The 70,783-nt window shown below is 53.1% G+C and overlaps 1 protein-coding gene across 1 annotated transcript; it reads right to left on the bottom strand.

Moving 5' to 3' along the window:
- Positions 1 to 34,508: 34,508 nt before the first annotated feature.
- Positions 34,509 to 67,181, bottom strand: VCP (valosin containing protein). Its single transcript, XM_065407002.1, has 17 exons — positions 67,037 to 67,181; positions 57,826 to 57,937; positions 57,242 to 57,414; positions 53,105 to 53,247; positions 49,911 to 50,041; positions 47,013 to 47,144; positions 46,413 to 46,515; positions 44,327 to 44,460; positions 43,945 to 44,080; positions 41,252 to 41,364; positions 39,774 to 39,938; positions 39,533 to 39,655; positions 38,207 to 38,419; positions 36,951 to 37,259; positions 35,699 to 35,854; positions 35,173 to 35,327; positions 34,509 to 34,805 (listed from the first exon to the last, which is right to left on the bottom strand). The coding sequence occupies exons 1-17, from the start codon at positions 67,051 to 67,053 to the stop codon at positions 34,700 to 34,702; spliced, it is 2,421 nt and encodes an 806-aa protein (XP_065263074.1). The 5' UTR covers positions 67,054 to 67,181; the 3' UTR covers positions 34,509 to 34,699.
- Positions 67,182 to 70,783: the final 3,602 nt, after the last annotated feature.

The raw sequence follows: 70,783 nt of genomic DNA, 5'->3' as shown, positions 1-70,783 counted from the left end.
TCAGGGGATGCTGGTAGTTGGGTAACCCCTTGCCATGGTCATGTGACAGGCCCAGACACTCGTCCACTGCCCCTGGACACAGGAAACTGCCCCAAGCTAAAGCAGTCTATTCCTCCCTTTTCTTCATGCACCCGTCCCACCACCCCCTGCAAAGCCCGGCCCCAAGCGGAGTTCTGACCCTGGGCAGAAAGCCGGGCCGCAGACTGCGTGGAGCCCACTAGGGGGCGTGCTGTTGGGGCTGATTTTATGTATAAGGTGCTCAGCTGCCACGGGGGAGGGGCGTCCGTATAAAACTCTACGACAAACGTGGGCCCTAGTCTGTTCGAGTCAAACCTCTTCCTCTGAGCCTCCATCTCACAGGCCAGTACCTGATCCTGAGCCGAAAAGACCCAACAGGCTTGTGTGCACGAGCTGGGTCGTAGGGGCGCCCGGGGCTGCTGGGTCGCGGTGGCACACGGGGATGCTGGGTCGTGGTGGCGCACGGGGATGCGGGGCACCCAGGGCTGCTGGGTCGCGGTGGCGCACGGGGCTGCTGGGTCGCCTTGGCACACGGGGATGCAGGGGCACCCAGGGCTGCTGGGTCGCGGTGGCGCACGGGGCTGCTGGGTCGCGGTGGCACACGGGGATGCAGGGGCACCCAGGGCTGCTGGGTCGCGGTGGCGCACGGGGCTGCTGGGTCGTGGTGGCGCACGGGGATGCGGGGCACCCAGGGCTGCTGGGTCGCGGTGGCGCACGGGGCTGCTGGGTCGCGGTGGCACACGGGGATGCGGGGCACCCAGGGCTGCTGGGTCGCGGTGGCACACGGGGATGCGGGGCACCCAGGGCTGCTGGGTCGCGGTGGCGCACGGGGCTGCTGGGTCGCGGTGGCGCACGGGGATGCGGGGCACCCAGGGCTGCTGGGTCGCGGTGGCGCACGGGGCTGCTGGGTCGCGGTGGCACACGGGGATGCGGGGCACCCAGGGCTGCTGGGTCGCGGTGGCGCACGGGGATGCAGGGGCACCCAGGGATGCTGGGTCGCGGTGGCACACGGGGATGCGGGGCACCCAGGGCTGCTGGGTCGCGGTGGCACACGGGGATGCGGGGCACCCAGGGCTGCTGGGTCGCGGTGGCACACGGGGATGCAGGGGCACCCAGGGCTGCTGGGTTGTAGTGGTGTAACTGAATGTTAAGGGCTGGGGAGAGACCAGTGTAACACCCCCGATAGCACAGTACGTGGGAGTGGTAGACACAGAGTGCTAACAATATATCACCTCCCAAAGCCTCGGAGCCCAGCTCTGACATCCCCCCTCCCCCCCCCCAGCTCCCACAACAGCTCAGCCTACATGCCAGGGAAGCTGAGGCCCAGCTAGACCAGCGCACAAGGATGAGAGACTCCTGCCTCCTTCACATGGGACAATCCAGGGGATGCAGAGAGGGAACGTGATCTGCCCCAGGGCACGCAGCCCATCAGCAACAGGGCTGCAAATAGAACCCAGGAGTCCTGGTTCCCTGACAGAACCACTAACCCACCTGCTCTCCATGCAAAGATGCTGCTGACCAGCTGTAACTTCTCCCGCCAGTCCCGGGTGTCGGGACTGTCCTGCTGTGAGATCCAAACCCCCGTCCCAGTTGAAGTGAACCTTTCCCATCTCCAGGGCAAAGGGGCAGTTTGCCCCCCTGGCCCCCATTTGAGAGGGGCCCCCAACCTGAGTGGCGGTGTGACCTGGCCCACGGGCATGCAGGCTCAGGCGTGTGTGGGGGCGCTGCACCGGGAGCTCTGCAAGTCCAGCAGGCTGCGCGCCGAGCGTTTCTCCTGCTGCTGGCGCACGCACTTTAACACTGGGATCTGGGGCAAGGGAGGGGCTGTTCGTGCAATGACACCCCACCCAAAGGGAAGGGCAGGGGCTGAGGGGCTCCCAGGGGATTCTTTACCGAGCACTGCCAGTGTGCTTGGCGCTGCACGGGGTCGGCTCTGTCCCAGTCCCCCAGACCAGCCTTGCAGCTCTGCCCTGGGCTTCACCCCCCACCAGCCGTGCGGAGTGCTGTGGGGGAGGGGGGAAGGGGGTTTGCAGGTGGGATCTGACCACAGAGAGGACAGACACTGGGGCGGGGCAGCCTGGCGACCGGGGCCCAGCCAGAAGCGGAAGGCAGGGAGTGTGGGCTGGGGGCAAAGGGCTGACACTGCCTTTAGGATGGGGTGCTGCTCCTGCTGCTGGAACCCAGACTCCCTACTCGTCAGCCGCCCAGCGAGCTCTGTTCCCTGGCACACAGCACGGCCCCTACAGCCTGGCTCTGGCCTCACTTTCCCCAGTATGAGAGCGAACGCCTCCAGCCCCTCAGCCAGGGAGCTCACAGGCCACTCACCTCTCCAGTTCCTTGGGCACCGGCTTGCCCTGAGCTGCCCACGGGGCAGGGTAACGCCGCACGTAGGGGCGGATGGAAAGCAGGCTTGAGCTCAAACCTGAATTAGAGCCCGTGCTCAGGCTGCGGTGTAGACGCACCCACGGCTGGCCTGTGCCAGCTGACGGGGTCTGGGTCATGCCCGTTGTCATAGAGTGTGGGGGGACACAAGGCTTCACCATGACTCTCAGCCAGCCAGTAAAGCAGAAGGTTTATTTAGACGACAGGAACACAGTCCAAGACAGGTCTTGCAGGCACAGACAACAGGATCCCCCCCAGTTAGGTCCATCTTGGGGTCCCAGGGCGCCCCAGCCCCCTTGGGAGGTCAGAGCCCTGTCTCCCTCCCAGCCACATCACCAGCCAGCTCCTGAAACTCTGCCTTCAGCGACCCCTCCCACAGCCTTTGTTCAGTTTCCCGGGCAAAGGTGTCACCTGGCCTCTAACCCCTCCCTGGGTTCTCATGTTACATGCTCAGGTATCTTCCCTCAAGGCCAGTCTCCCATCCCCCACTGCAGACCTTCCTACCCACACTCCCCTGCCTTCCCAGCCAACACTCCCCACTCAGCATTCAAAGACCACATTAAGAACAGTCCCAGTTCGTCACACCCGTGTAGACTTCCGGGTTCAGGTTGGCACCTGGGCTCTGGGAGCCTCCCACAATCCTAGAGCCCAGGCTACACAGCACTTATACAGCCCCTTAGCCTGTGCCCTGGGAGTGACTCATCTGGCCCAGGCCAGCCACAGGAGACATGCCCTAGGTGACGTCCCCAATGTCACACAGTGACTGTGCTGCGGTGCAGGGAAATGAACCCTGGGCTCCTGGGCCATCCTGGCTGAATGGCAGGAGGTTATCTCAGCAGGGCTGGGGATCGGGACCCTCTGCCCCCAGGAAGGGGAGGGAGCCCTGCCTTCGGGGCACCGCTTTGGAGACGGGGGAGCTACCCTGCCGCAGGCGCCTGGGAGGGGCAGGCAGGACGCAGTGGGCCATTCCGTCCCTGCTGTCTGCGATCATGGACTCACCGAGGCAAGAGCTGCTGTGAAAAAGCGCCAGTCTTGGCCCTTAGAATCATAGAACATCAGGGTTGGAAGGGACCTCAGGAGGTATCTAGTCCAACCCCCTGCTCAAAGCAGGACCAATTCCCAACTAAATCATCCCAGCCAGGGCTTTGTCAAGCCAGGCCTTAAAAACCTCTAAGGAAGGAGATTCCACCACCTCCCTAGGTAACCCCTTCCAGTGCTTCACCACCCTCCTAGTGAAATAGTGTTTCCTAATATCCAACCTAAACCTCCCCCACTGCAACTTGAGACCATTGCTCCTTGTTCTGTCACCTGGTACCCAGTGGCGGATTAATGATTTTGCCGCCCCTAGGCCCTGAAATAATTGCTGCCCCGCCCGCCCCTGGCCCCGCCCCGACGCCACCCTTTTCCCGCCCCCATTCCAACCCCTTCCCCAAAGTCCCGCCCCAACTCTGCCCCCTCCCTGCCCCTATTGGATCCCTTCCCCAAATCCCTGCCCCGGCCCCGCCTCTTCCCCCAGCATGCCACGTTCCCCCTCCTCCCCCCTCCCTCCCTGCCCCGCAAAACAGCTGTTTTGCGGCGCAAGCGCTGGGAGGGAGGGGAGAGAAACAGGACATGGCAGCGCGCTCGCGGAGGAGGCGAGCTGGAGCAGGGGAGCTTCTCCGTGGGTGCTCAAATTTACCGCCCCTGCAAATTTGTTGGCCTAGGCAATAATACGCCACTGCTGGTACCACTGAGAACAGTCTAGATCCATCCTCTCTGGAACCCCCCTTTCAGGTAGTTGAAAGCAGCTATCAAATCCCCCCTCATTCTTCTTTTCTGTAGACTAAACAATCCCAGTTCCCTCAGCCTCTCCTCATAAGTCATGTGCTCCAGCCCCCTAATCATTTTTGTTGCCCTCCACTGGACTCTATCAAAAGCTTTGCTAAAGTCAAGGAATAACACGTCCACTGCTTTTCCCTCATCCACAGAGCCAGTTATCTCCTCATAGAAGGCAATTAGGTTAGTCAGGCATGACTTGCCCTTGGTGAATCCATGCTGACTGTTCCTGATCACTTTCCTCTCCTCTAAGTGCTTCAGAATTGATTCCTTGAGGACCTGCTCCATGATTTTTCCAGGGACTGAGGTGAGGTTGACTGGCCTGTAGTTCCCCGGATCCTCCTCCTTCCCTTTTTTAAAGATGGGCACTACATTAGCCTTTTTCAGTCATCCGGGACCTCCCCCGATCACCATGAGTTTTCAAAGATAATGGCCAATAGCTCTGCAATCACATCCGCCAACTCCTTTAGCACCCTCGGATGCAGCACATCCGGCCCCATGGATTTGTGCTCATCCAGCTTTTTTAAATAGTCCCGAACCACTTCTTTCTCCACGGAGGGCTGCTCACCTCCTCCCCATGCTGTGCTGCCCAGTGCAGCAGTCTGGGAGCTGACCTTGTTTGTGAAGACACAGGCAAAAAAAGCATTGAGTACATTAGCTTTTTCCACATCCTCTGTTACTAGGTTGCCTCCCTCATTCAGTAAGGGGCCCACACTTTCCTTGACTTTCTTCTTGTTGCTAACATACCTGAAGAAACCCTTCTTGTTACTCTTAACATCTCTTGCTAGCTGCAGCTCCAAGTGTGATTTGGCCTTCCTGATTTCACTCCTGCATGCCTGAGCAATATTTTTATACTCCTCCCTAGTCATTTGTCCAATCTTCCACTTCTTGTAAGCTTCTTTTTTGTGTTTAAGATCAGCAAGGATTTCACTGTTAAGCCAAGCTGGTCGCCTGCCGTATTTACTATTCTTTCTACACATCGGGATGGTTTGTTCCTGCAACCTCAATAAGGCTCCTTTAAAATACAGCCAGCTCTCCTGGACTCCTTTCCCCCTCATGTTATTCTCCCAGGGGATCCTGCCCATCAGTTCCCTGAGGGAGTCAAAGTCTGCTTTTCTGAAGTCCAGGGTCCATATTCTGCTGCTCTCCTTTCTTCCTTGTGTCAGGATCCTGAACTCGACCATCTCATGGTCACTGCTGCCCAGGTTCCCATCCACTTTTGCTTCCCCTACTAATTCTTCCCTGTTTGTGAGCAGCAGGTCAAGAAAAGCTCTGCCCCTAGTTGGTTCCTCCAGCACTTGCACCAGGAAATTGTCCCCTACACTTTCCAAAAACTTCCTGGATTGTCTGTGCACCGCTGTATTGCTCTCCCAGCAGATATCAGGGTGATTGAAGTTCCCCATGAGAACCAGGGCCTGCGATCTAGTAACTTCTGCTAGTTGCCTGAAGAAAGCCTCGTCCACCACATCCCCCTGGTCTGGTGGTCTATAGCAGACTCCCACCACGACATCACCCTTGTTGCTCACACTTCTAAACTTAATGCAGAGACTCTCAGATTCTTCTTCTTAGTACCGTTATACAAGTCACCGGTGAGACCTCATCTGGAATATTGTGTGCAGTTCTGGTCTCCCATGTTTAAGAAGGATGAATTCAAACTGGAACAGGTACAGAGAAGGGCTACCAGGATGATCCGAGGAATGGAAAACCTGTCATATGAAAGGAGACTCAAAGAGCTTGGCTTGTTTAGCCTAACCAAAAGAAGGCTGAGGGGAGATATGATCGCTCTCTATAAATATATCAGAGGAATAAATACCAGGGAGGGAGAGGAATTATTTAAGCTCAGTACCAATGTGGACACAAGAACAAATGGATATAAACTGGACACTAGGAAGTTTAGACTTGAAATTAGATGAAGGTTTCTAACCATTAGAGGAGTGAAGTTCTGGAACAGCCTGCCAAGGGGAGCAGTGGGGGCAAAAGACGTATCTGGCTTCAAGACTAAGCTTGATAAATTTATGGAGGGGATGGGAAATTTATCCATGATGGGATAGCTTAATTTTGGCAATTAATTCATCTTTGACTACTAGCGGTAAATATGCCCAATGGTTTGTGATGGGATGTTAGATGGGGTGGGATCTGAGTTACTACAGAGAATTCTTTCCTGGGTGCTGGCTGGTGAGTCTTGCCCACACACTCAGGGTTTAACTGATTGCCATATTAGGGGTCGGGAAGGAATTTTCCTCCAGGGCAGATTGGCAGAGGCCCTGGGGGGTTTTCACCTTCCTCTGCAGCGTGGGGCACGGGTCACTTGCTGGAGGATTCTCTGCACCTTGAGGTCTTTAAACCACGATTTGAGGACTTCAATAGCTCAGACATAGGTTAGGGGTTTGTTACAGGAGTGGGTGGATGAGATTCTGTGGCCTGCGTTGTGCAGGAGGTCAGACTAGATGATCATAATGGTCCCTTCTGACCTTAAAGTCTATGAGTCTATGATTCTGCTTAGTCCTCTAACACGGCAGCTTTGCGGCCTTGGCTGCATGCCAGCCATGGCCCCCCATCTGCCTGCACACAGCTCGTGTCTGCACTCTGTGCTCACTGCAGACTCAGGCAGCATCTCTGTGCTGGGGGGGCACGGCACTGGTCCGTCTGCGGTGAGCAGCATCCTCCCGCGACGACCCTGCTGCACCTGGTCCCTCTGCACCAGCCCCCCGTCTGGCTGGTGCAGCTGTTCTACGCTATTTGTAGGCTGGTGCATTTCACGGGCTTTGGGGGGTAAAGACCCTCCAGATAAAGGGCTTCACCACCCGCCAGGATGCTCCTGAGAGGCAGGAAACGTCTCCTGTGCCATTCCAGGTCATCTGTGCCCTTCGGGTCTGTGGAGCTCAGTGCCTCCCACCCCACCCCTTGCCACCCTCCTGCCCTGCGAGGTACGGCCCCATGCCCCATAGGGGTGAGATGGGGGGGAAGGCCAAGCTAGTCAGCTCCAGCGCTCAGAGGCCCAGCCCCAGTGCTTCCCTCAGGGTTCAGCTGCCCTCTGGTGGCAGATGCAGGGAAAGAGACGGTTTAAAAGCGACGAGCATGTCTCATGGGAGCAAAGTGGGGAAATGCCCCGGGGCCCGGTTCCTCCGTGTCGCCAGGGATTATCTCGGGGGTGACGCTGGCCTTACACATCAGTCCACCCACGCTCCCTCTGAGCAGCGAGGCCTACGAGCTCGGGGCCGGATTAAGGCCTGGGCACTCTAGGCCTGTACCCAGGGCCCGGCTGCTGAAGTCACAAGGTTAACGCAGAAGCTCAGCCTCCATTTTAATAAGTGCATTTCTAGCCCTTGTGGTTGTGAAGAAAAGCTTGAAAAATGGCCCAAGCATGGCCAACACAGCCCCCATCTGCCTGAGTCTGCCGAGAGCCTGAGCCCATCACCCTCAGAGGGGCGCGCTGCCCCGAGTGTAACTGACACAGCGACACTGCCTGAGTCTGCAGAGAGCCTGAACCCATCACCCTGAGATCAGGGAACTGCCCCGAGTGTAACTGACACAGGGACGCTGCCTGAGTCTGCAGAGAGCCTGAACCCATCACCCTGAGATCAGGGAACTGACCCGAGTGTAACTGACACAGGGACGCTGCCTGAGTCTGCAGAGAGCCTGAGCCCATTGCTGTGAGGGGGGGAGCTGCCCTGAGCATTACCGACACAGCAATGGTTCCTGAGTCTGCAGGGAGCCTGAGTACATTGCCCTGAGAGGGGGGGGAACTGACACAGGGATGCTGAGACAGTCTGAGCCCATCACGTGGGAGAGGGAAACCGCTCCAAGTGTAACCAACACAGCAACACTGCCTGAGTCTGCAGAGAGCCTGAGCCCATTGCAGTGAGAGGAGGAGCTGCCCCAAGTGACTGACGCAGCGATGCTGCCCGACTCTGCAGACATCCCGAGCAGGGAGGAGCGCCCAGTGAATCTCAATGGAGCGATAATACCAAGCAGCCCCTAGCAGCCCCACCCCAGCAGCGACAGCCCAGCTCCTGGGGGGAAGAACTGGGGGCCCCTGCTGCTCCCAGCGGGGGTGGGGGGCAGCTACCCATCCTGGGGGGAAGAAGGAACCCTGTGCAGCTGTCCCTGCCTCTCCAAGATGTTTAGATGAAATCGATTAGGAACAGGTTGGAATTAGTCTGTCCCGAGCCCCGCTGAAACCCAAATCAGAACGTCCACATGGGGTTTGCTCCACTTTCACTCCATCGGTTTCAATTCGCCCCATTGGTCAAACTGGTGCCACTTTCCCATGCAGAGAAGGCCTGAGAGTAAAGGCTTGAAACCCTGGGGAGCCCCAGGCTCAGCGAGGGGGCTGGCTGTTCTCGGGGTGCCTGGGAACCACACCCCCATGAGTCCCGATGTCCCTCTGCTCTGCCCATGGGGACGCACAGTTCTGAATCCTGTTGAGCATTGGGTGAGCCGGGTGGGCCAGGGACACATGGGGGAGCACAGGAGCGCTGGGCCCGGGCGGGGGGCTGCTGTAAAGGGGATACTCCATGTTAGCCCCTGGGATCCTGACACCCCCTTGCCCGCTGCCCAGGCCTGGACGGGGCAATGCTTTGGCCCTCCAGGGTGCTGCTACACTGGTGTGGGCGTGGCTAATGCAGTGGGCGGAGTCCCTTGGGAGCCAGACTCTTTAAAGAGCCAGGTGGAGGGCAGGGGGGGGGCAGGCTGCAGGCAGTTGTGTCTGGAGTCACTGCTGGGACAGAGGTAAGGGCAGCTGGCTGGGGGGAGCTCTGTGAGGGGCCTTGGGAGCTGGGCCTGGTCTGAAATGCAGGGCTGGTGCTCCCTGCTCCCCAATGGGTTTAAAAGCTCCCCTGGAGGGGGAAGAGGAAGCAGCCCTTATAGGGATGCTGGTGCTGGCTCCACACAGGGGGCTGGACCCATGACTGCTCCAGCACCACGTGGCTCTGAGTCTGTCTTGGGGGGTGCTGGACTCCATGAGAGCGTAACACCGCCTAGGCTGGGGGAGATGCCAGCGGGGTGGGCTGAGTGCTGGGGGAGATCAGCCTGGATTTCCTGCCCCCAGCTGGGTAACCCCGGCTGGTTCTTTGGCCCCAGTCTGTATGGGCTGGGGTGATTCTCCTGAGGGGCCAGCTGGCTTCTGCTCTCCCAGCACCCCCTGGTGAGGGGCAGGGGGTTGGAGCGAGTGAGTTTAGGGGACTGGGGCTCATGGGCTGTGCTTGTGAAGGCCTTGCCCTGGCTTGACGGCGTAGCTGGCCGCTGGGCTGCAATTCGGTCACTTGCTGTGTCCAGTCAATGCTGAAATGTCAGGGAATATTCCAGGCATCCCCTGCTTCTTTGGGGGGCACAGGGAGCCCCTGCAGCTCTTTAGCCCACGAAATCCTCCGCTACCTGGGCAGTTGTCTATAGCTCAGACTGGCTGATTGCACCCATTAGCACCTCCCAGGATAACAATAGCTGGCCCATCCTCCCACACACTGAATGCTTATCTCCCCAGGGTGGGGAATGGGGCACACCCTTCCCTGGCTGGGGGAGGCTGGTATGGAGGGAAGAGGGCTGGGAGGGGACTGGGGGTGCACACAGAATCCCTGCTCTGGGAAAGGGGGTGCAGACAGCTGCTGGCAGGAGCCTGGTATGGGAGGGAGGGAGGGAAATGGGGGGGTACACAGACCCCCCTGTCAGAGGGAGTAGTGGGGAGTCCCTGAAATAATAGGGGGCAGGGAGGGGGGCTCCTGGGAGGAACGGGGAGATGCACAGCACCCCGGTGTATGCAGTGAGCTCTGCTGCATGTGACCCGCCTGGCACCTCTCTGAGGGCATTAGGACCAGCACCTGCGGGTCTCTGAGCAGCCAGCCCCTGTGTGTGGACTGGCAAGCCCCGCCGCGTGGCTGCACTGCCCCTGTGGAATCCAGGGCTTGCCCCTCCTTGGGTCCCAGCGGCTCCGCTGGCGGCTCGCCCTGCGAACTCCCTGGGTGCAGACAGCCCCCGACTCTCTCCTGCCTCCCCCGCAACAGCAGTCGCTGCACCGAGGCCCCATGAGCCAGACTCTGCTCCAGATCCTGGTGCTCGGCCCAGAGGCCTCTGGGAAATCCACCATGACCAGACGCCTGCTCTGCGAAGGGGGCGACAGCTGGAAGAGTCTGGAGAAACCCCAGAAAGAGGTAACCGCGGCCAGGGGGCGTCCGCAGGCAGACGAGTGTCCTTTAGCCCCGTCCCCCACCTCTTGCTCCCAGAGCCTGGGCTGGACGGCATGGGGGGGGAGCTCTGCCATGAGATGGTCCGCGAGGTCCCTCGGCCAACGCCCAGTCTACGGGGGACCCACAAACGGTGGGGCTGGGGTTTCCACAAAATGTTTCTGCAGCCCCCCCCCCCCCCCCTTGCTGGCAGAGCGGATGGGCTCGGAGTGACCCGGGGTCTCTTCTCCGGGCAGCTGGAGGACGCAGTCCTGCCGAGTGAGGATTTCTCAGCCCTCACGCCCAGGGGAAGGGGAACTGGAGCCCAACGAGCTCTTCTCCCAAGGCCTTGTCTTGCAGCCCTTCCAATGTAGCCGCTAGCTCAGCCCGAGAGCAGGGTCAGTGCCGCTGTACCAACAGCTCTTCCCCGAGGGGAGGATAACTGGGCCCTCGCCTGGGGGTGCGCCAGTGTAACTGTCCTGGTCAGAATTGCCCCTCACTGGCACTGCGCCCCAGGCCGAGGGCTGTGCCTAGAGCAGGCCGAGGGCTAGTGACACGGACGTGCCAAACAAAAGCGGGTTAGGTGCTGTGAAATCAACTCCCGGCCTGAGCTGGGGGTCGCTTCCTTCTCCTCGGCATTCCAGGAGCTCCCCAGTCGCCCAGGGAGGTTCCCAGGGAAATGGGGCTTCACTTTCCAGTGAACACACGGTGCTGGAACAGCCTGCCCGGCCTCTGTCCAGCAAAGCAGCGACTAGCCACAGGAGCCCGGTGTTTCCCCACGGCCCTCTGCAGCCCCAGCCCCTGGCTGGGCGAGGAAGCCCGGCTGCTCCCCATAGTGCATGGGGGGGGGGGGGCAGATCAGTAGTTCTGGGTGCTACAGATCTGGCCGAGCCCCTGGGGGCACGACTCCGAGGTCCACGCTTGAGAATCAAGCCTGAGTGTATCTCAAATTGCGTGCCCCGAACCAGTGCCCGCCCCTGGGAATTCAGCCCCAAGACCAGTGCTTCATTTCTGCCAGGGCTTGGCAGTTTGTTGCCCCAGCACCTCTGGGCTTGGCAGTTCATTGCCCCAGGCTTGCTGCATCAGTTACGAATGTAAAACAATTGCTTGAGCTCCAGCACCTCTTTCGTTACTAATTAAGCGCTGCCCAAGGCCTGTCCCAAGGGCAGCAGCTGGTGGCAGAAGCAGGATTAGAACCACTGACTCCCAGGCCCACGTGTGTTCCTCAGCCAGGCTGCCCCGGCGTGAGCTCGCTGTCCTGTAGCTGAGATACCCTCCCAGTTGTGCCGGGTGCGTCAGACAAAGGGCAGCTCCCTGTCCCGAGGAGATCGGTCTCTGGGACACCCGCAAGGCCCATTCCCATAGACTCCTGGCACCCTGGGTGGCATGGCTGCTGCACGCTGAGGGGGGATGATGGGCAGGGGGGCGAAGGGAGGCTGAGGTTTGCTGCAGCTGGTTGCTCTGTGGGCACCTCGTCTAATGATAAGTGGCTCTCGTTGGCTCGTACAAGAACTGTAACCAGCGTCCCTCCCCGTGCAGACTGGGAAGAGCCCCCCCACGCATGCCCGGGGGCTGGACAGGCCGAGAGCAGAGCAGCAGCAGGGCGCAGCCCCCAGTCACCTCCTGCAGCACTTCAAGACCCCAAAGTACGAGGTCATTGTTGTCGATTCCCTGGAGCCCGGGGGGCTGCCCGGTAACCCATTCCCAGGCAGCGCTCCGGTAAGTGCCAGGCCGGGGGGTGCATTACCAGAATGGCTGGGGCTGGCTGGGGTCCTGATTGGTGGGGAGCTCGCTGACAAACCCAGGATCCGCTGGCTGGGCGCTGACGCAGGGTAGAAACTCACCCAGGGCTGTGGGCGAGGGGCGTGGTTCTCCAGCACTTGGAGGCTGCATCAAGGCAGGGTCTCCGGCGGGAGGCCGGACGGGAAGATTTAACCGTCTCTTCTGGCCTCAAAACTCTAGATCTTGCTTTAAAGACTTCCCGCCGCTAACCTGCTTTAGCCCACGTCTGCGTGCCGCGTGCTCGTTCTCGGAACGCCAGCCAGGGCTCGGTCAGACGCTGGGCCGTGGCCACCCAGGTACCTCAGACAGCCGAACGGGGGCTCGGCCGTGGTGCCCTATGTCCGACCAGCCATTTCTTGGCTGGCGGTAATTCTGCTGCTGCCCTTTAGTTCTCCCCCAGGAGGTCGCAGGGCACGTGGCCCTACCAGTAACTACATGTCAGGCCATGGCTGTCAGCCCTTGGCTCCCTCTTTTCCCCACCCCCCACTCCTGTCTTCTTCCTCCCTTTCCTCTTCTCTGGGGGAGGAGGGGGTTTGCCCCCCTAGTCACTACTGCCCTCCCCCCCACCCCCCCAGCTCACCCCAAAGAGGGTATCTGCACCCTGCCCTGCAGTGGAATCCCTACGCCTGCCCTGTGGCCGCCCCCTGCACCGGATCGTGCGCCTGGCCCGAGTGGGTGGGGGCTGCTCCGTGCTCTGGATGGGCGGTTGTTACGTCGCTGGTGCGTGGCCCAAGCACTCGTGTCTGTGGGTTCCTGGCTTTGCATGCGTCGCGTCGGTAGCACCCGGGTTCTCTGGGCATTAACCAGCTCTTGTCTCCCCCAGGCCGGCGCTGCCGTGCTGCTGGTCCCTGCGGCCGGGGCACAGCATGAGGCCAGCTGCGCTGTCACCTGCCAGCAGGTCCTCTTGGCCTGCAACCTGCCGGCCAAGCAGCTTGTCGTCTGTGTGAACAAGATGGATGCCACGCAGCCTCCCTACAGCCGCCAGCGCTACCAGGAGATCACCCAGGCAGTGTGTGTCTGCCTCCGCCAGCTGGCCAAGAACCCAGCAACTGTGGCTTTTCTCCCCATCTCGGGCTTGCATGGGGACAACCTGCTGGAACCCAGCTCCAGGGTAAGTCTGGGGCCTAGCCACCCTGGGAAGCAGGGGAGGTGGTGCCGCGGGCCCGGGCCCAGACCCACGGAGGCATGTAGGCGCTTAGCGCTCACCGAAATCATTGGGCGCCAGGCAGTAGGGTACCTCTGGGGAGCAGGGCCATAACGCCCAGGCTGTCTCCTGTCCCTGCTCTTCCAGCCCTCAGCATTAAACTGGCCCTGCTCTGCCGGCCAGGGCCCGGTCTCTCCTGTTCCAAGCACAGAAGGCCTGTGGCTCTGAGAGGAAAGCGGGTTCCTGAGCCTGGCTCTCGGCTGGCCACCCTTCTCCCTGCTCACCCTCCACCGTGTGTCTGCTGAGCTCCCTGGGGCAGGGACTGCCTGGGCTGTGTCCAGCACAGGGGCCCTGGGCCACTGCTGGGGCTGCTAGACGTGACAGGGAGTGAATAGTATTGTCTCCTTTCCCTCGCCACGCAGAGGCCATTAAACCCCAGGAGAGGCCAGGTGCGTAACGCACGGCTGGAAGGCGCTCGATACTACGGTGATGAGTGCAGGACGGAAACATCTGTAGGTTAATAGATCCCCAGATTCCAAGGCTAGAAGGGACCATTGTGGTCTGTGACCTCCTGCACGAGGCAAGCCAGAGACCTGCCCTGAAATAATTCCTACAGCAGATCATAAGAACAGCCAGACTGAGTCAGACCAAAGGTCCATCTAGCCCAGTATCCTGTCTGCCGACAGTGGCCAATGCCAGGTGCCCCAGAGGGAGTGAACAGAACAGGGAATCATCAAGTGATCCATCCCGTCACCCATTCCCAGCTTCTGGCAGTGAGAATTTTAGGGACGCCCAGAGCATGGGGCTGTGCCACTGAACATCCTGGCTAATAGCCACTGATGGACCTGTCCTACAGGAATTGATCTAGTTCTTTTTTTGAACCCTGTTATAGTTTTGACCTTCACAACATCCTCTGGCAAGGAGTTCCACAGGTTGACTGTGTGTTGTGAGAGGAAATGCTTCCTTTTTTGTTTTTAAACCTGCTGCCTATTAATTTCATTGGGTGGCCCCTGGTTCTTGTGTTCTGAGAAGAGAAACATCCAATCTTGATTTGAAACTTGTCAGTGATGGAGAATCCATTACGACCCTTAGTTCCGATGGTTAATGACCCTCTGTCAGAAATGTACACCTTGTTCCAGTCTGAATGTGTCTAGCTTCGACCTGCCGCCATTAAGCCATTCCAGCAGGTGGGGGAGACGAGACATTGCCTTGGCGAGGTTCCCCTTGAGCAGGGGATCTGCCCTCGTTACCCAGACAGTAACGCAGAAATCCTGCCCTTTGCAGATGCCCTGGTTCCGAGGCTGGGCAGGCACTAGGAAGCGGGGCAGTACCATGGCCGCCAGCCTGCAGCAGGTCCTGGATTCTATTGTCCCTGGGCGGCCCCAGCAGGACTCCGACTACACAAGTGGAGGTGGGTGGTAATTTGCCTCGTTAGGCTAGCAGGAGGGGGTTGGGGGGTCTCCAGCACAGCGCTGGGGACGGGCCTGAGTCGCGCACACTCACAGGAAACTGCTTGGGCTGCAATGACTGACGCGGCCACCCCTGGGGCTAGAGGCGCCTGATACAGGGAGCCCCGTGTGCCACAGACCAGCACCCTGGGCACCAGAGGCCAGGATATCCCATGGAGTGAGTTTCTGGCATCCTCAGCTAGCTCAGCAAAGGGCCCTCCTGGAGCCCTCGCCGTCCCCAGGAGAGTAGGTTAGAGTAGGCCTTAGCTCAGGGCCTGGCACAGCCCCGCTCAGCCAGCATCCACACACGGCTCGGTTCTCGGTGCTGAGCCTGCCTCAGTAGGGCTTTGCTTCCTCCTGGGGCGCAGCCTGGGACCTCCAGCCCCTGCTTCCCAGGACAGCCTGCATCGGGAGCCGCCCCCGTACTCCTGCTGTCCCCATCCACTGTGCCCTGGCACCGGCCACCCCGCAGGGCGAGGTGCTCGTGCAAACGCGGAGCCCCTCCCTAGTCTACAGCCCCGTCTTTAGCAGATACTGGCACTCTAACAACGCCATCCCGTGGCTCAGTGGGGCGCCCCGCCTGGGACTAGCGCTCCATTCTGCTCCCCCATCTCTAGAGAAGGAGGGGGCTGGGGTCAGCCAGGTTAGGGAGAGCCTGAGGTTAAGGCATGGATCATCGATCTGACCTCCTGTCTGTCCCAGGCCAGCTCCCGCACTCTAAACCCAGCCAGCGCTAGACCAAAGGATTACAGAACCCACCTGGGGCAGGGAGCAGGCAGATTGCCTGGGGAACTCACTGCCACAAGGTCCAGTGAGTGTCCATATGACTCTCTGTGTCGGAACATAGCCAACCGCTAACAGATGGGGCTGGGGAGGAGCCGGGCCTTCCTAGGCAGCGGCTGGCTCTGGCCATGGGTGGAGCTGGGGGGCTGGGCTAGGCAGGCCGGTACAGCAGCGCTAACACACCTGGCTGTGGTACCTGCTTGCTACTGACCTCTCCCTCTCTCTGCTTCCCGAAATGGCGCTGGCCCAGTGTGGTCGGAGGCAGAGATGAGGAGCCTGCTCTCGGTCTGGAAGGGCATAGCAGGCCGGGTGGCGCACGGCGTGCCGCTGGCCCGGGAGATGTCCCTGGAGCTCATGGGAGCGGGAGTCAGGCGATCGCCACAGCAGTGCCGTGTGAAGGCCAATGCCATGATGAAGCAGTACTTCCACCGCCAGATCGGGGCGGGGCGGGGCCGCTGCCCGTTCTACCAGGAGCTGCACGCGATCCTTGGGGGTGAGGTCACCAAGCTGATGTATGACTTGGAGCATCCCTGTGAGGACAGCGCCGGCTCAACGGACCTGGACAGCGCCGGCTCTCTCACGGAAGAGGAGTCTAACAGTGGGGAAGCAGAAGACCAGGAGATGTTTCTAGCAGGTGCTATATTGTTTGATCTCCATTAGGCGCTCTCGGGCTTGTCTACATGGGGAGCTATTCTGGATTAGCTGCCTGTGTGGACGCTCGTATTCTGAATTGAATGCTTTATCACAAGTTAGCTTAATCCACTTCCAAAGCTAAACTTGGAATAAAGCACTCAATTCAGAATAAGAGCGTTCACACGGGCAGCTAATCCAGAATAGCTAGTCTGCTTTAAATTTGCACCCACCCTTAATCTGAATTAACTTCTCAATGGAGACAAGCCCTTTATGTCCTGGCATTAATATGTGGAGGGATGGGTGGACAGATGGCTGGCACCGTGGGGGCTGGCTGGGGCAGGGGTGGCTGCCTGGTGTTCTCTTCAGATGTCTCTGGCCATGTACGTACCAAGCCCAGACAGTCCCACGAGCACTGACTGACACCAGGCTCCCCGAGAAGTGAATCCTCTGTCAAAGCCAACCCCAGGCAAAGATCTGAGCAAGTGGGCCCTGCAGCTGCTGTGCTGGGGCCCCTGTGGAGTAGCCGGGGGAAGCCAGGCCCAGCCCAGGGCCTTGCTCTGAGGCAGTTCTTGTGACTGTCTGCTCATGTGCCCCATCAAATCTCGCCTGCGAGGCTGGGCGCTCCACGGGGCAGGACACCCCAGCAAAATCAGCACCTGGAAACCCCACCCCCAGTCTGGCCCTGGCTTTTAATGGGGCACTGCCAAAGCGGCCAGCTGGCAGAGAAGCCCCTGACTTAACTGGGCTTTGTGAGGTGGCTGTAGGCAGGCGGGAGCCTTGTCCCAGCAAGGGACAGGACACGGCAGGCTGAGCTCCTGCTCCTGCCTCTGCCTGTGACTGACGAGCCGCTCGGGCCTGGCTTCGGCTGCCTTGTAAGCCCAGCTCGAGACCCCAGGGGCCTGACTCGTCAGGTGTCCAAAATCAGATGCACCCGAGTGCCAGGGCTGTAAGCCCGGTGGGACGGGCTGTGTTCCCAGGGGGCACCCGGCTCAGTGGGGCCTGACCCTGCCTGGGACCCGCAGGCGTTGTCATAACACAGCCAGCCTGTGCCCGCAGCACGTGATCGCTAGCTCCTGCTCTGATCCTCACCCCGGTCTCTGCTTCTCCTCCGCAGGCCTGGAGGGTGACCCTGTGCGAATGAGCAGCACCCCCGTGCCCTGCTTAGAGGCGCCCCCGACCCTCCCAGCCTCCCCCGACGGTACCACGTCAGCCGGCCTGAAGAGGAAGGACCCGGAGCGCCCTGGCCTGTGGCTGCCGAAGAAGCCGCGAGGGGAAGCCCTTCACGCTGGCACGCAGCCGTTGGCACCGTCCCAGGGGAGTGAGGGGCCAGGCGATTACCTTGATACCGCACTAAACTGGCAAAAGCAGATCCTGGAGACCCAGTGCCCGCTCGCTTCCACCCCACCTGTGCAGCCCTCCCACTGCCAGCCGGCCCCACCCGTCCTGCTCCTGTCCCAGCCAGCACGGCCCCAGCAGGTGATTTCACTGCATTGCCTGCGGGCCCCACCTCCCTGGTGCCTCACTGAGCCAGTGCCTCACCCACAGGCCCCACCCCTCCAGCTCCCATCCCTGCCCCTGCAGCCCCCATCTCTCCAGCTTCCATCCTCCCCCACCCACTGGCCGCAGGCCCCACCCCTCCAGCTCCCATCCCTGCCCCTGCAGCCCCCATCTCTCCAGCTTCCATCCTCCCCCACCCACTGGCCGCAGGCCCCACCCCTCCAGCTCCCATCCCTGCCCCTGCAGCCCCCATCTCTCCAGCTTCCATCCTCCCCCACCCACTGGCCGCAGGCCCCTCCGCCGTGCCCCCAGTGCGCCCCCCTGCTCCCAGCCTGGCCAAGGCAGCACTGGCAGGCCCCACCTCCGCAGCTGCCCCCCCAGCCAGAGCAGTGCCAGCAGGCCCTTCCTGTGCATCCCAAGTACACGCGGCTGCTCCCAGTCCTGTCCCAGCCACCCGCTCCGCTGCAGCAGCTGCCGGCCTCCCCTCTCCAGTATCCGGCCCCTCGGCGGCCCTGCCAGCTGGCCCTGTGTCCCCCACCCCTCCAGCACCCCCAGCCCAGGCCTGCCTCCCCGCCATCCCTTCTCGACAGCCGCCCCTTGCTGCAGGCACTCTGCTGGTCCCTCGCTACCACTGCACTGGCCTGACGGCTCGGGTGCTGGCTCGCCCCATGCCAGGGCATTGCCTGCCACAGGGAGCCAGGGGCTGTGCCTTGCATCCCTCCAGTCCTGCTCAGGTCCCCTGGGCTTTAGGTGCAGTCACGCCCCTGGCCCTGGAGGCTGTTGTGGGGGGAAAGGGGCTCTTGGAGCTGGCTCTGTGCTGGGCGGGGGGTACTCTGTGCTGGTGAAACTGGCCCCAAATGGCCACAGGACAGCTGCAGCTTAGGCCTGCAGGTCAGCGGCTTCCAGCTGTGCTTTGTGTTGGTAAGTGACAATAAAGTGTTTCTCCACAGTCCTGGCTCTGGGGTTTTCTACCCCACACCAGCCGCCCCAGGGCAAATAGGGGCTTGCTCAGCCCTAGCCAGGCCTCCAGCGCGGCCACCAAGCGTTCGCACGCGGGGCAGAGAGGTGGGGTTGGGATGCCCCTTTGGCCGGCGAGTGGAGGGTAAGTGCTGTGGGGCAGGGGCTGGGTGCTCATGGGGGGGGCTGGACTCCTGAAGGGGGCCTCTAGCTGTTACTGCAAAACACACCCCTACTGGCAAGGGCGTCCCTTAGGGCTGGACTTGGCGGTGCTGAGCACCCACCTGTGGGGACCAGCACCTCACAGTGGGGCCTCTCCATGGCAGCACAGTCCGGCTGCCCCTAGCTCTCTGCCGCCCTCCTGTGCTGGAACAAAGGGGGTTCAGCCGGCAGAGAGCCACGGTGCCTCTTGGCTGGGAGTCAGGACGCCTGGGTCCTGCTCTTGGCACTGGGGTGGTCTGCAGGGCATGGCTGTGTCTGTGCACCAGCCTGGGAGATGTAGTAGGGAGAACAACTGCAAACCTCCCTGCAAGGGTCTGACTGAGCCCTCCCCATGCCAGGCTCTCTGCCTCTGCCACCTTGGCCACCCCTGTGAGAGCTGAGTGCCCAACAGTAGCCACCTAGTGCCAGAGCGGGCATCTCGCTAAACAGCCTGCTGCACAAAGGGGCTGTGCCTCAGTTTCCCCCTCAGTTACACCGGGGGTTTCTTGGCCCTACTGCTAGGTGCTTAAGGCAATGAGCAATAGGCCCTGCCCAGAGGGCATAGCCCAATGGCACCTTTCACCCTCCCATGGGGCTGTTCCTGCAGCGGGGCGGGGGGGCTGAAGGGGTCAGCGAGGGGGGGGGGGTGAGTGCAAATCCCTCCACACTTTGCCTGGGGAGAGCTGGCTGCTTTAACCCTTTGAAGACCAGCTCTTCCTGCGCCTGCCAGGGAGGGCTGGGCTAGCCTGGAGCAGGACCCCAGTCTATCCATCATTCACGTGCAAGGGGACAGATTCCCCAGGGCTCTGTATGGGAGCAGTGCTGTTCACATATTCATCAGTGATCTGGAAAAGGGGGTAAACAGTCAGCTGGCGAAGGCTGCAGATGATACAAACGTACTCAAGATAGTCAAGTCTAAAGCGGACTGTGAGGAGTTACAAAGGGACCTCACGTGACTGGGTAACACGACGGATGAAATTCAGTGTTGATAAATGCAAAGTAATGCACATTGGAAAAATCCCAACTGTACATATAAAATGATGGGGTCTAAATTAGCTGTTACCACTCAAGGAAAAGACCTTGGAGTCTTTGTGGATAGTTCTCTAACATCCATTCAATGTGCAGCAGTAGTTAAAAAAGTGAATAGAATGTCAGGAACAATTAGGGAAGTGCTAGATAATAAGACAGAAAATATAATGCCACTAAATAAATCAATGGTACACCCACATCTTGAATATGGTGTGCAGTTCTAGTTGCCCCATCTCAAAAATTATATATATATATATATAAAAATTGGGGTATGAAACAGCTTCTATATGAAAAGGGATTAATAAGACTAGGACTGTACAGCTTGGAAAAGAGATGATGAAGGGGGCATATGATAAAGGTCTATAAAATTATGAACAGTGTAGAGAAAGTGAATAAGGAAGTATTTTTACCCCATCACATAACACAAGAACCAGGGGTCACACGCTGAAATTAACAGGCAGCAGGTTTAAAACAAACAAAGGGAAGTATTTCTTCACACAACGCACAGTCAACCTGTGGAACTCCTTGCCAGGGGATGTTGTGAAGGGCAAAAGTATAACTGGGTTAATAAAAGAACTAGATAAGTATATGGTGGACAGATCCATCAGTGGCTATTCACCAAGATGGTCAGTGATACAACCCCATGCTCTGGGTGTCCCTAAACCTCTGGCTGCCAGAAGCTGGGAGTAGGCAACGGGCTGGATCACTAGATAATTGCCCTCTTCTGTTCATTTCCTCTGAAGCATCTAGCACCGGCTACTGTTGGTAGACAGAATATTGGGCTGGATGGACCACTGGTCTGACCCAGTGTTGCCATTCTTATGCTGTGCTGTCCTGCAGGCATATCTTCATTAATGATCTGGAGGATGGCGTGGACTGCATTCTCAGCAAGTTTGCAGATGACACTAAACTGGGAGGAGTGGTAGATACGCTGGAGGGTAGGGATAGGATACTGAGGGACCTAGACAAATTAGAGGATTGGGCCAAAAGAAACCTGATGAGGTTCAACAAGGACAAGTGCAGGGGCCTGCACTTAGGATGGAAGAATCCCATGCACTGCTACAGACTAGGGACCGAGTGGCTAGGCAGCAGCTCTGCAGAAAAGGACCTAGGGGGTACAGTGGACGAGAAGCTGGATATGAGTCAGCAGTGTGCTCTTGTTGCCAAGAAGGCTAACGGCATATTGGGCTGCATTAGTAGGAGCATTGCCAGCAGACCGAGGGAAGTGATTATTCCCCTCTATTAGACATTGGTGAGGCCTCATCTGGAGTACTATATCCAGTTCTGGGCCCCCCACTACAGAAAGGATGTGGACAAATTGGAGAGAGTCCAGTGGAGGACAACAAAAATGATTAGGGGGCTGGGGCACATGACTTACGAGGAGAGGCTGAGGGAACTGGGATTGTTTAGTCTGCAGAAGAGAAGAATGAGGGGGGATTTGATAGCTGCTTTCAACTACCTGAAGGGGGGTTCCAAAGAGGATGGAGCTCAGCTGTTCTCAGTGGTGGCAGATGACAGAACAAGGAGCAATGGTCTCAAGTAACCCACCGCTGCTCTGCAGAGCAGCCCGGGACCCTGGGGTGCCCCTCTGTCACACACACCCCCAGGGGGCCGGGGGCATGGATGCCCTGGGAAGCTGTAGCCACGCAGTGGGCTGGCTCAGCACTGGCCAGCCCTTTAAGAACTGAAGGTACTTTCAGGCCAGGGCAGAGCTGCCTGCAGCGGGACTCCAGGCAGCGAGCAGGGCAGGCCTGTGTGCGGCCCGGGAGCAGCCAGGGTTAAACATGGCGCCTTGCTCCCCTACAGAACGCTGTGAGCTCTCCCCTTCCCTTGGTAGAGCCACTTGGGACAGGGGCATCCCCCTTCCCCCAGGGCTCCCCATGGGGCCAGGATCTCCGCCGCTGGGGGGGTAGGACTCTGCTCACACCTGCAGAGGGGACCCTAACCTAGGCGCTGCCCCACACATCCCAGGTACCTGTCCCTGCCCCTGCTTCCCTGGCGGCTGAGAACTGCAGGCAGCTGCAGCTCCTCAGACAGTCGCCCCCTCCCCAGGTGCAGGTGCTCAGGCCCTGGTGCACAGCTGGCTCCACTCCCAGCCCCTCCCAGCTCACAGCCATTTGTTCCCCTGCACGGCCCTGGCCAGATTTAACCAGGCCTGCAGCAGGATGCTCCCTGGAGGGGCTGCTCCCAGCCCAGCTGGGGAGGGGGTAGTGCTGCTCCTGGGGGCCCTGCAGCCCCTACTGTGCCTGCTCATTGCCCTGCTCATCCCCTGTGTGGTTCTGCTCTTCCTCCTGGACTGTCTGCTCCTGCTCCGCCGGCTGGCTGCCTGTCAGAGGGGGAGGCAGCGGCGGCACCGGTGGAGGCAGCTGGGGGACCAGAGCCTCCCAGCGAGGGCAGTGTCTGCTCCTAGCAGCCCCATTGCCTACCATGGCCCAGGCCCTGCGGTGGGACTCAGGGGCAGCACCCACTGCTCTGAGGAAGGGCTGGCTGGGTGCTCCCGGAGGCTGCCCTGCAATTCTAGGAGGCCTCCCAGAAACCTGCCCCCCTGCTGCAGCCAGGCCCAGCAAAGGGCTCCCCCCTGGGCCAGGGCATCTCAAGGGACCATCTCTGCCAGTGACCTAGACGCATGCCCCCTGCCAGTGCCTCCCAACACCCCTGCCACGGCCTCGGGCTCTGGGGTAAGTAACCACTGGAAAGCAGCGATTGCACTGCCTGGCTCTGGTCTCATCTGCAGCTCCCCTTCCTGGGGCCACATCCCAGGGTGCTGCCTGGGCCCTGTCTCCGTTCCACCCCCAGTGGGGCATCCAGCCTGTCCTTGGGGTGGCTGTTCCCAGCCTCCCACATCTGTCGGGTACCAGCCCTGCTCCCTCTGCTTCCCTGGAGGTGGCTAGCACTGCCCCCCTTTAGCCCTGCTGGGTTGGCTGGCCCCAGGACAGGCTTGTCACACAGCCCCAGTGCCATTTGGGGTGTAAGCCCCCTGTCTCAGAGCCTGGGGTGGGGGCAGGCCTCTTGAGGACCCTCTGGCAACCCTGAAGCTTGGCTTTCCCTGGCCGCAGGGCAGGCGGGTTGGCAGCTATTAAAGCTGGGGTGGGCAGGGCAGAGACGGGCGCAGGCAGAACTGGGCCCCAGGTGGTGAACGCCAGCCTCTCTCTCTGGCGTGGGACGTGGGCGTGGGTCAGACCTGGGGCCTGTCTAGCTCAGGGGCCCTGCTCTGACAGTGGCAGCACCAACCGCTTTGGAGGAAGGCGCCAGACCCCCTGTGGGAGCAGCAGTGGGATAATCTGACCCCAGCATTAAGTGTTATCGTTTTACTGTTGTAACACCTGGGGCCCCCAGTCCTGGGCCAGGGCCCTGCAGCGCTAGGTGCTGTACAAACAGAGATCCCGGCCCCAGAGGGTTTGCGGTCTGAGTCTGGTGTTCATGTAAACGCCCATGCCCTCGCCAAACTGCACCTAGCTCTTGGCCTCCATGTCCTCCTGTGGCAATGAGTACCACAGGTCAGGTGGCTGTTGTGCGGGGGGGAGGGGGGAAGCATTTCTTCATCTGTTTTTGAATGTGCCCTTTTGCATTTTGTGGAGTGTCCTATTGCTCTTGGGTTATGGGAAGTGGGTGACTCCTCCCTCTTCTTCCCCCCCCCTCCCCCAGGATCACTGTCATGGGGGGGTGGGGGCAGGAGACAGGGCAGTTGCTGACCTGCCCCCTGTCTGCACAGGCCCATGTAGGTGGGTTGCTCAGTGCGGAGATGGCAGACGGGCTGTCTTCAGCTTCTTCCCCACACCCCCCTTGGGGTCCTGGCTGTATTCTAACCCAGACACTTACTGCCCATCTCCCCAGAACATTCCCCTGAGGTGCTGGCTGGCGCCAGGGTGCTGGAGGGTAGGACTGGGCACAGGCATGTACCGGCTGCTGGATGAGGGGTGCATGGGGTGCACTCTGCACCAACCCACCAGGATCACTGCCACTTGCTCCAGAGCTGAGGGGTGCTGGGTCTCTTCCCAGCCATGCTGTCCTGGCCCAGAGCTGTATCTTACATCCCACCCGCTCCTGCTGCAGGTCACCCCAAAGGGGACGTTCCCCCAGAGATGCACCAGCACCCAGAGAACGGCTCGCACCGCCCACCCCACCTTCCCCACTCCCGCGGGCTTGGTGCCTTTTGAGTACGGCAGCAGCATCCGCGGAGCAGGGGGATGACGAGCCGGCCCCGTCGAACTCTGCCAACTTCACCGCCTCCCTGGGGCCGGGCATGGACAGCGACTTCGGAGCCAGTGCCGGTGCGCTGCTCGCCAGCCCTGAGCTGGGGGTGGGGAAAGGGGCTCACCTGGGAGCTAGCAGGCTCGGGTCTTCCCCATCCAGGGGCGGGTGCTGTCTGGTCTCCTGGGGGGCTGTCTTCCCCCATGATCCCAGCTCGCTGGCTGGGCCTGGAGTCCGGCACGATACGGTGACCAGACAGCAAATATGAAAAATCGGGACGGGGGTGGGGGGTAATAGAAGCCTATATAAGAAAAAGACCCCAAAATCGGGACTGTCCCTATAAAATCGGGACATCTGGTCACCCTACGGCACAAGCTGTGCCAGCCAGTGTCGGGCTTGGCAGAGTCTCTCAACTCTGGGGCAAGGGAGGAGACGGGGATTGAGTCTTAAATGCTCCTTGGCTGCCTGTGTTGGATTTAAAGGGATCTGTCGACTTGGGTATCTAAGGGCTTGTCTGCACTACTGCTTACGTGGATGTAACTTGTGTCGCTCAGGGCAGGGTGTGACCCTCGTGCTGTCTGTCCGCCTGTCCTAGCTACCACGGCTGTAACTACCAGCGTCAATGCTGTGCAGCCCCCAGCCTTTGCCTACAGCCTGAGCTGGGGGGATGAGAACCGGGGGAGGGGGGTGGCCACCCACCCACCTGCCTTTCTAGCATCTCCACCTTGTGTCCCGCAGGAATCTCGCTGCGGGTCGTGTCATCGGACAGCGAGGAGGGTGCCGGCATGGCGGGGAGGTGCCCCCAGGCCTCGGGAGGGCTGGAGTGGGACTACTATGACCCGAGCTACAAGAGGAGACAAGCCCAGCTCTGCCGGCCCCCCAAGCTGCCCCTCACCTGCAGCAAGCAGTACTGGCTGTAGCCGTGTGTCCGGCATGGCCGCTTGACCAAGCCTCTGGGATGGCAGCGTGGCCACGCCATCAGGTAGTCAGCCGCCTCCCCGAAGAGCTGGCCTGGACGTGGGAGGATATTGGTTTTACTGTGTATTTATTTTACTGTATCCCAGCTGACTTGGGCTCTGGCTTGTCAAGAACAGTGCAACAGAGCTCCTGAATGTCTGTCGTCACCTACGTATTGTACATGCCAATGTATCTTCCCCCCCCCCCCCCCCCCCCCACACACACACACCAGTGCCCGTCATGCCACCGGCAGCCCCTCAGACACAGCCCATCCCCACTGATCACTGCCACTAACCCAGCACCGTCCACCCAGCACGGCCTCTAAAGCACTTCCTGTGGCTCACGCTGCTGGGCTGCCAGAACGCTCTCCTTTCCCACTGGGGTCGCTCTAGACTTGCTTCCCTATTTAGCAAGAAGCACCCGGAAGGGTGGTGGAAGGACACACTCCGCAGTCACACTCCCGAGCTCACAGCCATACTCACAACCGGGAGCCCTGTCAGAAAACATCCCAAACCACCGGGGCAGGGGGAGAGGCCTTGTAAATATTTCTGTGTTTTCTCTATTGAATTAAAGTTGCTGGAACTTTTATTACTGGTGTGTGGTCTCCTCTGTCCGTGGGCGACGGGTGGGGAGGGGAACTGAAGACCACGAACCAGAAATGTGACTGGAAACGAGCCCCAGGGCTGCCAGGTTGGCTGGTTTTATTTTTAACAGCCCAAGAACTGAAAGTGAAACTCGTGCGTCTCTGCCCAAGCAGCCCGTAGTGGTGGTGGTGGTGGGGGGGGAAGCAGCAGCTCTGACACAAGGACAAGGTCTCCTCTGTTAAAAACAGAGAAGGAAAAGGGGTGGGAATAAAGGATTTGCCGGACTGGACTGGCTCTGGTGTCCATCTAGTTTGGTATCCTGTCTCTGACGGGACTGGAGCAACTGCTTCAGAGGAAGAAGCAAGAAACACCACAGTAAGCAAATGGGGGGGATAATCCACCCCCCACATTGTAGTTTTCTAATTGATCACTAGACGTTCGCTTAAACCCTGACACATTTAGTTTAATAGCCTGTCCAAAACTAGAGTTTTAATGATGAACATTAATTAGATCGTTTTGAGGACACTTTATCCCATTTCTTTTGGGATCTTGCTAATCCTGGACTGGCTTCCTGTGGCAGAGAGTTCCACAGTCTAGTCACATGTGTAGGGAAAATGTCCTTTGATCAGTTTTCAAATTCCCACTTTGTTGTGTGTGAGGCGTGCAGGCCAGCCATTTCTGATCTCCCTTCGCGAGATGTGTCCTTGAGGAAAAGGAAGATCCCCTCTCTAAGGCCATGTCTCTCTGTGGAGCACTGACTCAGGTAAGCACGGCGGTATAGGAAACCAGCTAGAGCAGAGTCCGTGCAGTTTTGCTAATCAAACTGCATCTGCACTATGGATTTTTTCCAGCATCGCTGTCACTCAGGGGTCACACCCCTGACCTACAGGGCTGTGCTGGCAGCAGGGTGTAGTGTCTACCTGGCTTCAGACTACAAGTAAAGCTTCTCAATTTCTCTTCCTGGGGATTTTTCCAGGCCCCTATTTGCTCTTGTTGCCTGTCTCTGCACCCCATGGAATTCTGCACGCTCCTGTTGAGATGGGGTGAGCAGGAGTGCACGCAGTATTGGGAGGCTGTGCCATACACATGTAGGACAGGAAGGGATGTTGAGAGGCCTCTAGTCCAGTCCCCTGGACTGAAGCAGGACTAAGTACTCTCTAGACCAGGGGTTCTCAAACTGGGGGTCAGGACCCCTCTGGGGTTCCTGAGGTTATTACATGGGTGGTCGCGAGCTGTCGGTCTCCACCCCAAACCCCGCTTTGCCTCCAGCATTTATAATGGTGTTCAATTAAAAACCTTTTTAAATATATTTATAACCGGGGTCGCACTCAGAGGCTTCCTATGTGAAAGGGGTCACCAGTATACAAGTTTGAGAACTGCTGCTCTAGACCAGTGGTTCCCAAACTGGGGTTTATAAACCCCTGGGGGTTTGTGAAATGTTACAGGGGGTTCTCAGGGGGGGGGAATTCCCTCATGGCGGACAGAGCTGTCCCTTGGACTTCCAAGAGCTACGCAGATCAAAGCAAGCATATATGTCACACTGAGGAGATTTAAATTTCAAGACTCCTTATAAGAAATGGAAAGGGAGGTGGATATTTTTTGCTGATTTTAAAATTAAATAGGCACCTAGCACTGTTTTTTTTGTTTGTTTGTTTTTTTTTTTTTTTTTATTATTATGAACAAGTTTAAGCTTTGTAACGTGTGTTGTTTGCCTGGACTGCTCAAGACCTGAATGCTTGTGTAGGAGGAACTTTGAGTAAGCTTCTTAAATACCTTCATGCTGTTTCACATCTGATACTCCTTGATGAAACAGGCTTATTCAAAGTGATACAAGCTACGAAAGTGAGATCTTGGAAGAGTGTTGCTGTTTTCATAATGTAATAAAAATACTGTAATGATAAATAATAATAGTGTGAATAAACATGTCATAAAAACAAATTTTATATTTCCAAGGTCACTGCTTTTATAATTTATACTCAGGTAAAAGAGAAAATCCCTGAAAATATTCATTTTTAGGAGGGGTTTGTGAGACTTGACATTTTAGTGAAAGGGGTTCACAGGTTGTTAAAGTTTGGGAACCACTGCTCTAGACCATTCCTAACCTGCCTCAAACCTCCAGTGAGATTCTGTTTCAGAGGGGTAGCTATGTTAGTTTTGTGGTTCCCAATGAGTCAGATGCTGGGCAGAATCAAGGGTCTTTGATTCAATTTGACAAGGCTTTATTCACTGTGCACAAAGGGAGAGCCCCTGGTACAAAAATCAGCCAGAGTCCCTCCAGCAAGGCGCCCCTCCCATTGTTATTTTATAGCACACGGCAGTTACATAACACAAACCTCTGACCAATCATATTTAACCTTTCCATATATGGATTTGTTCATCACATGCTTATACTTCTCCCCTCCACCGGTTGAGCTCACCCCTCTCCCCCTGGCCTTCTCTAGAATGTTCCTAGGGTGGTGAGCCACAGCCTGCTTCTTTACGCACAAGTACCTTGTCAATCACATTTTGTTTAAAATGAACACAAGCATCCCCTTCAGTCTGTATCAGCAAAAACAACGCGGAGTCCTTGGGGTGCCTGAGAGACGAACACATTGATTTGGGCATAAGCTTTCGGGGGCTAGAGCCCACTTCATCAGGTGCATGGAGTGGAACAGACAGGAGCAGGTAGAAATACATGAAAAGATGGGAGTTGCCTTACCACGTGTGAGATTTTTTTTTCCAGTGAGATTCTGTAACTTTCCTAACTAATTTGTTCCACTTCTTAATTACTTTGACAGTTAGGAAGTTTTTCCTAATGGCCAACCTAAACCTCTTGCTGAAGTTTGAGCCCATTGCTCCTTGTTCTGTCCTCAGTGGTTAAACTGTTCTCCTTATCACCCTCTTCTTGATGACTATGTTTTATGTACTTGAAGACTTATGTCCCTCCTCAGGCTTCTCTTCTCCAAACTAAACAAACCCAGTGGTTTCAAGCTTCCCGCCTAGCTCATGTTTTCTAGACCTTTCATTATTTTTGTTGCTCGTCTCTGGACTTTCTCCAATTTGTCCACATCTTTCCTGAAATGCGGTGCCCAGAACTGGACACAATATTCCAATTGGGGCCTTATCAGCGCGGAGCAGAGCGAAAGAATGACGTCTCGTGTCTTGCTTACAACACTCCTGCTAATACAGCCCAGAATGATGTTTGCGCTCTTTTTTTAAATATAGATCTCCTTCGTAATTTGACCACGTTCCCACTACTTGTATGACATTTTATTGAGGTGCTGATTGTTGATGCTCTCCTGCTTAGGCTGTGGGGTCTTTTACCATACTGCCTAGCTTTCCTATGCATTGGGATAGTTTTGCTTTTGCACCTCTAATAATGTCGCTAAAAAACCTGCTCCATTTCCTGATCTTTTTTCCCTTTAGACTGCTTGCTGTGGGAGCTTACCTACCCCGTGTGCTGAAGTCCATTGTCTTACTCTGCTGTTTTCCCTCCTACCATTCCTGGGCCTGGTCTGCACAAAAGACATAGGTTGGTTTATCTATATGTCAGGGGTGTGAAAAATCCACAGCCCGAGGGGCATAGTTGCTGACTGTAGTCCCTGTGTAGACAGCGCTAGCTCAATTAAAAAATTCTTCTCTCACCCTGGCTACTAGCACTCAGGGAGGTAGGTTACCCTACACTAACAGGGGAACTCTCCCAGGGGCATAGGTGATGTCTACACGGGAGCCCTACAGCGGCACAGCTCGACTGCTACAGCATTTTAAGTGTAGACAAGCCCTTGGAATCATGAACTCAGTCATTTCATCATCACGTTCACCCAAGCTGCCTTCCACCTTCAAATTCTCAACCAGTTCCTCCCTCTTTGTCAGAAGCCCATGTAGACCAGCCTCTCCCCTAGTGGCTTTTTCCACCTTCTGTAACAAAAAGTTGTCTCCAATGCATTCAAATGGCATGGTGGATAATCTGTGTTATTTCCCCCAACAGATGGCTGGGTAGTTGAAGTGCCCGATCCCCACCAAGTCCTGTGCTTTGGATGATTTTGTTAGTTTTAAAAAAGCCCCATCCACCTCTTCTGCCTGGTGAGGTTGTCTAGAGCGGAGCCCTACCATGACATCGCCCTGGATTTTTCTTTCTTTTATTCTTACCAGAGATTTTTCAGAGGTCTACCTCCCCCTTCTATCAACCTCTGTGCAGGTGTAATACAGGTGGGAGATACAAGGCAAGACCTCCTGCCTCTTTCCCCTGCTGGAACAGCTGCCCCCTTCTGTACCAATATTCCAGTCGTGAATTATCCCACTATGTTTCCGTGATGCCAACTTTGTCAAAGTGTGATTATTCCCTAGTATTCCTCGGCCTGTTTCTTCCCCATACGTCTTGCCTTAGTGTACTGAGCTCAAAGATGTGCCTGTGATTTCCCCCGTCTCCCCCTCACCCACGTCTCCATGTTCTGGTCTCACCTGGGGGCTTTTGCCATCATCAAACCTAGTTTAAAGCCCCACTCACTAGGTTAGCAAGTCTCTAGCCAACGATCCTCTTCCCCATCCTCGAGAGCTGGACCCCATCTCTGCTGAGCCGTCCTCCCCAGAACAGCATCCCAGGGTCAAGGAAGCCAAAGTCCTTCTGGTTCCCCATCCGCACAGCCAGGCCGTGACCTGCAGGCTGTCTGGCCAAGGGCAGGGGCCCTGGCTGAGACAGAAGAACACCAGCTTCACCCCCCAACTCCCCTGTTGTACCTCACAGTATCATTAGTGCCCCCAGGGGTGAGCAGCACAGGGTAGTAGTGAGCAGGCTTGAACCTGCCTGTCGGTCCTTTGATTTACATAAAGGGATAAAATTGTCTGTACGGTTCATCCCATATCTGGTGCATTCCCCCCGGTGGTAGGTTTTTGGTCTGCAGCTGCCCATGGAGCAGACGGCAGGGTGCTGTCCAGGCCCCTTGCCGGAACTGAAAGGTAATTTAGACTCTTGCAATGTGTAGCAGAGTGTTACAATTTCACCTTACACCACGTGTTACTCCGGTCACTGAAGTTCAAGGCAGTGAGTTACCTGGGCCTGTAGCTTGGGTTGCTCCTCTGGAAGTGCCGCACTAACCTACGAGCTCTCCCCTGCAGCTTTCGCGTGCTCCCTGCCTCTTTCCAATCACTAAATTGGGCCCAGTGCAGCTCCCTGAGCAACCCGGCTTCAGCTTCTGCTGTGATACAAACCAGCTCACTTGGGCGTTGGTGGAGGAGGCAATTTTTGGTCCATGGCAACGTTGCTGCTCACCCCCGACTGGCTCACGGTAGCCTCGGGGCTGGGAGCCCATCAAAGGTGTTTGCAAAGTGGAGAAAGTCAGTTCCCTGAACAGGACTAGACGCCAGTCCCAAACTGCTGGAGCGTGACAAAGATTAACTACAAAGAACATTTCCCCCCACCCCCTGGGCCCAGATGCCAGCCAGGCAAGAGGCCCAAAGGCCCTAAAGCCTGACATACGAATGGCCCCTCTAATGCGCATGCAGTGTTGCTGTAGCGAGCGGGGGGGGGGGGGGGGAGCGGGGGAGTTATAGCTTTCATTGGACCAACGTGTGTGGGTGTGAAAGAGACAAGTGTTCTAGTTCACACAAAGCTTGTCTCCATCAACTCTGCCCCTGCTTTAGTGCCCGCCGTCACACCCACCTTTCGTAAGGGGTCTGGGTGTGAGCCCAGCAATAGCAACCTGAGGCGCTGTCCTAGGGGAGGCCCTCAGTGATAACCTGGTACAGCTGGACCAGCCCTATAGAAATGTAGGGCCAGCCAGGCCCTCAGGAGGCCATCCCCCTGCATTGAGGCAGGATCAGGAAATGTAGCCCATCCCTAATGGGTGTCTCTCGAACATAAGAACAGCCAGACTGGGTCAGCCCCAAAGGTCCATCTAGCCCAGTATCCTGTCTGCCGATAGTGGCCAATGCCAGGTGCCCCAGAGGGAATGAACAGAACAGGGAATCATCAAGTGATCCATCCCTTGTCGCCCATTCCCAGCCTCTGGCAAACAGGGGCTAGGGACACCATCCCTGCCCATCCTAGCTAATAGCCATTGATGGACCTATCCTCCATGAACTTATCTAGTTCTTTTTTGAACCCTGTTATAGTCTTGGCCTTCACAACATCCTCTGGCAAGGAGTTCCGCAGCCTGACTGTGCGTTGTGTGAAGAAATACTTCCTCTTGTTTTAAACCTGCTGCCTATTCATTTCATTGGGTGACCCCTGGTTCTTGTTATGACTTGGTTTTAAAAACCTCCAGTGATGGAGCATCCACAAGCTCCCTAGGCAGCTGTTCCAGTGCTTAACCACCCTGTGCATTCAGAAGTTTTTCCTAATATCTAACCCCCATTGCCCATGCTGCCCACCCCTCCCCTCCCCAGTGCCCAGGAGTGGGACCATTACCTCCCAGGCCTCACACCCTGCGTAATGCACCCAGACTGTCCTTGCCTTCTTCACCACAGCTCCACACTTGGCTCATGTTCCATTTGTGAGCTACTATAACCCCCAGCGCCTTTTCTGCACTGCTACCACCTAGCCCGTTTTTGTAGTTGTGCATTTGATTTTTCCTTACATACTGTCATACTATGCACCTGTTTTTCTTGACTGTCACAGTGAATTCAGCCCCCCTGCTTTAAATTCTAATCCTGTCCTCCAAAGTGCTTGCAACCCCACCCTACTTGGTGTCCTCCACAGATTTGATAAGCATATTCCCCATGCCATCATTAACAAAAATATTGAATAATACGGAATCCAGGACCCAACTTGCTACTTCCTCAACGTCTGAGAGCAACCCTGGGGAACGATTCTTTGAGTAGTTTTCAACCAGTTACGCACCCATTTTATTGCAATTTCATCAGGCCCATATTTCCCTAGTTTGCTTATGAGACTGTCAAATCAGACTGTGTCAAAAGCCCTCCAAAGCGGTCTCACTTCTACTGCGTCCCCCCATGCAGTAGCCTGGTTCCCATCAGATGAGGACAATAGCTTGCTTTGGCTAGGACTTGTTCTTGACAGATCCATGGGGGTTATTATTGATCACCTTATCAGTGCTAGGATATGTGCCACCTGGCCTGTCCCCCTTCCTTGGGTTGGGGCAAGGTTGGCAGAGCCATGCCAGCAGACGGGTAGTGCAGGGCTGTTCCTGGCAGTCTGATCCACAGGTCTGTGTCCTAATTTAAATGCCCTGAGCTGTGGGGCTTCCAGCCCGGCCTTGGGGACTAGCCAAAGCTGATCACTCTCACTCCCAGCCTGCCAACTGGCTCATGCTACTCTAGCTAAGTTTGCTCTCACTGGCCGAGCATTGCTCCCCGGTGAACCCACACCATCACCCTGCCCACGTCCTTTCTCCTATGCGCTTGCATCCTTCAGCTACTGAGACCGTTATCACAGCTTCAGTCTAGCTGGACATGGCACCTGCTCATTGTTGGGGTGTCCGTCATCCGTCCCCCCCCAGCACTGAACACCGTGGAGTGTAGCCCCATCAGAGCCGGAGCTGAGCGGGGATTGCAGGAACACAGCTGTCCTACACCCATATTCATTCATCCTGCATTTCCGCCCCAGCACGAACACACCAGAGAACTGTGTGACGAGCCCCTTTCCTTTACAGCCAGCTACCCTCCAGCACAACTTGTTCAATAGTCCAGGCTGCTGCTCAGCAAACTGCTCCTGAGCCATGTGCGCTACCGTGGGCATAACTGTGGCAAGAGCCGACTGAACAGGGCAGGTGGCTACTTCTGGGCTCTGTCGCTTTTCAGCATCGTAGGGCGGGTTCACCTCTAGAACTGCAACGACCAAGTGTTCGAGCTCACGGGTGTTTGTCCTGTGACAGTCCCATAGCCACACCACAAGCCAGCTGTCCCCAGCCCGACGCATCAGGCTTGTGGAGAAACAAAGGCTGCTCTCTCTGCCCACAGTAAGAGTAAAGAACTCAAGAACCAGAGCACAGTAGGAGCCACACCCTTCTCCAGTTCTACCACAGCCAGCCCTCTGCACTCTGATCCCATGGCATGCGCTGGAAGGGGCAGGCTGCTCCAGGGCTCTCCCCGTCTAAGGCACTGCAAAGTGAAACAGCAGGACACAGGGGGCTTGTCCATCTCATTGCGCTGCCGGAAGAGGGGAGGACAAGCCCAGCAGAGGGAGGACACCCAAGCCGAAGAAAGGACGCCCTGGTGGGCTGGTAAGAGGAACAATGAGAGCGCGCTGGGCAGCTAAGAACTAAACCCTTCCCGGACATACAAGGGCCTGGCTGGATTTGGTTTCAGGCCAAGGGGAAGATGGGTCCCTCTGCGAGTGCGACCGGCCCTGCAGCCTGACAAGCGTGGGGCAGCAAGGAAGATGCTGAAGCACCCAGTGAGCACCCAGTGAGCACCCAGTGAGATGCATCGAACCCAGCCAGCTAGCTGGGGGCGCAGGCAGTCACATCGACAGCAGGCTGACAGCTCCGAAAGGCTGGCCCATGGGAGCTCAGAGGACGGACAGGGACACTGCTCCGAACACAGGTCCCAGCTGGGACGAGCTGCAGCCTCACCCCCACTTTGAGAAGGAACATTCAGCACCTGCCATTCCCCGGGGGCCACTTTTACTCAACGTTCACTGGGGTTGGGTTAGAAGCCGCTTGCGAGCAGGCAAGTTTATTTTCCAAACATTCACTACGCCCCCACACAGCTAGATTTTTCCCAGCCAAGCCCAGGGAAGGGGGGTGAAAAGGCCCAGGGAAGTGAGTGAGACGCAGAAGCTGGAGGTGATGGAGCTGGCTACGCAGCGGGCGTGTCACACAAACGAAGGGCTGTGGCCTGATTGGAATTTTATGGGATTTTTTTTTGTTTTTTTATTATTTTTGTGGTTTTTATACAGGCTAGCGTTGTACCCTTTGCTAAAGCTGCTGATTCTGCCACATAAACTAGAACAGAAATTTCTCAGAAATTAAGTCAGTTCCCCTCCTGGTTAATTCACTGTCTGCCTCCCAAACGACACCGGTTTGTAATTTATTGTGTTTGCAACAGACACCCCTGTACAAAGTCTGACGTGCAGCTACACTGTTCTGACTGAGGAATGAAGAAGCCGAGAGTCCATTGAATGTTGGAATTTCCCTGCACAACATGGCCTGGTCTGGAGTTTGGTCCGCAGAGGGCAGCAAGTTAACCATAGAGATCGTCGTCATTGTCTTCGCTGTACACGTTCCCTCCGCTGCCACTGCCTGGGCCTTGGCTCGGGCCAGCGCCACCCTGGTTACCTGACGGGAATCTGCACAGAGCAGAGAAACACCAGTCAAGCTCCGCCCAACGGCCGCCGCCTTCCCCGCCACGCCAGTCCCCGGCTCAGAGACAAATGGAGGAGATTGGGCTCCCCGCTTACATTGCTGAGAAGTGTTTGTTTTTGTTTTTAAACGCAGGCAGAAACAGAGACCTACAGCTCTGGCTTTCCAAGCAAGTCCCACAGCGCTTTACAACGTGCCTGCCCCTGCGGTGGGCCCAGGTGCTGGTTAACAACATGTGGCTTAGACAGGAATTGAGTGACAGACTGCTGGGCGAACGGAGAGTTCCCCAAACACTAGGACACACCTGAAGCAGCTCATCCTTAGGGACCCGCTAACGCCTGCCTCCTGAGTTACCTGAAGCTGCCGAAGCCGCGGCTTTGCTGTAGAGTCTGTGCAAACATCTCGTATTTCCTGATGTCGTTGTCACTGACAGAGCGGCGAGCAAAGCGCATGGCCTCCTCAAAGTGATCCCTGCGGATCTCCGGAACCGGGTCGTCCTCCTCCACCTCCTGCAACGCAGCAGAGACAAAACCACGGCTCACCCTGCACCCAAGCTCCACTGCAAACAGCACTTTGTCTCCAGCCAAGCACCCAAGAGCTCCGCTTTGGTTAATGCTCGATACAGCCAGCGGGAGCGACTGGAAACTGCAGCAGAGAAGTGACCTCACCCCAGGGGAGGGTCCCCAGGGCAGTGGGAGAGCCTAGCCAAGAGCGAAGCACCCACCTGCTGTGAAGGGCACCTCATCTGACCACGTTCAGTGCCCCGCCCCGTGGCTGGGAAACGCCCACCGCCCTGGGGTGCACGGGGAGATCTGCGCCCGCAGCCTGGAGACAGCCATGTCTCGGCTCTCTCTAGCGGCACAGACGCAGCCTCACTCACCATGGCAGAAGGGTTGGTCTGCCTCTCGCGCTCTCGCCGGATCTCGTTCTCAATGGACTCGCGAATGGCCAGTTTGCAGGCACGCTGGCAGATCTCGGTCAGGTCAGCTCCCGAAAAGCCGTTGGTCATCTTCGCCAGGAACTCCAGGTCCACATCCTGTGGGGGAAATCAGGAAGGCCCATTCTTTACATGTTACACTGTCAGCTAATACCAAGGGGTCATGGGCCATCGAGGCAACAGACTGCCCTCCTAGAATTAGCCAGTAGCGGGAAGATCCTACAGCTCAGCTTTGGGCACAGGCAGGCCCACCCTCCCCCCTGTGCCCAACCAGAACCTGGACAGGCAGCACCAGGTGCCTCTGTACTGCTCTCCCCACCAGGAAAGGCAGCTGGACGCAGCATGGCTCCAGGGGTCGGGGCCCTTTGTTCAGATGTCAGTGCTGGGCATCACCTGAAGCAACGTTAGGCTGCATCCAGCAAAGCCCCGAAGTCACAGCGTCAGAACTGCAAAGCCACAGGGGAGCGTGGGAGCCCAGCTCAGCGCCAGAGCACTATGGAAATGCTGCCCTTGGGTAAGGAAGGGCACGGGTCATGTGACTGCCTAGGGACCCATCTGCACCCCGAGAGCAGCAGTGACACCCCTGAGGGCACGGAGAGAAGCAAGGCTTGAGAACCCCATTTGAAGTCCCCCCAAGCTGCTCAGAGCAATACACCATTTCAGTCCTCACCCTCCAGCCAGCCATACCCCACAGGAAAGGTATGCTCTCGATCAGGGAATCCAGCCCTTCGCTCCAGGACAGGGCTGCTCTGTTCGGTTTGCCTCCTTGAGGCAGGCACAGTGGCTCCGTTGCCTACAGCCTGAGCTCAGTGAATGGGCTCCATCAATTAACCTTTGTGGCTCTCGCTCCATTTCCCTCTCCCGTTTTGTGTTCACAAGAGAGAATCTGGTTCTCTTGAACCAGCCTCAGCTCGTCCCCTTCCCAGAATGCACTGGGTCAGGCTTTAGAGGTGTTGGGGGAGGGTGGCAGCCATTAAGGGTGGCTGTATTTTAAGGAGCTGCCACTTACACCCAAGGAGTCACTGGCATTCGGACTCCAAACTCCACCCTCCCTCCCCATCCCCCAACGGCAGGGATTGAAGCTCATGTTGTAACAGCAGCAGTCGCCTCTCTGCCATTCCCCTTGCTCCTTTGGGGTCCATTTTCACCAAACCCCAAGAACACCACAGCCTTGGTCAAAGAGCTCGGGCCTTGCCTTGGCAACGGGGGACTTCCTCAGGTTGGCCTTGAGGATGGCGATTCGTGACTTCTCATCAGGCAGGGGGATATAGATGAGCTGATCCAGGCGGCCAGGACGCAGGATGGCCGGGTCAATGATGTCTGGCCTGTTGGTAGCACCGATGATGAAGACGTTCTTCTTGGTGGACATGCCATCCATCTCTGTCAGAATCTGGTTAATGACACGGTCTGCGGCGCCACCACCATCCCCGATGTTCCCACCTCGAGCCTTTGCGATGGAGTCCAGCTCATCAAAGAAGAGCACGCAGGGCGCGGCTTGGCGGGCCTGCACAAGGCAAACACACACAGTTCCTTTGTGCACTAACAGCAAGTGCCAGGATCACACCAGAATTCACCTGAAGCATCTCCTGGCCTTTGACAGACAAATAAAAGCCCCCTCTCATCATACATGGAGAGGTGCTGGGATGCTGCGGGACCTCAGGGCAGCTTAGACCAGCAGCTCTGGGGCTGTCCCAGATTTACATCACAAACGCTTACGCTCAATGGACTGAGGCGTTTCCCCAAGAACTGGGAGCAACGTGAACTAGCAGAATGTTGGAGACTCCCAGGCCTAGAGAAAAGCTGGGAAGTATTCTGGCTGGACTGGCGCTCTTCCTGCATGAGATTTCACTCCCCTTCCAACTCCCCATTCCCACAGCCAGGCAACATGCTCCGAAAGCAGACTCCCAAGACAAGCATGCAGCTCGGGCACAGGCTCACATTTCCACCGAAGAACGAGACATTGATGAAGGTGGGTGGCCTCCCTAAGCTGGGTGTATTGCTGGACAAGGCTGAGGACCTTGAAAACAGACCCTGACAGACTAACCACCCTTTAGCTACTCTCTGCCTTCTAGAAACCTGCTAATGGAACGTCCCATGTAACAGAGCTCTATGGGGGTGGGGGGTTACCTTTCAACAACCCTGCTTCCCTTCTATTCTGGTCCTTACCCTGCACCCATCGCCAGATATCTGAGCATCTATCTCCCAACAGGCTCAGGCAGCAGCAGGAGCAAGCCTATTACAGCTATGTGACTCACACTATTGGGAAGGGTCATTAGTTTTCTAACATTAGGAACATGGGGTGTGCTCACGACACGAGGAGGCAACACCTGATCACATGACAAAATCACAATAGCGCTGGGGTCAGCAGGCTGCCAGGCTAGCTCAGCACAGGTGATGCTCTGGAGATGGGACCGAACATTAAAACCCTTGTTAGGAAACAAAGCTGCTTACCTTGTCAAAGATCTCACGCACGTTGGCTTCAGACTCGCCAAACCACATGGTGAGAAGCTCTGGCCCCTTGATGGAGATGAAGTTGGCCTGGCATTCGTTGGCAATGGCTTTAGCCAGCAGTGTCTTACCACAGCCAGGTGGCCCATAGAACAGGACCCCTTTGGATGGAGTCATGCCGAATTTGAGGAATTTGTCTGGGTGCTCCACAGGATACTAGAGCAGGGAGAAATCTAGCATCAGCCCTCAGTGAATAATGACCCCGACCAAAGGATCACACCTTGACCCTGCCAGCTGGGAGGCCTGAAGCTCCAAAACTCAAAGGGTTCTGCCTGCTAGATTCTAACGCTGTTTTCAAGCCGATGTCTAATGCCATTCAGCAACAGTAAGAGCCTCTTTATCCCCAGGCCAGGCACTGCCTGGTTAGCAGCAGGGCAAGCTTCCTGCACATTGTGCCTCATCCCCGCCCTGCAGGGACTGCACTGAGAGAGGCCCACTCAGCCAGGGTCTCTCTCCTGAGACAGTGATGTCCACCAGAAACTGGACAGACCCACCAATTCACCAGGGCTAGCCTTTGGTTAACACTAACTTGGGATGGATTAAAACCAGAAAACAAGAGGGGATAAGAGTCTCCAATTTATATTTCATAAAAGGGCGGAGATGGGTCTTCAGCATCTGCCCTGCAGACAGTGGCCTGCAGCCAAAGACAGGGGCACGTCAAGACCGCCCTGATCCTGGCATCTCAGGGCTAACAGAGAAGAGCATTTCCAGCGTCTCTTCGTGGGAAAAACTTCACAATCGTAGAAAGCCCTTGATCAAACATGCCACACTCCCTGACAGCGCAGAACCAGCACCTTCTTTCGGCATTTAGTTTCTCGGATACGAAGGTCTTGGCTACACTGAGACCTCAGCAATTTTCCCACTCTTGGTCTCTGAGCAGCCCAGATGACATAAGATCTCTAGTGCCCATCCACAATAGCATTTCCACCACTAGCACCAAGACAAGATCTGCCGAGACCGCTCAGTGTAGACACAACTCAGAACAAGACCGAACAACGCAACGTTCCCCCCATCATGTGCACAGCCCTCCTGTCTCCCCGTGCACACCACAGTGTTAAAACTGACAGGAAGCAGCATGAAGTTTACAGTCAAGTGTGAGGAAATCAGAATCCATGTGAAAATGTTTGGGAAGAGGTGGCCTGTGGGATTAAGACTGATCAGAACCCCTTTTTCGGTAAACATCTCCATTTGCAGCCCACGCTGGCATCTCTCAGTAGATTTTTTAATTAAGCAATTTAGCCGACAGGAATCGCTCACACCAGCCCTCACCTGCACAAGCTCCTGGAGTTCTCTCTTGACATCTTCTAGACCACCAATATCTTCCCAGGTAACCTGCGGCACCTCCACCACGGTCTCCCGCAGAGCTGAGGGGTTGCTCTGGCTCAGAGCCCACTAGCACCAGGAGAGAAAGGGTGACACATGAATTACATGCTCTATTCACCTGTTCTAAGACAGTAATGAACAGGGAGACAGACTTGTGCCAGCAGCAAACTGAGCATTTCTGCATTACCCTGAAGTCATCCATGGTCACGGCCAGTGAATTCATCACTTCAGCATCTATAGTTTCATCCTCCAGGTCTATGAGATCCATCTTCTTCCTGATGGCCTGAAGAGCAGCTTCGGAGCAAAGAGCAGCCAAGTCAGCACCAACATGGCCGTGGGTCTCATTGGCCACCTGAAAGCAAAGCATCATCCGTGACTTACCAAACACATCACACTGGCAGAATTTGGGCCCCACGTTTCTGCCCAAGAGTGCAGCCAGCAAGATATGCAGTCACCCTGTGGTGAACCTTGATGCTTTGCTGTAAGTTCAGGAGGAGCATACAGCACCCCAGCCGGCAGGCAGGGAGCAGCTACGTTTCATAGGGGATCGGAGCTAGGAGTAATTCAGTAAGGGGGCAAAATGACAGCCCTGGAGATAGGAGTCCTCTATCCACAGGACCGATACTGCAAGCGCACTGCACCACTTCCCGTACGCACTGCCAAACACTCAGATAACTCAGTCTGTGATTCTTGGCTTTTCAGAAGACTGCCAACTCGGGGACTCTGAAGATATGGTAGCACAACACTCCTCCAACTGGCCTAAGAGCAATTTGTGCATATTGGGGAACAAAACCACAACTCTAAAGATAAAATGATGGATCAAAATTAGCTGTTCCCACTAGTTCTCTGAAAACATCTGTTCAATGTGCAGCAGCAGTCAGAATGTTAGGAACCATTAGGAAAAGGTCAGATAATAAGACAAAAATATCATGATGTCACTATATAAACCAATGGTGTGCGACTACGGGGGGGATATGAGAGAGGTCAGTAAAATCATGACTGGTGTAGAGAAAGTGAATAGGGAAGTGTTATTTACTCCTTCACATAACACAAGCACCAGGGGTCACCCAATGAAATTAACAGGTTTAGCAGGTTTAAAACAAACAAAAGGAAGTATTTCTTCACACAACGCACAGTCAACCTGTGGAACTCGTTGCCAGGGGATGTTGGGAAGGCCACAAGTATAAGTGGGTTCAAAGAAGAATCAGATAAGTTCCTGGAGGATAGGTCCATCAACTATTAGACAAGATGGTCAGGGATGCACCCCATGCTCTGGGTGTCCCTAAGCTCAGGTGCTGGGACTGGACGGCAGGGGATGGATCACTCGGTAATTGCCCTGTTCTGTTCATTCCCTCTGAAGCACCTGGCACTGGCCATAGTTGGAAACAGGATACCGGGCTAGATGGACCATTGGTCTGACCCAATGTGACCATTCATACGTTCTTATGCAGCCACGCCACTTTCGCAAGGCAGTGACTTTTCGTCACAAGCCGGCTGGGTAGAATTAAGGCCAAAGATTCCCTGCTTCTCCAGTTTCCTGCCCTATCAATCCCATGAATAAATTACATCACCGTAACTGCAACAATTCATCCATCACGTAACTCCTTAATGAGAACACCGATGTGCGGGTACAACAGAGGCTTTCCCAGAAAGCATGCTACCAACCTGCTCCAGATCAACATCGTCAGCCAGTTTCATATTCTTTGTGTGGATCTGCAGAATCTCCAGGCGGCCGGTGGCATCAGGGATACCGATATCTACCTCTCTGTCAAAGCGACCTGGGGAGCACAAAACACACACCTAGCTGCCGAATTCTCTGGAAGTGGGTAAGCTCTGATTACAGCATTCCCCTGCCCGTGGTCCCACTGAAAAGCAAAGTGAGGACTGTCCACGTGTTCCAGGAGGTGCCAGTACTTTGAACTACAGTGATGGATGCTTTAAAAAACCCAAGAGAGATCGGGGAGTGAGGGAGAGATTCAGCCAGTCAGGGCAAGTGAGAGCAGTGGTTTGATTAGAAGTCAGGATTGCTAAATGTTGAGGAGCATTGCTTGGTTCAGTCATTTTTCTAGAGTGATTTACGCTTCGGTGAAGGTAAGTCTCCCCCTCACCAGCACTGCTCTGTTTCTGACAGAAGCAGCACCACAGATACGTGGATTCCAAGGCCAGGAGGGCCCATTGCAATCATCTAGTCTGGCCCCCTGTAAGACACAGGCCAGAGACCCGCCCCACAGTAATTCCTAGAACTTTTAGAAAAACTTCCCATCTTTTTTTAAAATGGGCAGCGCTGGAGACTCCACCACAACCCTGGGTAAGTTGTTCCAATGGTTAATTACCGTATATACTTGTTCATAAGCCGAATATTTTTGGTAAAAAAGTGTTGCATCAAAGAGCGGGGGTCAGCTTATAAACGAGTCTACAACAAAATTTGATGATTTTAAACTCTATGGAATCATTGAATTGAATATCTAATACAGGGATCGGCAACCTTTGGCACGCGGCCCGCCAGGGTAAGCAGCCTGGTGGGCCGGTTTGTTTACCTGACGCGTCTGCAGGTTCAGCCAATTGCAGCTCCCACTGGCCGCGGTTTGCCGCTCCAGGCCAATGGGGGCAGCAGGAAGCGGCGGCCAGCACATCCCTCGGCTCCCTGTGGCTGGGAACGGCAAACCGCTGCCAATGGGAGCTGCAGGACGCGCCACTTCCCGCAGCTCCCATTGGCTGGGAACAGCAAACCGCGGCCACAGGGAGCTGAGGGGCTCCGTGCCTGCAGACGCTCCAAGTAAACAAAACATCCCGACTCGCCAGCGGCTTACCCTGATGGGCCGGGAACCAAAGTTTTCCAACCCCTGAAACTTATGAAAGGATCATACAGTTTTTGCTATTTTTACCTATCCATTTTGGGGGGTCGGCTTATAAACAAACGGGTAATGAACGAGTATATACGGTACTCTCACCCTTATTTCCAGTCTGAATTTGTCTGACTTCCACTCACTGGATCACATTAAACCTTCCCAGCTAGATTGCAGAGCCCTTTATTAATTATGTGTTCCCCATTAGATACTTATAGATTGTAATCAAATCACCCCGTCACCTTCTCTTTGTTAAGCTCAATCGACTGGACTCTGAGTCTATCACTCTGAGGCAGGTTTTCTAAGTCTTTAATCATTCTCCTGGCTCTTCTCTGAACCCTCTGCAATTTATCGACATCCTGCTTGAACTGTGGGCACCAGAACAGGACACAGGATTCCAGCAGCGGTTGCGCCAGTGCCAGATAGAGATGGTAAAATAACCGCTCGGCTCCTACTCCAGATTCCCCTGTACGCATCCCAGGATCGCATTTGCTCTTTTGGCCAGTCACATTGGGAGCCCATGTTCAGCTGATTATCCACCATCCCCCCCAAATCTTTTCCAGAGTCACTGCTTCCCAGGAGAGAAGTCACGCATCCCATAAATCTGGCCTACATTCTTTGTTTCCAGATGAATACATTTAGCTGCATTAAAACAGATATTGTTTGCTTACACCCAGTTTACCAGCATGGCTCCTTTTTCATTTCTACCCATGCATGCACAGCACAGGTAGGGACTGTTCAAATATTTAGAGGCAGATTTAAATCTCTCTCATGACTTTCTAGAATGCCTATCACTGTAGCATCTAAGCTATGTATGAAGGGTGTTACAGTGCTGACCATGAAAGAGCCCCGATCCCTGGCTGCCACTACTGCAATAAAAATTAATAGTCACATGCAAAAATGTAAACATGCCACAACTGCACAGTGTCACCATAACTGTGCACTCAGATGGCTAGTTGTGCATTTAGCTGGCCATTTGCCCAGGCAAGTTCCACCAATCTGCAGCTGCAGCAACTGCTCGTGCAAATTGGACATTCATTCTTGGCACAAAGTTTTGAAAATTCACTGGACATGTCTCAACACTTAAATTTAAGGTAGGACAATTTGGGGCTTACAACAAGTTAAGGGACGAAGCTGTCTGAAGTGACCAGCTAGAAGAGGTGGTCTTTAAAGCACCCTCAAGGTTTCCAGTCGAGTTTTGTTTAATAGTAAATGGCCACTTCAGACAGGGGCTTGCCTTAGCGCAGGAGTGACCATCATTATAGCATTTTGCAATTTCTGCTGTTTTTAACCCTGCGGCACAGCGTGCGATACCAACTGGTGGAAGCCAGAAATGAGTTTCCTGTGAGCTCTGAAGATATGAGTCAGCAAGTTGTTAATCAGACCTACAAAGTTATCGGGCACATGCTAATGTCTAATCAATCATTTCACAGCCCTAACCGAGGAACACTCAAGTGCCACCTGTAACAAAGCACTGGATGCACCAACAAAAAGGCAGCAAAGCTCAGTTACCGAATCGCCTGAGTGCAGGGTCAATGCTGTTAGGTCTGTTGGTAGCTGCCATAACAATCACATGTGCTCTCTGCTTCAGGCCATCCATAAGAGTCAGCAGCTGAGACACTATGCGACGTTCCACCTCTCCATGCGTCTACAGAGAGAGAAAACAGCAGATCAGCAAGAGACCCCACAGAAGCAGGTCGGCAACGTTAGTGAAATCCTCAAGCTCTAAGGAAACCTACTGTTCTGTGCCAGCCCCAGTCTTTGGATTCTTCCCAATTCAGACTGAAACTGAAGCACTAGGCTAGCGTGATGCATCTACGCTGCTTCTGCACTACACTCAAGTCCTGGTGCTAAAACTGCCCATGGGAATGCCGGAGCAGGGCTCCTTGTTTACCTTCTCTCTCTTTGGAGCAATGGCATCCAGTTCATCAATGAAGATGATGGCAGGCGCATTTTTTTCAGCTTCCTCAAAAGCTTTCCTGAGATTGCTCTCAGACTCACCAGCCAGCTTGCTCATGATCTCAGGACCTGGAAAACAGCAGCAAGATGACAGGGTTTGGGGAAGCAACAAGTAACCAACAGGACCTGTGACTGAGGTGCTCATTACTCAGAGCAAAAACGTTACATTTCTACCTGCAAAGGAATGTGTACTTTGAAACAGACCCGGGAACTGTCAGGGCTGGGATTACTCGCCTTTAACACCAGCCTAGAGACAGGGCCGGCTCAGACTTTTTTGCCGCCCCAAGCGGCGAAGGGAAAAAAAAAAAAAAATGCCGCTTCATTCCTCAGTGGCAATTCGGCGGCGGATCCTTCCCTCCGAGAGGGACTGAGGGACCCGCCGCCGAAGACCCAGATGTGCCGCCTCTTCCCACTGGCCGCCCCAAGCACCTGCTTCGTTCGCTGGTGCCTGGAGCCGGCCCTGCCTAGAGTCTCCAAACCAGCTAACTACAGTCATAGTTGGAATAACTGAGCCATCTTTTATCTTCGCTTCTACTCAACCTAGTTCTCTCTTGAGGACTCCTCATATCACGGCAAATTGCTGGGGTCAGTTCTGACCTGAAAGAGACGCAACCAAATTACATGGTAAAGAATGTAGGGAAAGAGTCAAATACTACAGTTGCCTTTTGTTTGTGTGGTTTGCAGTGCACAGATAATACAAGCCAGCTTTCCAGACTAGCTCCTCTGCAGACAGTCTGAAGAGACTTCAGCAGGGACAGACCTTGTGTAAGCATGTGAATTCCAGAAGGAAGAAAAGTACTCCCCTGAGGAGGGCAAGGAGGGGCTAAGAGATCTCCTACAACCGGAAAACAATGACAAGTGTTACTGACTCACTCTATTAAGTTTCTTTTCTATTGCACCCACCTCTGTGGCAATGGAACCCCAGGACTGAATGTTCTTTACAGTATCTGAGGGGAACGGACAGCCATGATCGAGCCAGTACTCACATAGGCTTCCCCATGCAGCTCTGTGGCTGCACCCAGATCCTGCCCTACGGCAGTCTGGGGACTCCCATTCAAAGACTAGGCCATTACCTACTATGCAGTTATTCTGGGATGCAATGGGAGCTCAAGCCTCTAGAGGAAGAGCTAGTGCATTACCCACAATGTCCTCCAGCCCCTGCAGCCTGGGGTCACTCTAAAGATACTGAGCTTGCCAACTGCAGACACTGGTCACTCTTACACTGCACCGTCCATTTGCTGCTTTCACCCTCCCAGGACAGAGTTCGATGCAATCTGACCAAAATCGAAAGAAAAAGCAATTCCTAAGCACGTATCCTCAGTCCCCGAGTGCGGCACAAGGCCGAGCAAACATAAAAACGTGATAGTAACCTGGCCATTGCTGGCTAGATCAGATACTCCCCAGGTCACTCTGACCCAGCCCTTTGGGGATCCCATGAAGGGGTTAATAAGGAGTTTTGACTCTTTTGTTAGATTGTAAGACTCACATTACAGCCCTTGGGAAAGTTCCTTCCAGCTGATATGAAGTGAAGCAAGAACAGCTCTGCTCCTTCACTGGTAGGGAGCTCCCCATACCATGAATGACCATAGAGGGCTCCACTCCAGGCCAGCTAGGTAGCATTACCCGTTCATGAATGAAATATGCTGGCAGAGGCTGTCGCTCTCTGCTGATGTATTTTCTAGCCAGATGTGTCAACCCGCAACCTCCACACTCCCTACCAGCCCCTCAGCAGATGAAAGAATCGATGTCCTAGATCTGAACACACCTTTACACCTCTTCTTGTCCATGAGGAGACTGTAGTTTACTCCACGCTGACACTAGAGGGGTTTCTCAAGGATGGGCTCCAAATGGCCCAGAGGCAGGCTTGAAACAGGTCAGGAAAGACTTAAAAACGAGGTGGCTCCGCTCAGCTGAGGGTATTTTACAAATAGCATTGATGCCTTCTGTCCCCCTGAGCTGGATGCACAGTTCAAACGAGTGCTTAAAGTAGATTTGGTGCAGAAGGAATTCATGCAACTTACCATTGATCAGGAAGAAGAAAGCTCCGGTTTCGTTAGCCACGGCACGTGCAATCAGGGTCTTACCGGTACCAGGAGGGCCATACAGCAGGATTCCACGGGGAGGCTGAGGACAAGGAGCAGGGCCTTTGTTAGTACGTTAATTTTAAATGTCTACGTAGATTCCTAATGAACCTGAAGAGAATCTGAAGAGTGCATTCACTCCAAAGCTCTGATGCAAGTTCAGGCAGCAACAATCAGTCTTATCAACACTGTTAACGCCTTTCTGCAGTACACAGAAACGAGAACTATCCAATAGGTGGCAGGGCTGTTCCAAAGCAAGGCTCTGCTCTTCACATCACTGTCTCTCCAGGGACAAGCACTGTGCAATAGACCACGGCTTCTAGCTTTTCACTCCGCACCCACCAGTGGTGGCCTGAACACCTAAGGTAGCTTCCTAGGCCAGCAATGGGACTCAGGTGGTCAGCAAGGAAGGTCACAGGTTACTTCCCCCCCAGCACCAAGCACACTCCCAAATTCTTGCTGGACCAAGAAGGAAGATCCCAGCAGAGCTTCAAACACTGGGCTAGGCTGATCATTCATTTGGCACTTGCAGACCCTTACCTTCACACCTATGGCCTTGAAAAGCGCAGGGTGTCTGAGCGGAAGCTCCACCATCTCCTTGATCTGGGCCAGCTGCTTCCGGCAGCCTCCAATGTCATCATAGCCCACTTCATTCAGGGACTCTTCCTCATCCTGCCAACAGGGAAAGTCATTAGTGCACAAGGGAAACAAGAGACTTAGTTCAACACTCTCCTCAGCCAAGCAGGACCTGGGAGACCTCAGGTGCTGGAGAAAGCAGTGGGGTCCCCACAAGACTTGTAAGTTTCTTTTCCTCCAACTGGATTACGGAAGGGCACAGGCCACTGTCCGTAGCTCAAAACGGGGAACCAGTTCTAATGGATTTGCCTGTGGCCTTGGGCTGGTCACACCGTCTCAGCGTTAATCTCCTCAGATGTAAAACGGTGAGATGCTGAGAGGGGCAATGTTCGTAACTCCCTCTAGAGAACAAAAAGGATATGTCACTGCTAAGTAGTATTCATCTTAAGCTATAATCATGGCGTGACCACAAACCTAGCTTCTTGAGTAAGCTACCTAACTGTGCAGTGGAGACCATTGACCAATAGCCTGTGATGTGGCTACACAGAACCAGCTGAGGAGCTCCAGCAAATTTAGAAGTGAAATTTGAATGTTTTTAAAATACCTCCCGCCACCCAGCAGCTGCTAGGGAGCAGGGATGCTGCCAGGGTCTCTCGTCCCTTTCAATGTCCTTCCCGGAATTAGATCCATATGCGAGTACTTTGCCTCCTACCACATACAATACATTTCAGGCTTGTGAGGGAGTTGGTTCGCACCAAGCAACAGACTATGATGCTAGCCCCAAAGACTATTCTAGCTCTTATACCACGTCCATCACTGTGGTATCCAAGTGCCTTGGTATCACCGCACCTGATGTGTCACTACACGAAGAGCTTATCACCAACTAGCAAACCTGGACTATTTACAGTAAGTTCCTACATGACATCAAGGACCATTTATGGGAGTGTCTCCTCTCATGGCACAGTTCAGAGCTGAGCGGCTCTGGCACAAGCTAAAGGCCTGGCTGAAGATCCACAGTTTATTGGCTGAGTGAAGTGACAACCAACACTCAGTTCAACGGCACTTCTCTGTCTGACACTTGAAGAACGTGTCCAATCTCAGGAACGTTCTAGGCACCAGTGGGAAGAACCTTACTGCTTGCGGTGACAGTCAGAAAAGCAGCATCAAATGGGTACTGTCAAGGGGAAGCGGATATGAAACTGACCAAACAAAGCACAAGGGCTTAGACAAGTTAATCAAATGTAGGTTTAGTGGCAGTTTCTTGTAAAAAAGCTCTACGTTCAGGAATGAAGGCTGTGTTCTTGCCCCTCCCACCATCTGCCAGCTGGGTCTGCATAAGCAAGGAAGCATGCAACCCTCTAGTATTGCTAACCTAGAGATGAATTAGACAGGGGAGCCCAGCGTCAGGGATTAGCTATAATTTAAGGAATTAGGCAGATACATTTCAGTCAAGGCACTCAAAGCACCTTGGCTAACAGGCAGTCACACCGCATGAGAGGCTCTTATTTTAGGACTGACTCACGCACAGGATGGAAGGTAAAGACACCGAACTCTGCAGAAAGTTCAAAGCCAGCTCTAGCTAATACGATCAGTGTAACATTCAAACCCCACAATGTTAGTGGCAGGATTTCAGGTCTCGTGGCTGTTCAGACACCTGTACTCAGCGGTAGTTATTTACAGTAATGGGAATGGTTTCCAGCAGATAGCTAGGTGAGTGGCTGCAAACACGATCAGCTGTAGGGGCTCACACTCTAGATTCTCCTACATGAGACTTCAAAAGGCACCTGCGCCTAATGAATGGAAGGGCCCATATGCCCAGTACCTTCAGTGCTTCCTACCCTAAATGCAGAATGGCCAAGACTTTCAAGAGGAACTAGTGCTTTGAAGTGTCTCCAATTTTGGATGCCCAACCCGAGACACCTGATTTACAGGAAGTGCCCTCCAAAAACCAGCCCCCTTTAGGTATCCCAGATTGGGCACAAAAAAAATCACTAGATACTTTTGGAAGTCTTTTCTAATGTCCACATTCACTCCTTTCCCTGACAGGAAAAGAGTTGAGTTTGGTCAGCCACATCATATACATTATCTGCTACAGACCATAGGAACTGCAGGAGCAGAACACAAGGTGGGTGAGGTAACCTCTTTGATTGGACCAGCTTCTGTTGGTAAATGAGACAAGCTTTTGAGCTACACAGAGATCATCATCAGGTCTGGGAAAGAGACTCAAGCCTGGTCTACACTGGGAAGTTAAGTAGGAATAACTGCATGAAAAATCCACACCCCTAAGCAACGCAATTAAACCAACCTAACCCCTGGTGTAGACAGTGCTAGGTCGACAGGACAATTCTCTCGTCAACCTAGCTACTGCCTCTCGGGGACATGGATTACCTACGCTGACACGCGAACCCCTCCCGTTGGCATAGGTGGTGTCTGCACTGAAGTGTGCAGCATTTTAAGCGTAGACAAGCCCAAAGAGTATCACAGCTAAATAAAGGTCGAACTAATTGTTTAGCATAAGTAATTAATGTATGTTGCAAGAGACCATTCAAGGTGAAGTGGTCTGTTAACACCTCTGCAGTCATAGGACAAAACAAGAGGGTTAGTGGGTTACAGATTGTTGTCTTAAGCCAGAAATCCAGTGTCTATTAAATCCATGATTTGTAGTGTCTAGCAAAGTTATGAATGTAAGCTTCCAGCGCACAGACCATTGTCCGACAGTGGTTAATATTAGATGCTCCAAAGGGAAGTGTGAAATCTGCCCAGCAAGCCTAAAAGCCGGAGACAGACAGAAACCCCCCAGAAATAGATTCTCTTCTGCAAAAAGGATACTGTGGGAGAAACCAGGTGCTGGGCTCAGCTTACCTCTCGTTTGATGGGCTCCCCTTCACAATGGATCACTGTATCTGGAGCCACTATACAGTAAGGGCTTGGGTCTGTCTCCACCACTTTGAACTCCACAGCACGCATCCCTCCACGCACAAGGAAGATGTCACCTGGAAGAACCATCACATTTCAATGACCTGCAGTTCCCAGAGCACGTACAATGTCAGAGTCCTCATGCTACCAAAGAGGCCCAATGGGGCAGACTGCATGTACTTGGTAATGAAAAGAGGTGCCAGTAGCTGCCATTTACCAATGCTGTCTGTGTTAATTCCAAACGCAGCATGCACTGTGTCAGCGTGCCAAACCGCCCCTCTTGTGGTTAACGTTTCCAAAGCTTTGATCAGGAATAAGGGCAACAGCTGTGAGGAGAGAAGAGTTCTCCACTCAGAAGACAGTGAAATAACCTGCACAGGTAAGTTCTGGGCTATGGAGCAGCCAATGCCTTCCTGGGAGAGGCTTGACCAATACCACACAAGTCAGGGTGCAAACGGCATCATGCTTGCTCTCAAAGTGAGTGATTACAGATCCCCAATACAGGCCGCCTGGCCTTCCCACAGTATAGCACCCCCTTCCTCTCGGATCTGCAATTCCTGTGCCACTGCAGATCTGAGAGGAAGGGGGTGCTATACTGGGAATCAGATCCAGAAAGAAAGTCAGCCAAACTGACTGGCTAGTAGTGGGATGAGAGAAAGCCCAACTCCAAAACTACAATGCAGTGGCCAGAAGAAACCAATTCAATGCGCCCCATCCTCAATGCACAGTAACTAAATTCCTTCTGGCTGTCAGTTACACTTGGAGAGGAAGAGGGGAGGAAAGGAAGGTCACTCCAACCAAGGCTCCCTCTAATTTTTTTCCCCTGCAAGCAAAACAAGTGGCTGCCAGAGTTCAAGTTTCAAACCTGGGAGTGCAGCCTACCCACTCATCTCCTCCTGTCTCTCCTCTCCCTTTCCCTTCCTCTCCGCATCTTCACTCCATGGGAGTTTGAGAGAAAGTATGGTACCTAGACGGCCTTCCCCTCCCACCACCAAGCTGTCAGCACTGGCCAGGGGAGGGGGGAACTCTTCACCAGCAGCACCAGAAGCAGCCAGGGGAAGTGGGAAGCTCTGGATCCCAGAGCAGGACAATTCCCCATACAAAAGGCACTTAGCTCTGTGCAGTGCCTACCACAGGGGTGAAAACTTGACTGGCCAGATACCTTAGTTTGACATACTCCCTTCTCTGATCCCTTGGCTTGATTAGAAGATGAGAAGGGACCACTGGGATCATCTAGTCCGGCGGGTCTCAAACTTCATTGCACTATGACCCCCTGCTGACAACAAAACTTGCTACACGACCCCAGGAGCCAGGACTGAAGCCTGAGCCTGCCCGACCTGCTGCCCCGGGCGGAGGAGGGGAAAAGCCCAAGCCCCAGCCCCACTACCCTGGATGGGGGGAGGGGGGCAAAGCCCAAGGGCTTCAGACCCAGGTGTGGGGGACTGTAACTTGAGCCCTGCCACCCAGGGCTGAAGACCTCGGGCTTCGGCCTTGGGCAGTGGGGAAGGGAGGAGGGTGTGGCTGGGTTTCGGCTTTGGCCCTGGGTCACAGTAAGTCTAACGCCAGCCCTGGCGACCCCATTTGGGGTCCCGAGCCACAGTTTGAGAACTGCTGATCTAGTCTGACCTCCTTTATAACATCAGCCTTAAGACTTCCCTGAATTAATTCATGTTTGGGCTAAAGCAGAGCTTTTAGAAAAACTAGCAATTTTTAAATCAAGATTGGATGTGGTGGAGAATCCACCACAACCCTTGGTCAGTTGTTCCAATGGTTAATTACCCTCACTGTTAAACATGTGTACCTTATTTCTAGTCTGAATTTGTTTGACTTCAACCTCCAGCCATTGGCTCTTGTTCTGCCTTTGTCCGCTAGACTGAAGAGCCATCTATTATCAAGTTTCTGTTCCCCAGGAAGGTACTTCCCTGTTTATCCATCCCAGGTTCACATTAACCCTTTTGACCAGTGTTGCACTAGGAGTTGATGTTCAGCTGATTATCCACCAGAAACTCCAGTTCTTTTGCACAACTACTGCTTTCCAGGAAAGAGTCCCCCATCCTGCAAGTCTGGCCTGTGTTCTTTGTTCTTCGACATACAACTTCAGATTTGGTCATACGGAAACGCTTACTGTTTGCTAATGCCCAGCTTCCCAAGAGATCCAGATCACTCTGTAGCACTGACCTGCCCTCTTCATTATTTACTACTCTCCCAACCAGTGTGTCATCTGCAAACTTTATCAGTGATCACTTTATGTTTTTTTATCAATGACCTGGGAGAAGTGTTAAATAGTGTGCAGCCAAGAACCAGTTGCTGCGGGACCCACTACAAACACACCAAGTCAACAATTACGATCCCCTATTTACAATTACATTGAGACCTGTCAGTTAACCAGTTTTTAATCCATTTAGTGTGTACCATGTTGATTTGATATCATTCTAGTTTCTTAATCAAAATGTCGTGAAGTACAAAATCAAAGAAGCCTAACAATATTGTGTCAAGACCATTACCTTTATCAAAACACCCTGTAATCCCATTAAAAAAAAAAAAAAAAAAAAGTTAGTCTAACAAGATTCTCCCCAGCCTCACCCCAGCCTTTTATGATCCTCTCTTGCACGTGCACCAAAAGCAATTGTAGAGCCACACAAACCCTGTGACTAGAGGACCATTATGCTGCTCTGCGCCAGCCAGCAGCTGGCAACTTACTTGCTCCTCAGTGGTGGAAGTGAGACCAGGCACGGTAGGACTGGAGGTACATCTACACTGCAAACAACAACCCACAGCTGGAACATGCCAGCTGACTCGGGCACCCAGGGCTCGGACTGCATGGCTGTTTCATTGCAGTATTGACGTTCGAGCTCAGGCTGCAGCCCACCTCGCAGGGGCCTTCAGCCCGACCCCAGACGTTCACACTGCAATTAAACCGCGCCTTAGCCTGAGCCAGCTGGCATGGGCCAGCCATGAGTGTCTAATTGCAGTGTAGACATACTCTTAGTCACAAAAACACCAGTCAGACTCAAGCTACCCTAATGCCATGTACAGATCCAGGCAAGTTTCTGGAGCTCTTCTCCTTATGGTCAGTCTCCTTACAAAGTGTGTCACAATCTTTCATCTTTCCCCCTGATTTTAGGGGTAGGTGTCATTACCTTTTCTGATTGGTCTATATGCTTCCAGGAAGTATGGTTTGAGGTAGACCTCAAACAGGTTCCCTGTGATCCCTTCCACTGTGTCATCAATCGGTAACACATGTATGCGTTTGCCATACTTCACATCTGGGCAGGGCTGGATGCTGAAACACAAGCAGATTCCAGTAAACTACAACGCATTTCATTCTTATACACAGGGCCTGGAAAGGCAGGCACAAAATACAGGGACTCCCAATGCCAGGAGGAAAACCCCAGGATGCATCCACCCTGCTCTAGGAGTATGTGAAGAGCTCCCCGGACACCCAGACTAGGGCTTGTCCTTCACTCTGCTCATTTTCCTCTGTTCCTCTCCATTCTTCCCACCATGACTGCTGGAAAAGAGAGCTGCTTCCCAAACCTGGTTCTTTCAGAGCCTCCTTCCCAAGCAGCAGAGTGAAGTGGACAAGTATCCAGCCACCACCCCAGTTATTACCTAGTGCATTCTTGTAAGGCCTAAAGCCTTGGTCTGCAGCCAGATTACAAGAGCAGCCGAGCAGCAGCCATTAGCTGAGAAGCAGGAAGTCACATTCACACATTCCATCTAAATTACATTAAAACAATGTCCTATCCGGCTGTTAAGAAGGAGACCCCGTCCTAATGGCCCCCACTATCACCAGATACAGAAACACATCTTAAGATGGCTAAAGAACACTTAGTTTAATAGCATCTGTCTGGCAAGAAATCACTTATCAATAGGTGTGGTTGTGAAATCCTCATTTCTTTATTGTTTTGTCATTATGGTCCCCACTTCCCTATTGTTTACCTGTATGGTCTCGGTTTGGTTCTTTAATTGTTTCTGTCTGCTGTACAATTAATTTTGCTAGGTGTAAGTTAATTAGGGTAGTGGGATATAATTGGTCAGAGAATTATGTTACAATATGTTAGCATTGGTTAGACTGGTTAAGGTATAGCTACACAGGACTCAAGTTTCACTATATAAACTGGGGTCCAAGAAGGAGACTGGCTGGGAAGAGAAGAAGAAGAAGAAGAAGATCTCACCCCCAAGTCTCGGCCTAAGATCAGAGCTGTTAAGAATCCTCTACACGACCGTGATGTGCAGCAACTAGGACCCAGATGAGACCAGCCTTGCCTGGTTAACAGGGAAAGTCCACTTCCATGATCAGGACTGGTGAGCATGGCATTGTATGCTTACTGTATACTCTGCGTGGTAATTGTTAATAAACAGAGGATTGGGATATTACTGTGTAAGGCTCTTTCACTGGTAAAAGCTCCTGCAGACCTGCAGAAGTAGTATACACCGGAGCCCTACGGATTGGGAAAGGGTATGGGTGCTTACATTGACCAGGTTAGTTACACCCTGAGCCCTACGAATTGGGTACGGGTGGCCATGAGCCCTACGACTTGGGTAAGGCCAGGTGCTTTTCGCCTGGAGCCCTATGGACTGGGAAAAGGTGGGGTGCCCTAATGTGTGCAGGTAACATTCTGGGCAGCTTGAAGACTCAACGGCTACTTTTTATTTTAACAAGCAGCTGCTGCTGGCAAGGCTATAAACAGGGCAGAGAAAATCCCTCTCTTCCTGACCTCAACACCAGAAAACTGAGCTCCTGCTGCTAATAACTTTGGCGAAAGCTTCTGAGCAGCTGTGAAACGAAGATCTCACTAGAATCGCCAAGTGACAAGAGACTTGTCAATTTCACTTAGAGGAAGCTTGCACCTACAGTGTGTCCTACTGTTCACCTGAGTGTTTTCAAGCCCTGCTTTGCACTGCACCTTTTATACACCATGTTAGCAAATGCTGTACAGAGAAGGAATTAAGTTGAAGAGTAAAGGAAGAGACAAAGTGGCCCAGAGGGAGGAGGAATTCAGAGACCAAGAATGAAGGTGTGATAAAGACATGAATCAGGATTTCAGCAGAGGCAAGGCCACAGTAAGAAATGCAACAGGAAATTTACAGGCAAAGGAGATAAGCAAGGAAAAGTCTGAGGCCAAGGAGAATTCAGAGACTTCTGGCCTCTGGGACCAAGTTAAGACAAGTGATTGTGGATTTGGAATGAAATCTCAAGAGGCGGCACCGGACAGAGACCTAGGTAGAGATAAATGGACTAAAGGAGAGATGATTAGCTGCTGAGAGACCAATGATTCGGAAAAGATTATTTGAAATTTTAGGAGGTACGAAATGAATGATCTATGAGAGGAGCTACTGGGTTATGAGGAATAGTCATGTCATAAGTAATTGTTACAGCTGTAAACATCAGCTATGTACTCTACTCAATACCCCTACGAACCCATCTTTACTTTCAATCCAGTATCATAGCTACACAGCCTGACAGCTCAGAATTCACCTTTTCCCATGTGCTGTTCAAAGCATGCCACTTTGGGGTACTCCATTAGAAAGTACCTCAGTCCTCTGCAAAGGTACCAAAAAATATATTTTGCAGAGTCTGACGAACAATTAGTTTCACACATACAGAATGGGAAGAGACTGTCTAGGAAGGAGTACGGCAGAAAGGGATCTAGGGGTTATAGTTGACCACAAGCTAAATATGAGTCAACAGTGTGATGCCGTTGCAAAAAAAAAGCAAACATGATTCTGGGATGTATTAACAGGTGTGTTGTGAGCAAGACATGAGAAGTCATTCTTCCGCTCTACTCTGCTCTGGTTAGGCCTCAACTGGAGTATTGTGTCCAGTTCTGGGCACCACATTTCAAGAAAGATGTGGAGAAATTGGAGAGGGTCCAGAGAAGAGCAACAAGAATGATTAAAGGTCTTGAGAACATGACCTATGAAGGAAGGCTGAAAGCATTGGGTTTGTTTAGTTTGGAAAAGAGAAGACTGAGAGGGGACATGATAGCAGTTTTCAGGTATCTAAAAGGGTGTCATAAGGAGGAGGGAGAAAACTTGTTCACCTTAGCCTCTAAGGATAGAACAAGAAGCAATGGGCTTAAACTGCAGCAAGGGAGGTTGAGGTTGGACATTAGGAAAAAGTTCCTAACTGTCAGGGTGGTTAAACACTGGAATAAACTGCCTAGGGAGGTTGTGGAATCTCCATCTCTGGAGATATTTAAGAGTGGTTTAGATAAATGTCTATCAGGGATGGTCTAGACAGTATTTGGTCCTGCCATGAGGGCAGGGGACTCGACTCAATGACCTCTCAAGGTCCCTTCCAGTCCTAGAATCTATGAATCTAGATCTCACTCCTGAAAATCCTGTGCAAGCAACAGGAGCCTCAGATGTCCACCCAACATTTGGGGAGTGCTGGATTAGGAGCCAACTCAGTTGCTGCAGCAGCAGCTTGCCCTCCACCAGCAGCTTGCCCTCCACAACTTGTGCACACAAAAGGACATTGCTGTGATTTAGAGCCATTTACAGGTTTTCCCTCTGTTAAGTAATCTAGTTCATCTCCCTCAAGTCAATGCAAGACTGTTCCCTATGATGCATGTTATAGTTCTAGCTCACTCTACTTTTTAGAAGTCTCAAGCAGCAGGACTCCCACAACACGTTTGCATGAGTTGCTAACTCCTCAGATTAAAATGGAATTTTCATTTTTCATTGCTTATGCTATTTGATTGTTTCACTTTTCACGCAGCTTTGACAATGAAAACAGATTAGTCACTTTTACTTTTGTTTCCAAACAATATCAACTTCTGCTTCTCATGCAAAAGTTCAATGCCTAAGCTACAGACACTATGGGGAAACACAATATTCCTTTTCACTGAAATTACCATTACCATTTCTACTAACAGTCAGATTGTGAAAAGATATAGGCTTAAACTATGCAACAGTCAAACGTAACATTTAGGGAGAAGAGAGATTGTGGGGTGGGATTTTCAAAGACAGCTAAGAGATTTAGAGATGGAACTTGTCCTCCTAAATCACCTGAGCTCTTTTGAAAACCCCTCTTGTAGTCCACAGAACACAGTTCCCCTGTATCGGTCTTAGGAATAGTCATATAGCTAGCAGCACATTTTAGACTCCAGCTACAGGCCATTCTCTTTTAAGAGGCACCGCTTCTTAGAACTACCCTGAAAGGTAACTAAACACTTGCTACAATCCCAATCTCCATTGCTGACTGAATTAGTTCAGAACCAGCTAAACAAATCCAGGAAGATGCACCAAGCTAGCAAAGCAGACCTCACCTGATCACATCACCAAGGCGCACTCTCAGGTTGTTACGAACAACCCTATTCATGCGAATCTTCTCATCTGAGCAGGTATCATCTGACAGGACAATGCAGACTGCTTCTCGCCTCTTCTTTCCTTTTAGCAGAACTGTGTCTCCTCTGAACAGCTGCAATTCATCCATTTTTGCCTGTGAACAGTGACAGAATTAGACCATGCATTTGACAAGGCCAGAATGTAAGTGTTTGGAAGACAGCAACCTGACCCCGAAGTGCTACACCCTGGTAATAGTAGTGTTGAGTGAGCCATGAAGAGATATGGGATCCCACAATTGCCTATCCTGGGGCAAGGCCAAGGCCTCCTGCTTGAACACTAGCATCATTAGAGAACCATGATAATTGCTCAGAAGTCTTACAGGCAAGAGACCTATAAGAAACCATTTTCACCCATCACAGCCCATCTGCTGTTTCCTCATGGCTTTCTATATAATCTTTACATTCTTGTAGCATGTTCAACAATGGCCTAATACTGAGCTTCAGGGTAAAGGACACTGAAAGTCTGCATATTAAGTACACAGTTCTTAACTTTAATTGAGACACACCTGGGAGAGCGATACAACACTGTTGTCCTCATTGATGGCTTCATCGACAATTAACCGATTGGGCCTGTTCTTCTGCTTTAGAATTGCGGTAGATAAGTCGTCCGCTTTAGAACTGGAAAGAAACAGAACTGCTGAGTCTGGGTAATGCTGCTCCTCCCCTTCCGGGCAAACCCTGCTTTGGTCTCCATTGTCTACACACATTAAAAACTTCCTTGGCTACCTTCTCTTTTACAAACTACACCTGTCTGAGAGACAAAATACAATTATTTTCTTGAGTGCAACTGGTTCAGTTCTACACGGAGAGCAAAGTGAGCGGGCAGAATTAAGTTCTGTAAGAAAGTGATTTTGGCTAACGCGGGAGCCTTGAACTAAAATAGCTTTGAAGATATTTATGAAAAACAGGACAATGGAGATGTTCCTTCCTGGAATGGCTCTTGCCTAAAAACAAAGACACAGCAGCAAGACAATCACCAGCACTCATATGCAAATTGTGGGCTTAACAATCCCATAGAAATGTCCAGGAGGGTGGAATCTATTTGGTCACAAATCCCAGACCACACACAAGGAGGTGTTTTTTTTTAATTGAAGTGAAGACATATTTACCATTGAAATAAACTGACATTGGAGGCCAGGGCATCGGCAGTTGTGAGACAGAGCAAGGAGTTACAGGGCAATGTTACAATTCCCCAATTCAAACAAGTTTAGCCCACTGAGGTCTGTCAGGTAAAACTAACAAACCTAATCACATGTTTATGAATAGTTTTAAGCAGGGGTGGGCAAACTACGGCCCGCGGGCTGGATCCGGCCTGCCAGCCATTTTAAGCCGGCCCCCTGAGCTCCCACTGGGGAGCAGGGTCTGGGGCCGCTCCATGCAGCTTCTGCGGCATGGCCCCCCGCCGGCTCCTACGTGCAGGGGCAGCCAGTGGGCTCCGCTCTGCACGCTGCCCCCACAGCTCCCATTAGCCTGGAACTGCAGCCAATGGGAGCTACAGGGGCAGTGCCTGTAGACGGGGCAGCGTGCAGAGCTGCCTGGCTGCGCCTCCGCCAGAGAAGGGACATGCCGCTGCTTCCGGGAGCCACTTGAGGTAAGCGCTGCCTGGAGCCTGCCCCCCTGAGCCACGCCCCAACCGCCTGCCCCAGCCCTGATCCCCCTCCCGCCCTCCAAATCCCTCAATCCCAGCCTGGAGCACCCTCCTTCACCCCAAACCCCTCATCCCCAGTCCCACCCCCGAGCCCACACCCCCAGCTAGAGCCTGCACCCCAACCCCCTGTCCTGATCCCCCTCCCACCCTCCAAACCCCTCAGTCCCAGCCCAGAGCCCCCTCCTACACCCCGAACTCCTCACCCATAGCCCCATCCCAGAGCCCGCACCCCCCTCCCCAGCCCGGAGCCCCCTCCCACACCCTGAACTCATTTCTGGCCCCACCCCCCAAACCAGAACCCGCACCCCAACTTCGTGAGCATTCATGGCCTGCCATACAACTTCTATTCTGAGATGTGGCCCTCGGGCCAAAAACTTTGCCCACCCCTAGTTTTAAGTGTCCATGAAAACAGTTTTGTTTGGATGTAAACATTTCCCTGCAGCATTCAAACACCGAACATTGCAGCTTTATGCTAGTACCCACCAAGAAATGAAACTGATAGTTTATTTTCATTGCCCAAACTGAGTAAACTGAAGAGCAAAAAATGCTGAAGAGGTACATTTTTAAAGTGCTTTTTAAGTATGAATTTGAACCAAGTGATCATTTAAGAGCTTGCAGAAGTTGCAAGCTCTTCTGGTACAGCATCAGCAGAGCATTTTAACTGCTCCCTTCTTAACGGCTGCCTGGCACAAGTGGACAGTTTAGAGATACCATACGGGAGTGATGAATATTAAGAGCAGGTTGGTTTGGTTCCAACAAAGAGGCAACTCTTCACTTTCTCCTTAGTAATCTGCCAGTGTTAACACAGGTGGGAGCAGAGGGGTTCCACTGGACAACACTGATGGCTGCACAATTAGGCTGTATGTTACTCCTTTGGGGGCAACAAACAACAGTTTTAAGAGAGCAAACCTTGGGGGAGGTGGTGAGCAGAGCAAGCGGGTGCAGTGTTCTGCATTAACATTCCCAGGGAACGTTGCCCACAGATGATCAATTGCTTTGTTTTGCATGTTCACTGGAGCTTTAAGAAGAACGTTACAGTGACATGCAGACAAGTGGTAAGCACATGCAATGTGATTTCAGTGTAGTGATGACAGAGTTCTTGCTGAGCGGACAACTATGCAGCACTGGCCCCTCCCTGCCACTTCAGAGAAGAGAGCACAGGGATAACAGGAGGCAACTGCCTTATCTGGGAACTGTTTGGAAATCCAGCTTGAGCACAAGTGTGCTGTGACAAGCAGTTTACAGCTAAGAGGCAAATTCAGAATAACCAGAGAGGCAGTACTGCCCTAAAGGAAAACACAAACTCTTGAGTCAGGAAGCATGCATCTTTCCATAGACTTGTGTGGCCCTGGGTAAGTCACTTTCACCTCTGTATCGGCCTTTCCCCATCTGTAGAATAGGGCTCTCTTGTCCTATCTCATGAGGAAAGGGATTAATGAATGTCCACACAGAGTAAAGTGCGGTGTGCAATTACCCAGGCAGGCTTTAAACAGAAAGGCTGTGGGTGTGGCTCTAGGAGGAACTGATGCCCAACAAAACAGCCTTGGAAGAGTTCTAAAGGACTCAGGTTTCCCATGAGGAGGTAACAGAGCAATATAAGAAACTCAAAACCTATAAGTCATCAGGCAAGATAGGATCCTCTGGGTGAAACAGCAGGTATACACAAGGAGATGCAAGGTCCTTACAAACAGCACCGCTCTTGTAGATTGGAAAGTCATTAACTTAGTGGCCCAGCTTTAAAGCTAGAGTCAAGGGAAACCCCGGATGTCAGAAACTAGAAGATCTTGGCCTTGATACTGAGGGAACTCATGGCAAGTCTAAGAAGTAACTAATACAATGTTTTGAAAAGTAACCTATAACCTCAGGGAGTGAAGGCAGCACAGACTCTACAAAGCAATAATAATTCCTCCCAAACTCATTACGCGTTTCAAATGTAAATCACACCTACTGGACAAAATCAGTCTCTTGATAAGGTTCCTCATACATGACTTAAGAAGTTGAATTAACAGGAAATGGCATTGTGAATCGCTGCCTCTGAGGGTGGAGAGGTGAGCCTGGGGGCTGGTGGTAGTCCAACGTTGCACAATTATTAGTGAAATGGAGGAGGAAATGGACAGTGAGCTGAAACTATAAGCAAGTTGTTCTGTGAATTAAAAAGCTATGGAAAACTGTGAGAAACTTCTGTTGGATTTAAACACACTGGGCGAATGAGCAATCCAATGGCAGGTGACACCTAGCCTGGATAAATATAAGTTAATTCACAAGAGGCAAAAGATCTGTTAAAGAGCTTTGAACTTGCAGGATCTTAGAGGAAAGAGTCTAATGCAGAGTTCCCAAACTGTGGTACACATACCCCTGGGTGCACACAGAAGAAATTGTGTAATGGTGGATTTTATTTATTGCATTTTCATAATAAGCTACTCAGACGAAGCTTTAAAACTTCGTGGGAATTTGTTATATCAAATACATCTTGAAATAAATTAATTACTGTACCAATGAGAACACAGATCCGCTGACATACCAAGCCCTCACTGCCAATCACTGTTCAGCGTGGGTTCAGCTGCCCAGCCTAACTGGGCTCAGAACTCAGTTGGAGGGTTTTTTTGTTGTTGTATTTGTTACACTGTATCGGGGTAGGCAACCTATGGCACGTGTGCCCACGCGAGCTGATTTTCAGTGGCATTCACACTGCCCGGGTCCTGCCCACCGGTCCGGGGGGCTCTGCATTTTAATTTAATTTTAAATGAAGCTTCTTAAACATTTAAAAAATCTTATTTACTTACATACAACAATAGTTTAGTTAGATATTATAGACTTATAGAAAGAGACCTTCTAAAAATGTTAACATGTATTACTGGCACGCGAAACCTGAAATTAGAGTGAATAAATGAAGCCTCGGCACACCACTTCTGAAAGGTTGCAGACCCCTGCACTATATCGTACCTAACCATGAAATATGAACAGATGGCTAAAGACAGGTAGAGTTAAGAAAAACACACCAAGTATCAGTGATGAGAAGGGTGGGGGTACGGAAGTAGCTGGCAGATCTGGAAGGGGATACGCAGTGAGAAAAGTTTGGGAACCTCTGGTCTAATGGACAGAAGAAGCTGTCTGTCCGCAGCACTTATAGCAACGAGAGGCTTGAGGGCATTAAAAATAGAAGACATTATTCCAAACAGTGGCATATGCTCATCTAGTCTAGCGGGGCCAGTTTCAGTCACTTCACCTTAGAGGTACTGCTGACAATGAACAGGTCCAGAGAAAGGAACAAGGGTGTTTAGAGGGCTACATGGTAGTTATAGATGAGAGTGAAAAAGATGAAAGTTACTTAGTCTGGAAAGGAGAATTTGATGAGGTCGTTAAGACTAGAGAGCCCAGTGAAAATGGATCAGTCCCTCTTTTTTTTTTTTTTTTTTTACACAGACCCACGAGACATATGTAATGTTAAGTTTTACTGTACTTTTGAGGGGGTTAGATTAAAATGCAGAGTCCACGGCATGCTTCAATCTCTCTCTTCAATACAGTCCAGAAGTCAGGACATGTTCCCCAGTCCAGAGGTCCAATTGAGATGAGAAATCCCAGCACTAACGCTCACCCACAGTATTTTCCTGCCCCAATCCATAAAGACTGCTTTCCTTCCTTTATAAGGGAAACTTCCCAAGTCTCCTGTCTGCCAAGAAAACAAGCTTTACAGTCTATGCCACTTAATCAGTTCCCTGTGTTAAAGCTCCTGCTGCTTTAACTTGTGATGAAACCTGAAGCCCATGTACTTTGGTACACAGCATGAATGAGCAGGGACAGAGAGGAACCTATAGTACTGATTAGCATATTTGTGACAACATAATCCTCAGGATGCAAGAACCAACTATGCTTGGGTCTGAGGGCCCATCCACGTTAGGAAACTGACTTGCTGCTGACAATTACTGCTAACATAGATGGGCAAAGTTATATGCATCTGTGCTGGAAAATGTGATTGATACTCACGTTTCTGCAATGAGTCTGATAGGAGTTTTGCCCCCTCTACGCTAGTAGTTAAACTGGTTTTGGCACTGATTCAGATGGACCTGCTGCTGACAGATACCGAGGGAGAGGTCAGTTTCATAATAGATTGAGCCAGAATGTTTGTGCTGCAAGTTAGCACTTTCCCCAGGTATTTATAAAAATAAGGAACACAATTTTTCCTTAAAGCTGCCTGCTGATGGCAGCTATCTTGCTGAGGTGTCATTTGGAACAGTACAACTGGAGCCCATTACCAGATGGTCAGTTCCCATCAGGGTGGAAACAAATCAATGATTTTTCTAAAAAAATAATTGGATTTTTTTGATAAAATGCTTTTTGAGGAAAAAACCTATCTAAAGATAGTTTTAATTAAGATACATTATAGCTCAAAGATATCTCATCATGGAATAGGGATTATAAATTCTAATTCTATAATATGAGACAATATATTCATGTAATGTTTAAGAAAAGTTTTGTAAATGAGTTCCAATAGTTCATGGATTAGGGACCCAATCTTATGGGGTTCCAGGGGCTTCTGTAGAGATTATTTCGGTTAATCTTTCTATCTACCCATGGGACTCAGTGCTCAGTCTAGAAGATACCATCAGAGATGCTTCGTTTTGCAGTTCTCAAACTGTGGATTTGTGTCTCCAGAGATAACATGCTTATTAACAGCAAAAATGTTTTAAAATATATATAGGTGAGAAATAACAGACCTCAACCCTCTTCTCCCTCTGCAAATTTGTGTACACAGAGTCAATCCCTTACCTCTCTCTAAAAGTGCAAAGTTTCAAAAAGTTCAATGAATAGAAGATTGTTGGGGGCAGAATAGATCTGGACAAGGAGAAGAAGTCTGGAGATAACTGTGAGAAGGGAGGGACAGGCAGTAGAAACAAAAGTGAAACTGTTTGAGTAGCATATTCCAGAAGTCTGGAGCTTTTTCTGAGTGTAGCCTTCATTGATTTGAGATCTACCATACTATTCTCTCGCTAGAAGGAAAAACCTATAATGGTAGCAGGCTGTAAAAGAGACCCAGTTTGGGAATAAGAAGCACTCAAGAAATATATGTTTGCCGATGATGTTTTAAAGAAAGTCAAACCAGTGAACTGGTGGAAGTAACTTAAGCACTTGGATTCAGCGATGTTGTTGAAGTGATAATCTCACTTTTAACAGCAAAAACGAGGAGTCCTTGTGGCACCTTAGGGCATGTCTACATTTACCTCTGGAACGATCAGTCCAATGGGGGGGTCGATTTATCACATCTAGTGAAGACGCGATAAATCGACCGCTGAGCGCTCTCCCGTCAACTCCAGTACTCCACCAGAGCGAGAAGCATAGGCGGAGTCAACGGGGGAGCGTCAGTCGACCTACCGTAGTGAAGACACTGTGGTAAGTAGATCTAAGTACGTTGACTTCAGCTATGTTATTCACGTAGCTGAAGTTGTGTAACTTAGATTGATCCCCCCCAGTGTAGACCAGGCCTTAGAGACTATCGAATTTATTTAGGCATAAGCTTTTGTGGGCTAAAACCCACTTCATCAGATGCATTGAGTGAAAAATACAGTAAGCAGTACTGTATTTTTCACTCCATGCATCTAATGAAGTGAGTTTTAGCCCACGAAAGCTTATGCCCAAATAAATTTGTTAGTCTCTAAGGTGCCACTAGGATTCCTCATTTTTGCTGATACAGACTAACACAGCTACCACTCTGAAACCTTTTAATAGCAGTAGCTTCTTCTGCCGGTGTAGAAAGAATATTTTCTTCCTTTGGACTAATTCATTCCAAATTGAAAAATTGTTTGGGACCTGAAAAAGCAGGAAAGCTTGTTTTTCTTTTCCAGATTATGAACAAACAGGAAAATAAAGATGAAGATGACTGAGTTAGCTGCAGAAGTCAATATTTTAAGTTTCTCATGTTGACCTGGCTGACATAGTCAATTTAATTTGTTTGTTTTTTTAAAATATTTCATTTAACTATTTTAGTTAAAAATAATTTTAACAAAAACAAACCTGATTTTTAAAAACTTGAATGTTTAACAAAATTTAGAAATTTATATGCTTGTTTTGTTAAAATATTATGTTTGCTGTTGAAGAAAAAAAAATACATAACGTTGTTTTAGTTAAATAAAACAATTTAAATGTCTGTCTGGTGATGTTCTCCTCCTATTACAACATGGCAAGCAATCCTCCAAATATTAATGATTAACCCCTTGAATTGGAGATAGTTCACCTCCCAATGACTTCATAAATATCTGCTTCAATTACCTCTGGTAAATGAAATAATCAAACAATCATTCGTTTTCTGATATAGCTGTAAAACTAATCCGAAAAGTTTTCAAAATAAATCATTTTAAAAATGTCTAGTGTGTACCTTCTAAAAATGAAACCTACATCTATCTCTGAGTTGTGAAGAATATGTATTAAGGGTATAACAACCAACAAGAATGCACTTTTACGTAGAAATCCATGATTAAATCGAGTCTTCCTGACTAGTGATTTAAATCAAATCCACCCTGGTTCCCATTTCCATCTATCTGGTTACTCTGAATTTGTTTTTAGGACAATCAGTATGATTTTTTAGTCTGTGGTATTTTGGTTGGAGGTGCTGATGGCCATCAACTTCCCAAAAATCTGCCATTTCCTTCTATGCCCTAACAGAGTCTAAAAACCAAAACCTTCCCACAACTGCTGTCCTGTGGGTTCCCAAGGGGTATGCCAATGGTTCTCAAGCAGGGGTACATGTACCGTTGGGGGTACGCAGAGGTCTTCCAGGGGATACATCAACTCATCTAGATATTTGTCTAGTTTTGCATCAGGCTATATTAAAAAGCACTAGCAAAATCAGTACAAACTAAAATTTCATACAGATAATGACTTGTTTATACTGTTCTATATACTTGACACTGAAATATAAGTACAATATTTATATTCCAATTGATTTTATAATTATCTGGTAAAATGAGAAAGTCAGCAATTTTCCACTAATAGTGTGCGGTGCCACTTTTGTATTTGTATGTCTGGTTTTGTAAGCCAGGAGGTTTTAAGTGAGGTGAAACTTGGGGGTACGCAAGACAAATCAGACTCCTGAAAGGGGAACAGTTGTTTGGAAAGGGTGAGAGCCGCTGGGCTACACTATCCCAGAGTCCAGGGTGTCTTCAGAATTCAGTGCCAAGAGGTGGAAATACCCCCCCCCCCCTTGAAAGAACAAGATGAAAATAAAGCGGTGGGAGGGCTCGCTGCCCAGCAGGCCGAGTGCGAGCCCTAGCCCCTGGAGGGCTCCGTTTACTAATGGCCACAATGAGGCTGATTTCTCATTCAGAAGAGGGGAGACCCCCCCCCCCCCCGAGCTGTAAGCGGAGAAGAGGCGGCCTGGGGGAGGAGACGGCGGGGGGGCAGGAGCCCGAGCGCCCCACCATCTTGTAACCACATGACTCGGCATTTCTGGAGCAGCAGGAAGTGCACCGAGGGGCAGGGGAAGCCAGGCGCGGGCGTGCGCTGGCCGCAGCGACTCCCCGAGCATCGGCCCCTGCCGCCAGGCCCGCTCCAGCCGGGGCTCCCCCGCCACTGCCCCGCACACGGCTCCGATCCGGGGCGCCTGGCTCCCGCCGAGCAGGGCTGGGGAGCCGGGGCCGGCCGGCGGAAGAGGGGCCCCGGCCGCTGGCTCGGCGGGGCTCCCGGTGGCGGGCAGGCCTAGGCCCCACAGGCCGGGCCCACCCCCGGCTCCGCCCCCTCGGGGCCTGCATGACACAGCAGGATCGGGCCCGGCCGGGCCGCAGCCCGGCCCCCGCTACCCGCCCGGCCGCCTCCGGCGGGGCTCGGCGCGGGGGGCCGCGGCTCGGGCCGGGCTCGGTTCCGGGGCAGGCCCCAGGCGCTTCGCCCACCCCGGTGTGCGGCCGCTCGGGCCCGGGCCGGGGCCTACCGGCGCCGCGGCTCCGCCGGGCCGGGCCGGGCCTAGCCGCAGTGGCCGCCCTCGGGCCGGGCGGCGGGGGAGGGGACCGGGCCGGGCCGGGCCGCGCGGGGGGGGTTGGGGCGGGGCTCGGCCCCTCCCCGCCGGGCGGCCCCGCACTTACTCGGATCCCGAAGCCATGGCGGGCGGGCGGGCGGCTCCTCGGAGCGGGGCTGGCGGCGGCGGGTCTCGCGGTCTCCCCGGCGGTCTCGGCTCGGGCTGGCGGCGGCTCCGGGCGCTTCGCTCTGACTGAACACTCAGAGCCGACTCATCGGAAGGGGAGCTCCGCCCTGCGCCGGCTACTCTGCCTAGCAACACGCCGCGCCCGCCAATCAGAAATTTAGGCCGGCAGCAGAGCAGCCAGTGGAAAAAATCATATTGCTCTGGCCAATCAGAAAGCTCCAACCGCCACCTTCTCCGCCAATCACAGTGCCCAAGGAAGAGGGGTGACTCTACCCGGCAACACGGAACCTACGGCCAATCACAAAAATACACCAATGGAAAAATGAGGCAGGCAGGGTCCGCCCTCATTGCTATCCTGCCTAGTAACGTCCCCACCAGTAGCTAAGGCCCAGTAAAACCTGGACAGATTCAGCCAATCAGGAAGGGAAGTAAGGTGATTGACAGACCAATATTAACCCCTTGGGGAGGTCCGGGCTGCTGCTGGTTTCTCTGCTCCTTGGGTCAGAGGCGGGCAGTGAATGAGCCCCTGGGCTCAGAAAGCGCCTCCCAGTCCCACCTCGCTGCAGCTGAGAGCAGCCAGCCTCAGCAGGGACCCCAGACCCCCCCCCCCCCCCCGGATTGGCAGCATCGCTGTGCTGAGAGCACCGGGTCTCAGCAGAGGCCTAGTTGCCCAGCGGCGGCTGGCTAGGGACACTGCACACAACATCTCAGGCCATGCTTTGCAATCCAGGTCTGCGTTGTGTGACCTGCTGGCCATCGGTCCATGTGGAGTGATGAATTCCAGTGAGACTGCACGAACGCTGGGCATGCCGGGTGTCTTTCGCTGCATCCTTGCATCATCCTTCTTGTCCTAAGGGGACAATCATCAATTGACTAATCTGCCCTGGCAGGACAATGAGCTGGTGACACCTGGGGAAACCTCTTCTAGTGAGCTGGTAACCAGGCAAGAAAGTCAGGGCAGGTGGTCACAGTGTGACAAGGGGGATTGCAACTGTTATAAAAGGGAGGTTTTTCTCATCAGCCATTGCTAGCAGAGGGCGGGACTGCTGGGAGATGCGATGGAGATAAAGTTGAGCAGGAATAATCCTGGGTCCCCTGTAAAGACACTGACAGACACTTGCAGTGGTGAGGAAACTGAGGCAGGGGTCTGCATGGAGATTTGTTGCTTTCCATAGATCCGTGCTATCTAAAAGTAAAGTGTGTCATGGGTTCAGAAATTCCTTCGCAGAGCCTGTGAGTTACTTGTTTACACTGCCAGGTGGGTCCAGAAGGGGGAAACAGTAAACCAGGGTCGTCAGCAGCCACGGCGGAACTCTGAGAACATGCAGCAGCTGCGTGGGAGTGTTGGGAAAACCAGCATTAGTGTCAGGGCCTACCTAGGCATCTGGACTATGGGGTCCCCACTGCCAAGAGGGGTGTCAGATCCTGGAGCTGCACCTGACATATGTGCCTAGTGGCCCAGAGACAGTGCCTGAATTCTGCCTTGCCCCAGCAAGCCGAGAGCACATGGCACCCAAAGTTTGGGGCTGGTCCAGCAGCTTGATAAGTGTCTGCCAGTTGGAGCTCATCCAAGGAGGCCAGCTGGGGACCCTGGGCACAATGACTCAGTGGTTGGATGGCTCACAGGCCCAGCTTTGGTGGTGACACAAGTCTATGGTGCACAGTCACTTTCATGCCCACTGCATCCCCCAATCCTTACAGACCTCAAGTAATGAGAGGAGACGGAATTATGAGCCGCGGAGAAGAGAGCAGTGCTACGGTCTGTGCTCAGGTAGGATCTGAAGGGATGGAGAATGAACGAAGCAGACTGCTAGGCAGAGGCTGTTCCACGTTGCAGGTGAGGCTGTGTGAAGGGGCAGAGAAGGGTCTGCACTAGATGATCTGAGAGGGCAGCACAGGGAGACCAGGCCTGGAAAGTTTCCTGCAGCAAATCCATGCTTAGACTGACCTGCATGAGGGAGTCTTGGCTCTGCCTGGCTGGGTGTCAGCTCTTTAACTCCGCCGGCCAGTCAAGCACCCCACTCTGGGCTAGGCCAGCCGTGTCCTCGCCCTGCAGGTTAGCAATAGGTGCACCCCAGTCCCGAATCCCTCTGAATCGCTCCCTGGTGATATCCAGCCCCTGCCGCTGACTACACACTGAAATTCCACATCCTCTGCCCCGTTTACTGGCTTCACCTTAAACCAGCGGTTCTCAAACTGTGGGTCGTGACCCTGTTTTAATGGGGTCACCGGGGCTGGTTTAGACTTGCTGGGACGAAGGGCTGAAGCCAAAACTGAAGGGTTTCGGCCATGGGTGGCGGAGCTCAGGTTACAGGCCCCCCACCCAGGACTGCGAGGCTGGGGCTTTGGCTCCCCCAGCTGGGGCGGTGGGGCTGGGGCAGGCTCAGGCTTCGGTCCCCCCTATTGGGGTCATGTAGTAATTTGTATTATCAGAAGGGGGTCGCGGTGCAATGGGGTTGAGAACCCCTGCCTTAAACCATTGCTCCTGTGTAACACACAGCTTTGTGAGCACTTACAATAAAACAAAAGTAGGTTTATTTAAGAAAGGATAAAGATTTAACTAGAAATGAGAGAAAGTGATGGAAACAATTGGTTACAACACAAAACTAAATCACACAACGCAAAGCTGGGTCTCCATTTATTAATAGTTACCTCGCCTATAAAGTAGGTTTTTCCTCCAATGTTCAGTCTGTTGCAGAACTGGCTGGTTTCACAAGAACCAGCATCCAAACATTCATGAAAACACCCCTACGCCACAAGGGGTTTCCTCAGTGAATGGATCCAGAGGACTTCTCTCTCCTCTGTGAGATCCGTAAGATACAGACTGGGTCAGACCAATGGTCCATCTAACCCAGTAGCCTGTCTCAGACAGTGGCCTATACCAGAGCTTCCGAGAGATTCACCCTGTCATCTGGCAGTCAGAGGTTTAGGGGTTGCTCCAAGCGTGGAGTTGCATCTCTGACCATCTTGGCTAATAGCCATTGATGAACTTATCCTCCAAGAACTTATCTAGTTCTTTTTTGAACCCATTATACTTTTGGCCATCACAACAACTCATGACAATGAATTCCACAGGTTAATTGCGTGTTGTGTAGAAAAGTACTTCCTTTTGTTTGTATTAAACCTGCTGTCAATTAATTTTATCGGGTGACCTCTGGTTTTAGTATTGTGGAAAAGGGTAAATAAAACATTTCTTTATTCACTTTCTCCACACCAGTCATGATGGTATAGACCTCTATCATATCCCCCTTTAATCATCTCTTTTCTAAGCTGAACCACCCTCATCTTTTTAGTCTCTCCTCATAAGGAAGCTGCTCTATATCTTTGATCATCTTTGTTGCACTTCTCTGAACCTTTTCCAGACTTTTTGAGATAGGCTGATCTGAACTACACACAATACTCAAAGTGTGGGCACACCATGGATTTAGAGCAGAGGTGGGCAAACTACGGGCCACATCCGGGCTGCGGGACCATCTTGCCTGGCCCTTGAGCTCCCGGCCCCTCCCTTGCTGTCCCCCATTCCCCTGCAGCCTCATTTCGCCGTGCCGCCAGTGCTCTGGGCAGCGGGGCTGCGAGCTCCTGCTGGACAGTGCAGCTGCGAGAGCTGCTGGCCTGCCCCGGTGCTCTAGACTGCGCAGTGGCATGGCTGGCTCCGGCCAAGCGGCGCGGCTGCCAGTCCTGGTGCTCT

This window comes from Emys orbicularis, chromosome 6 (assembly GCF_028017835.1).
Source record: "Emys orbicularis isolate rEmyOrb1 chromosome 6, rEmyOrb1.hap1, whole genome shotgun sequence".
In the NCBI taxonomy this organism is placed as follows: Eukaryota; Metazoa; Chordata; order Testudines; family Emydidae; genus Emys; species Emys orbicularis.
This window is presented reverse-complemented; position numbering and strand designations above follow the sequence as displayed.

Bases quoted from the DNA above. Each gene is read 5' to 3' on its own strand.
- VCP (XM_065407002.1), bottom strand. The intron at 39,939-41,251 runs GTTGGTAGCATG...CTTTGCTTTCAG, and splicing joins ACGATGTTGATCTGGAGCAG to GTGGCCAATGAGACCCACGG. The intron at 38,420-39,532 runs GTGAGGGCTGGT...TCCCTGCTCTAG, and splicing joins AACTCCAGGAGCTTGTGCAG to TATCCTGTGGAGCACCCAGA.